The sequence below is a fragment of the Hyla sarda genome, chromosome 2 (genome assembly GCF_029499605.1).
Source record: "Hyla sarda isolate aHylSar1 chromosome 2, aHylSar1.hap1, whole genome shotgun sequence".
NCBI lineage: Eukaryota > Metazoa > Chordata > Amphibia > Anura > Hylidae > Hyla > Hyla sarda.
Genome location: NC_079190.1, coordinates 258,667,256 through 258,739,344, shown reverse-complemented (window position 1 = coordinate 258,739,344; position 72,089 = coordinate 258,667,256). Strand labels below are relative to the sequence as shown.

General features: G+C 41.6%; 1 protein-coding gene and 1 long non-coding RNA gene across 2 annotated transcripts in view; one reads left to right on the top strand and one right to left on the bottom strand.

Annotated features, from left to right (window-relative positions):
* MTFR1L (mitochondrial fission regulator 1 like) overlaps nucleotides 1-9,911 on the top strand; it is a 21,603-nt gene extending 11,692 nt beyond the window's left edge. The window contains exons 3-6 of the mRNA XM_056557029.1: nucleotides 5,141-5,247; nucleotides 6,113-6,321; nucleotides 9,392-9,692; nucleotides 9,791-9,911. Coding sequence (XP_056413004.1) covers nucleotides 5,141-5,247; nucleotides 6,113-6,321; nucleotides 9,392-9,692; nucleotides 9,791-9,902 — 729 coding nt within the window. The 3' untranslated portion in view covers nucleotides 9,903-9,911. The remainder of the gene's footprint in view (nucleotides 1-5,140; nucleotides 5,248-6,112; nucleotides 6,322-9,391; nucleotides 9,693-9,790) is intronic.
* Nucleotides 9,912-37,394: 27,483 nt separating this feature from the next.
* LOC130357843 (uncharacterized) lies at nucleotides 37,395-54,238 on the bottom strand. Its single transcript, XR_008889293.1, has 3 exons — nucleotides 54,094-54,238; nucleotides 42,312-42,393; nucleotides 37,395-38,106 (listed from the first exon to the last, which is right to left on the bottom strand). It is a non-coding gene; the product is annotated as an uncharacterized LOC130357843 (long non-coding RNA).
* Between the last annotated feature and the right edge of the window lie 17,851 nt (nucleotides 54,239-72,089).

Here is a 72,089-nt window from a genome sequence, read left to right as displayed (position 1 = left end):
GTGAAGGAGAAGATTCAAAATCTTCATTTTTTACACTCGCATGTTCTTGTAGACCCAGTTTTTGAATTTTTACAAGGGGTAAAAGGAAAAAAATCCTCTCAAAATTTGTAACCCAATTTCTCTCGAGTAAGAAAATACCTCATATGTGTATGTCAAGTGTTCGGCGGGTGCACTAGAGGGCTCAGAAGCGAAGAAGCAACAATGGGATTTAGGAGAGTGAGTTTTTCTGAAATGGTTTTTGGGGGTCATGTCCCATTTAGGAAGCCCCTATGGTGCCAGGACAGCAAACCCCCCCACATCGCACACTATTATGGAAACTACACCCCTCAAGGAACGTAACAAGGGGTACGGTGAGCCTTAACACCCCACAGGTGTTTGTCAACTTTTTGTTGAAGTTGGATGTGTAAATGAAGAAAACATTTTTCACTAAAATGCTGTTTTTCCCCCCAAATTTTACTTTTTTTTTTTTTTTACAAGGGGTAATAGGAGAAAATGCCCCCCAAAATTTGTAACCCCATATCTTCTGAGTATGGAAATACCCCATGTTTGGACATCAAGTGCACTGCGAGCGAACTACAATGCTCAGAAGAGAAGGAGCGCCATTGAGCTTTTAGAGAGATAATTTGTTTGGAATGGAAGTCGGGGGGCCATGTGCATTTACATACCTCCGGTGGTGCCAGCACAGTGGACCCCCCACATGTGACCCCATTTTGGAAAATACACCCCTCACGGAATGTAATTAGGGGTACAGTGAGCATTTACACCCTACTGGCGTTTGACAGATCTTTGGAACAGTAGGCTGTGCAAACAAAAAAATTTCATTTTTCATTTTCACTGACCACTGTTCCAAAAATCTGTCAGACACTTGTGGGGCATAAATGCTCACTGTACCCCTTATTACATTACGTGAGGGGTGTAGTTTCCAAAATGGGGTCACATGTGGATATTTTTTTTTTTGGCTTTATGTCAGAACCACTGTAAAATCAACCACCCCCTGTGCAAATCACCAATTTAGGCGTCAAATGTACATACTGCGCTCTCACTCCTGAGCCTTGTTGTGCGCCCGCAGAGCATTTTACACCCACATATGGGGTATCTCCATACTCAGGAGAAATTGCGTTACAAATTTTGGGGGTCTTTTTTTCCTTTTACCTCTTGTGAAAATAAAAAGTAAAGGGCAACACCAGCATGTTAGTGTAAACATTTATTTTTTATTTTTTTTACACTAACAGGCTGGTGTAGACCCCAACTTTTCCTTTTCATAAGGGGTAAAAGGAGAAAAAGGGCCCCCCCAAATTTGTAGTGCAATTTCTCTCGAGTACGGAAATACCCCATGTGTGGCCCTAAACTGTTTCCTTGAAATACGACAGGGCTCCGAAGTGAGAGAGCACCATACGCATTTGAGGACTAAATTAGGGATTGCATAGGGGTGGACATAGGGGTATTCTACGCCAGTGATTCCAAAACAGGGTGCCTCCAGCTGTTGCTAAACTCCCAGCATGCCTGTACAGTCAGTGGCTGTCCAGAAATGCTGGGAGTTGTTGTTTTGCAACAGCTGGAGGCTCCGTTTTGGAAACACTGCCGTACAATACGTTTTTAATTTTTATTGGGGGGAGGACAGTGTAAGGGGGGTGTATATGTAGTGTTTTACTCTTTATTAGGTGTTTAGTGTAGTGTTTTTAGGGTACATTCACACTGGCGGGTTACGGGGAGTTTCCCGCTAGGAATTTGCGCTGCGGCGAAAAATTTGCTGCAGCTCATACTTGAAGCAGGAAACTTACTGTAAACCCGCCCGTGTGAATGTACCCTGTACTTTCACATGGGGGGGGGGGGGGGGGCAAGCCTCCCGCTGTTTCAAAACTACAACTCCCAGCATGTACTGACAGACCGTGCATGCTGGGAGTTGTAGTTTTGAAACCAGTGTGCCTCCAGCTGTTGCAAAACTACAATTCCCAGCATGTACTGATCACAGAAGGGCATGCTGGGAGATGTAGTTATGCAACAGCTGGAGGTACGCAACTACAACTCCCAGCATGCCGAGACAGCTGTTTGCTGTGTGAGCATGCGGGAATTTGTAGTTTTGCAACATCTGGAGTGCTACAATTTAGAGACCACTGAACAGTGATCTCCAAACTGTGTGGGCATGCTAGGAGTTGTAGTTTTGCAAGATCTAGAGGGCAGTATAGAGATCACTGTGCAGTGGTCTCTAAACTGTAGACCTCCAGCTGTTGCAAAACTACAAATTCCAGCATGCCCACACAGCAAACAGCTGTCTGGGCATGCTGGGAGTTGTAGTTTTGCAACATCTGGAGGGCTACAGTCTAGAGACCACTATAGTGGTCTCAGACTGTAGCCCTCTAGATGTTGCTAGGCAACTCGCCGGCTTCCGTCGCATCCAGGGAGCCGTCTTCTTCTGCCGCACGCTGCCCGCAGATCTCCGTCGCCGGACGGGTAAGTGATCTTCGGCGCCGCTCCTCTTTGTTTTCCCCGTTCTGGCCCGCCTATTGTGGGTGGGCAGGACGGGGAAAACTAAAGTAACCCCGCCCCCGATCTGCTATTGGTGGTCACGTCTAGACCACCAATAGCAGGGATAGGAGGGGTGGCACCCGTGCCACCTCACTCCTATCGCTTTAGGGGGATCGTGGGTTTCTTAAACACCTGCTATCCCCCTTATATTCCGGGTCACCATAGACCCTGAATCTGGGCAAATCGCAAGTGTGAATTCACTTGCAATTTGCGCCGATCGCCAACATGGCGGGGTCTAATGACCCCCCTGGGCATTTGCACGGGGTGCCTGCTGATATCAGCAGTCACCCCGGTCCGTTCCCTCGCCCGCCGCTCGCCCGGCGGGGACCGAAATTCCCACGGGCGTATGGATACGCCCTTCATCCTTAAGTACCAGGACGCAAGGGCGTATGCATACGCCCTTCGTCCCCAACAGGTTAAAAGTACTTTAGAGCGCAGTACTAATGGATTTTACAATTATTAAAGGATTCACTAGGGACTTTTTTTACAAACTCCCAGAAAATCCTTAATATTTGATGTGCAGGATTTGAAGCTGCAGATTTCAATGTTAATGACTGTACACCGCTTCAAATCCTGTGTGAAATCTGTGCAGGATACTGTAAGTCTGCTTGTCTTAATTGATAGAAGTTGGAATGTTAAACAGCTATATATATAGCACACTTTTAATATATTGATATTTAAGCACAAATATGTGAAAACAGAGCTGAACAAAATGTTTAGAATACCAGAATGGTTCTCACCCTTGTCAGCACATAGGCCTTCACAATCATCTCATTGATTTGTTCTGCTGCCTAAAACCAAAATGTTAGTATTTTTATTAAAGAGTACCTGTCATGATAGTCCAGCGGCAGGAGATGTTTGAACTTCCCATGCAGTTTTGTAGCCCAAGATTTAGCTTGAGATTCTATTATAAGCGTCCCTAAGAATCTCAGGGCAAATTAATAAATAAAACAACCCTTAACGACCAAGGATGTATATTAACGTCCTTGGCCTGCTTCCGCAATATAACACGGGGTCACGCGGTGACCCTGTGTTATATTGCGATCGCGGTGCCGCGCGCTATTAACCCTTTAGACGCGGTGATCTCTGTACTGTCCCCTGATATATTTAAACACAGTTATTAGGTCTCCCCTAAGCCTTCTTTTTTTTTCTAAACTAAATAACCCTAATTCTGATAATCTTTCTGGGTACTGTAGTCCTCCCATTCCCCGTATTACAATAGTTGCCCGTCTTTGAACCCTCTCCAGCTCCACTATATCCTACTTGTACACTGGTGCCCAGTACTGTACACAGTATTCCATGTGTGGTCTGACTAGTGATTTGTACAGCGGTAGAATTATTTCCTTGTTGTGGGCATCTATGCCCCTATTGATGCACCCCATGATTTTATTTGCCTTGGCAGCAGCTGCCCTACACTGGTCACTACAGCTAAATTTACTGTTAACTAAGACTCCCAAGTCCTTTTCCACGTCAGTCGTCCCAAGTGTTCTCCCATTTAATACATAATCCCAGCACAGATATTTTCCTCCCCATGTGCATAACCTTACATTTATCAGTGTTGAACCTCATCTGCCACATCCCAGCCCAAACCTCCAACCTATCCAGATCCATTTGTAACAGTGCACTGTCCTCTATAGTGTTTACCGCTTTACAGAGTTTAGTATCATCTGCAAAGAATGCTACTTTACTATTCAACCCTTCTACAAGGTCATTAATACATATATTAAATAGGACAGGACCCAAGACTGACCCCTATGGTTCCACACTAGTAACAGTCACCCAATCAGAATAAGTACCATTAATAACCACCCTCTGTTTCCTATCACTTAGCCAGTTACTTACCCACTTCCACACATTCTCCCCCAGCCCAAGCATACTCCTTTTATGTACCAATCTTTTATGTGGCACCGTATCAAATGCTTTGGAAAAATCCAGATATACGACATCCAATGATTCACCCTGGTCCAGTCTGGAGCTCACCTCCTCATAAAAACCTGATCAGGTTAGTTTGACAGGACCGATTCCCCATAAAGCCATGCTGATATGGGGTGATACATTTATTTTTATCAAGATATTCCAAAATAGCATCTCTTAGAAAACCCTCAAACAATTTACATACAACAGAGGTTAAACTAACAGGCCTATAATTCCCTGGGTGACCTTTTGTCCCCTTTTTAAATATTGGCACCACATTTGCCATGCGCCAGTCCTGGGGAACAGTCCCTGTTACTATAGAGTCCCTGAATATTAAAAATAGGGGTCTGTCTATTACATTACATAATTCCTTTAGAACACGAGAGTGAATACCATCTGGACCTGGGGATTTGTCTATTTTGATTTTTTTTTTGTAGGCGGCACTGTACTTCTTCTTAGGTTAGACAGGTGACTTGTACTTGGGAGTTTATCTTATCTCCCTATAACCCTATCCACTGTCTTAAATTCTTTTGTCATATCCTATATAGATCTCTTGATCTTGTTAGTCTTGGGGCAAGTATCTGGCGATGAGATTGCCCAGGAATTTTAAAGATATGGTCCCACTGGACAATTATGACAGGTACTCTTTTTAAGGAAGCTTTATTACTTGTTGGTCATTTTAATGTTTTTCCCCATACAGGCTCTTCCTGGTTCTGATCTGTATTTTACAGACACACCAATGGTTCCTACTCTAGCTGACATTAAATGGATTGCCGCAGATGATGATGAAACATATGCAAGAGTTAGGTATTTATGAATTCTTTACATAGCAGTTTTATTCGGCATCATTATTTTTTCTTTTGAGGTTGTAAATAGGAAAAGATGGATTTCAATAGAAACAGTGTAATGTTTAGAGGGGTATTCCGGGAGAAGGAAAAGTAATACTTTTCCTTCTTCTGGCATTCTACTTGTGCCTCCCTCTCCCCTTAGAAGCATAATTTGCCACACGGGGGGGGGGGGGTGTTGGAAACCGCATCAAAATAAACGCAAATCCACATATGCAATTCTTAACGCCCACAAGATTGCTACAACATTGGTCACCGTATGGTGTCATTTGTTCCCCCCCCCCCCAAATGTGATAACAATTTGTTAAATGCCTCATCTCCTCAGCCCTATATATACCTCTACACTTCCACTGCGTTACATATGAAGAAATAATTCCCGTCAATGCTTTACTTCTCCCAAGCATATTTTATTCGCTTTGTATGTAGCCGTGCACACATTGCTAAACTAGACAACCGCTGGCCTATACATTGTTAATCTTTAGAAGGCTTTTTATACTTTGTACAAGCTTACAGATGCTTGCTGCAGTGCGGCCTTTGTAATGCATTCATTTCCTTACACTTTGCTAGCACTAATATTGCATTATGAGATGTCTACCTTGCTTTACATTTTCATCCTTCCATATTCTTTTTGTTTACCGCTGTATCTGTTGCTTACATTTAGGGCGAGGTTGCATTGTAATAAATTATGCATAATACAATAAGAAAGGAATGTCTCTCAATAATTGCAGTATATAGCTCTGGCAGGGAGTCAGCTTTAGCTGGTTTCTTAGATCGGTGGTATAGTTCAATTATACATCACACATTTTGTTTGTTCCTCTGTCTGTTAGGAGTGACACACGACCCCTGAAACATAAATGGAGGCCAAGTCCTCTTTTAGTAATGCAAAGAAATTCATCTGTCCCCAACCTGAAGATAAAAGAAGAAAAGATGTTTTGTTTAAAGAAGCCAGGCATGTCCTTAAACAGGTCCACAGACTTACAAGATGAACTAAGTCTCCTCAGAAGCCAGATTGCTAGAATAGTTTCTGCAGATGCAGGTACTCTACAGTATTTGATTTGAATTCATCATTTTAACATATCATGTTATGTTTCCTTCCTCAAGGCGGTTTTACAGGAATTTAACATTGACCTTCTATCCTCAGGATAGATATTTAATATCAGATTGGTGGGTCTGATGCCTGGTACCTCTTGCTGATCAGCTGATTGAAAGGGCTGCAGCACTCCTGCATGCGCTATGCATCACTTCAGTGGCACAACCCCATGTATTTGGTAGTGGCTGTACTTTGTATTGCTGGTAGTCAGACCCCCCACAATCTGATATTGATGGCCTATCCGAAGTCCCAAAGAAACCCTGTAATCCATAAGAACAATACCTCCTGTTGCTGAACAAACTTAAAATCAATATATTTTGCATTCAGCAGAAATCTTCTATATACTGGTTCAAGGATGTGCTGCCACAGGCCCGCTCAGCCAACTAGCAGCTGCAGCGGTGTCCTGTCATAGCCACTGATTGGCTAAGCTGGCCTATCACAAGCCCTTGGGTGCTACAATAGGGACCAGAGCTCCGTAATACCAACAGCAATGGAGTGAGGAACAGCATAAAAACAATTTATCCCCAATTTATAGGGGATAAGTGTCTGATCTCCTGCCGGGTCCTCGCTCCCCCCCCCCCCCACATGAAGCATTGTGTTGACCCCCGCATGAAAAGCTGGCTGACACGCCCCCTCCGTGCATCTCTATGGGAGAGCAGGAGATAGAGCATTTGTGTATATGCGGCTCTACCATAGAGATACATGGGGGGGGGGGAGCATGTTGACCACCGCTTTGTGCTGGCGTCCACTGTCTCCTTGCACGGAACGGATATTGCTCTGTGCACAAGGAGAGCAGGGTGTCAGGCAAGAGATCGCTGAGGGGATGGTCCCAGCAGCTGTCCCCCCTGTGACCAGACAGTTGTCTCCTATCCTTTGGATAGGGGATAGATTGTTTAGCACCACAGTACTCCTTTAAAGGAGATATCCGGTGGATTTTAAATTCATTGTGCCTGGGCTGCAAAAAAATAAAATAACAAACTGTTACTCACCTTCAAAAAATAGAGTGCACCTATAACCGAGTAATCTGTCTGACACTTATACTCAGTGTCTCAAAAATAAATGTAAATGTAAAAATTGAGAAACTTTTGTAAAAAGAATGGTACGGTGCTAGAGTTTAGACAGAATCACAGTCTCAATAAAACATATTATATTTATTACTCTGATACATATATGATACAATAAAATGCCATCAGATATGTCACAGGGCCCTTGGGACTTACTTTAGGCTAATAGCAGAATACAGTATCATAAAATCATATAAAACCACCTAAATCACTGATGCTTCTGCATTCGAAGTGCATTAGCCAATAGGACCTAATAGTCTCTGTATAGGCAATATGCTACTTGAAGTCCTTATGGTTTACCAGGCGTGTATGTATGTATATATTTTTTTTTTTTTATGAAAAGTCCAAATGACACCAGAAATTCAGAGATCAATAGAGATCTTATGCATTCTCCAATAAATAGTTCATATTGCACATGATCCTGTATGATAAATAGAAATGGTCACCTAGAAATGCATTGTATAATTGATAGTACGGTTATGTAGCAATTGTAACAATGAGAGTAAAGGTATCGGTAATTAGCTTCTCCGTACCCCGTGCTCCAATGCCTCTCCTCGCTTGCTTCCACCACCCTCTCCCTCTATGATTGACAGTCAGGGCTCCCAGAGTACGGACAGCGCACGCATGATAAGAAGGTGAAGCTGCAGCCAGTATTTCACTGCAATACAGATAAATGGTGTATACACAGGATTTAACCTGGCTGTAAATCATATGAGGAGAAGGCGGCCTGTACCCTGGGCATGCCAGCTTTACTCTTCAGAATGCATTTTAATTACAAGCATATTTACTCTTTGTTACAAGTGCTATATGCACCATGAAACCTTTCTCAAATCCACTCTTTATTCAACTTTAAGTCAACAAAATACTAGCATTATACTTTACCATGTCCTATATCATCATGTACTATAGCATCCTTCTATGTGGCCTCCATTTAATACTGTTATTAAACCTTTCCAGTTAATTCTCGACTCCACTGCCTGTTATATCTTCCTCTCCCTCACTTCCTTCACTACCACTCCTCTTTGCCAGTCCCTGTACTGACTACTTATTGTTCATCATATTAATATAACAATGCCATGCAAGACTTTGCCTGTTCCCTCCATACGTCTTTGCTTTTGATATGTGCACCTCCATACTCTGGATCTCACTTCCCCAAAATATCAGATTCTCATGTACTTTCAAAAGCAACATAAAGACCTCGCCCTTTTTAGAATAAAAGCTTACAAACTATTATAATCCTGCTGCCACTATGCTACCAAATTAGAGACTTCTACTCTCGCCTGCTTTCTCTTTTGCCTTCCTCTGTAGGTCTAAGGCTATTTTTAAATGGTGGTATATCCACATGGAAATTTCCATTTGGACATTCCACTGACAATGGAGCGCTGGCAGAACATGCTGGTGCTAGGACCATTTGGAAATGCGCCGTCTCATAGACTGCAGTCCATTTCCTTGCAGAATCCACAGAAAGAATAGACATTCTTACTGCAGACTCCAGAATGGGAATTTCCACGGCAGAAACATCTGGTGCAGCAGAATCCTGTTGAAATCAGTGGGGCCTGCTGCAGTGGAATGTCTGTGTGGAGTTCTTTTGCAGAATTCCGCTCAAAAATTCCTCCCTGTGAACATGGCCTAAGGATCCTTTTGGGCAGGGCTATGCAAGCACGGTGAACAGTGGGTGTTTGCTGTAAGGAACAGCTGAAATTTAAGGTATACATTTAATTTCAAAAAACATTTCACAGGTCACAGAGACATGTCAAAACTTTTCATCATTTGAGCTCTCTGTGCTGAGACTCCCACCAATCAGGAGACCTATTGGGCCTTGCCAAAGACATTATGCTGGCAGGAATATAATGCTTTGTTATAGATGTTTGAGTATCATTGTAATGCAGGCAAAACTGCTCCAATGTACAGTGTGAACTAACCTTTTTATTTATAACGTTTTTTTCGTGCAGCTTCTCCTGGTTCTACAGATTCTTTAACAGCAAATGTGGACACAAATGCCTCCTTCCCTGACTTTGCTCCTTCTTTCCAGTCAACGTCATTTGTAATCAGTGACATTACTGAAGAGGATGAGTTGGATGTGTCTGAATACTCCTCTGTTTCTTTAATGGAATCTTCCTTCAGCCACCAGAAACAACTAGAAGCCAGCATGTCTGATGATGAAGACTCACTCTGCCTTTCTAAGTCAAACAGTTTTGCAGATATGATGGGCATATTGAAGGATATCCACAAGATGAAAGTGAACAGAGATTGGTAATAAAGACTTCCAAATGCTTCTATTACCGCTCAGTATCTCTATAATAAGAGCATATCAGAGTTTCTTGTTAATTCGATCTGTTTTTCCTCTCTAGGTCCAATAGAAACCAGGGTTTACACAAAGAAGAGGATCCTATAAATCTTATTTCAGAGGTCCTGAGACAAAAGTTTGCACTAGGCGATCAAGATGATAAAAAGAACATTTAAGTCCATTAACTTATTTTCTTCATTTTTTTTCTGTAAAGGTCACTTATTTTGTTATACGAAAGGACATGAGCACTATCAGCACACTATTTTGAGGTTTTACTTAATCTACAACACCTAAAAGAAAAGAAAACTTTCCATTGAGTGTCTGTCAACTATCATTCTGCATGGTGCTAGAGTTTTATAGAAATGATCTAATAAGAAGTAAAGGACGGGTATGAAGTGAACTGCGGCATCAGTACAGCCTCACAACCAGTTTACTTGTGTTACTTACCACATCTCAATTTGTATGTTACATTGCATGTTACATAGAAGATAGCAATGTTTTATACCATCTAAAAACTGCCACTAGTCATTTTACTCCAGGTTTTGCCCCTGTGCTAGTCCACCACATAGATAAAGGGTTTGGTGCCTATGCCGATTTTTATTTACCGGTATATGCCAATGCTGCTTACAGATATAGTTATGATTCTACTGACTGCACAGAAGCAGTGTACCACCAGTTAAATTCACCTTAAAACACTGCAACTTAAAAAACAGCCACATGTCTATATGTTGTACATGTTCTGTTTTATTCTGTGGATCAATACAATTAAAATGATAACCATGTTACATGGGTACTGCTAAAAAAAAAAGGGCCCAAAATTGTCTTTTTTTGTTTTGTTTACGTGGCTGTATGAGGGCTTGTTTTTTGTGCCTTGATCTGTAATTTTTATCGCCACCACTCTTGCATGTATGTGACTTTTTGATCACTCTTTATTCCCCCCTTTTTTTTTTCTGGGATGGGACGTGACAAAAAATCAGCAATTTTGAACTATTTATTATTTTTTGACGTTTGTCTTTTATCATTTGGAATCATTAACATTATGTTTTAATAGTTTGGATATTTCCGGAAGAGGGTGATTTACTGTTTTGTTGTTGGAGGAGCTTATTCACATTTATTAACATTTTGTAGCAATATATTGATTGCTATTACTGTTCAGTGCTATGCATAGGCATAGCACTGATCAGTGATATCAGCAATCTACTTGTATAGTCTGCCCGAAGATCATCTCTAAAGCTCCAGCAGCCATCTTAACTCATCAGACCCCAGCAATAATGCTGTGGGTGGTCAGATGAGTCTCTTAAAGCCTCCATAATACTTCAGATCAGTATATATCTAGCCATCTGAAGGGTTACTGGCTGATGGCCGCCATTCGCAGCGGGTCCCTGGCTGCAAATATGAAGCAGCTTCTGCGCTCACTTCATAGTCCAAATGAGACTCAGGTCGTACAGGTATGTCCTGGTGTGTCTACTACTAGGCAGCCAGGGCCTACAGGTACATCCTGTGTCCTCTAGGAGTTAAAATGGCATGGTGCCAGGTGGCAACACCAATGCCCACGAGAGGAACGAAACAGCAGTCCAGCAGCACCACTACTGCAAGTATTGTGCTGTGAAGCAATAGATGAAGGTACAACATGTGGATGTACAGCCATGCGTTTTTTTTTTTTTTTTTTTGTGCCGTTGTTCTTTCCCTCTATACTTTTGTTACTACAGATCTGTTACTGCCTACATTGTATAGGCAATACAATTACAGGAGATGGCATTACAATACCTGGTCATAATAATGAGCTATGATTTTACATGGCTATAGTACTCAACCCAATAAGCTAAGATTAAACAGGTCACCACTTAAATGAAAGCTAGAGTACAAAGTCATTGGTTTGGTTACAGAGTGAGACCAATCCAAATAAACTCAAGACACCGGCTATATTATCCAAGCAAGAGACTGTTTGTTTTGTCGCTCCACTATGGTCATGAGTATTCTGACCAGAATCCCCCTTCTGTTAACTTGGTGAATCAATTTCCATTTTTGCTTATCTGCTTCGTAATGTTAAATAGCTTGCAACTCTTGTGAGGGAGGAGACTGTTACATGTTCCTATAAAACAGTGTCTAGAAACTGCTGTTTGTAACGGGAAAAGCTGCCAACTTGCTCAAGTTGTACATGCAGTGTTGATGTAGGTGTATGGTGTTACATTATTATAATTTTTTTAGACCACATTTATTATTTCCGTGAAGAACACTGTTTTTTTTCTTGTTTGTTTTTTAAATATATAACTAGAACTAGTCTAGATTAAATTGTCTTTTAAATCAAATACTGGTTTGGTTTGCTATAATTGGGGGGGGGGACCTACAGGCTCATACACATGGCTGATCAGTCTGCTCAACGGCTTCACAGGATCTGCTTCTAGAAGAGAATATATTAGTTCATGCAGCATTTGGTAGAACATTGCACAATTTGTTTGATCAGATTCTGTGCAAAAATAGTTGGTATAGTAGAGGCTCTGAGCAATGTTATTGAGACTACTTGCAAAATGGGGCTGTAATATGGCCTTGTATATGAATCCTCTTTTAAATTAATACAAAAAAAATGGCTTAAAGGGGTACTCCGGTGGAAAACATCATTATTATTATTAATAATAATAATAATAATAATAAAAATAAATTATATATAAAAATTATTATTTTTTTTTTTTTTTCAAATCAACTGGTGCCAGTAAGTTAATCAAATTTCTATTAAAAAAAATCTTACGCCTTTCAATGCTTCTCAGCTGCTGTATGCTCTATAGAAAGTTGTGAAGTTCTTTCCAGTCTGACCACAGTGCTCTCTGCTGACACCTCTGTCCATGTCAGGAACTGTCCAGAGCAGGATAGGTTTTCTATGGGGTTTTGCTCCTACTCTGGACAGTTCCTGTCATGGACAAAGATGTCAGCAGAGAGCACTGTGGTCAGACTGAAAAGAACTTCACAACTTCCTCTGGAGCATATAGCAGCTGATATGTACTGAAAGGATTAGGATATTTTAGAAGTAATTTACAAATCTGTTTAACTTTCTACCACCAGTTGATTTTAAAAAATATATATAAAATAGTTTTCCACCGGAGTACCCCTTTTAAGGTAATGGACAGGAAGGGGCGCTGCTCCTGGAAGAAAGCAACCACCTTTTTATATTCTGGTGTAATTATTTTGTGCCATACAGTAAAGGCTACATTTGGCATAATGCATATTGTATTGTTCATTTTAGTTTTTTTCTTCTTTTTTTTCCCACCAGTAAAGTTCTAATCACTTTAACATTTGATCAATGTTCATAATGAATCTGTATAACAGTTTTAATAATGTATTGTGATATGTAGAATTAACATGCAGAATACTGAGGTACACCATACCCAAGAGTTCGTGGGGGAGATTTATTGAAGCCTGTGCAGAGGAAAAGATGATCAGTTGCCCATTGTAACCAATCAGATTTTTTCTTTAATGTATAATAGGTTCCGTAAAAATAAAAGAAGCGATCTGATTGGTTGTTATGGGCAACTGGTTAACTTTCCTCTGCACAGGTTTGTTAATGCTTTATTTGCACCTCATACACCTCACATGAGTTGTTAAAGAAAAAAATCTAGTTTGAAATCCTAAAAAATATAGTCCTGTAATATTATTACTACAATAACATTGGGTATTCTTTAATACAAATGGTGGCACAGTTTAAAACTGTCCTTGTTTTCTATTTGGAAACATTTTTATTTTTTGACTTATCATTAATTACATGTGACTATATAAATCTGAGGGTTCACAGAAAATGTATTTTTATGGGGTTTCTGTTATTCATTGTGACATTACACAACATATGTCCCTAATGTCTTTTAAATCATGCAGTGCTGGAAATAGTCTGGAGTGTGAACAAATAAGCTGCCACGACCATCCAGCATGGCTTTTATGAAGGCTGTTTATTTGCTACAATTACAGAATTATGTACTGTACAGCATTAAAGTATACTTTGAAATAAACATTTAAAATCCAACATCTTGTGAGTGACTGACATAATTTGAGAGTATCTGGTAAAGTCATTTATCTGATTTGGACAACTTTTTTTTTTTCAGATTTCATTCCCCCAAAGCAACATTTATTGCTACATTTTACTATATACCGTATATACTCGAGTATAAGCCGAGTTTTTCAGCATGATTTTTTTGTGCTGAAAACGCCCCCTTCGGCTTATACTCAAGTGAACTCTCCGCCTGTCAATTCCTTCTCAGTGATCTTCAACCTGCGGACCTCCAGATGTTGCAAAACTACAACTCCCAGCATGCCCAGACAACCATCGGCTGTCCAGGCATGCTGGGAGTTGTAGTTTTGAAACATCTGGAGGTCCGCAGGTTAAAGACCACTGCAGCCTTTGTCATCATCCAGACCCCCCTTTAGTTTTCTACTCACCTCCCCTCGGTGGGAAGGAAGGGTGAGCTTGTCCGGGCCATCTATGCTGCAGGGACCGTCCGGTGGGGAGGGTTAGTCGTTACGGGCTGTCCACCTTCACCTGGAGGCCCTCTTCTCTGGGCCGGACTAGTGACGTTGCCTTGACGATGACGCACAGGGATGTCCGTGCGCTGCAGACGTCCGTGATGTCCCTGCGCATGAACGTCCTTGTGCGTCGGGGGTCTGGATGATGACAGGGGGATGATGATGTATTTCCCACCCTAGGCTTATAGTCGAGTCAATAACTTTTCCTGGGTTTTTGGGGTGAAATTAGGGGCCTTGGCTTATATTCGGGTTGGCTTATACTCGAGTATATACGGTAATTTATGTTTCTCTATCGGCTCCATTGGGGGACACAGACTATGGGTATATGCTGCTGTCTCTAGGAGGTTCGACACTATGGCAACAAGAAAAGTCGGCTCCTCCCAACAGGGTATACCCGCCCACAGGCACCTGAGGTAATCAGTTTTTGCTTAGTGTCTAAGGAGGTAGACATTGTCTGGAGCTCCCTCCAGACCAGGTCTCATATTTTTAATTTTCCTAGTTAGGGAATGTGTTTCCTAGTTAGGGAACTTAGCGTTCACTGTTTCCCCATTGCGAGAGGTGGCAGGCATCTTGGATGTACTGTTCTCCCCCCTCTCGCCAACGGTCAGCGTCTGGGGTTGTACCTCATGGATCCGGGTCCCCCATCTTTCCCTGCTTGTCTCGCTTTTCAAGCCCGGCATGCTGCAGGTGACAAAATGCTGACTGAAGACTTCATGACTGAAGACTTCCTTAGGTAAGTTCTTCTGACTGAAGGTGAGTATAATCCTCCTTTTCCTACAGGTATTTATACACAACACAACAAGTTGCATTCAGTTATAAAATATATATCTTTTATTACATGTCTTTTAAAAACTCAATAACATACAAAAAAGATGTAAAATCAGACTCTGTACAGAAAAGCCGATGCCATACCGCAAAAACGTTATTACCAACACAGTGTATATCAGCAAGGGGAGTATATCACAACAATGCATTAAAGAATTTGAAGTAACTGTGTGGCTAATAGAACGGAGGTAGTATACATAACTCACTATCTGAGGGCCACTGAACACAGGCCTACTAACTCCTATACACCACCCATATTGAATAATGCATTATCAAAAGTTAAAACTCACCCATGCTAACTGCAGTCTTACGCACCGGACCCCGAGCGCGCTTTCGCTTACTATCACTATGTCCATGTGCGCTTTATATACATGCAAGGGAGACTCGCATTTCCGGAACGCCATCTCTACTTCCGCTCTTTCTCTGCATATTCCGGCGCATGCGTGTTGATTTGCAGCTCCATTAATGCCGCCCACTAATCGCGTCACAGCAACGCCGTACATCCCTAATGTTGTTGTCATGTGGGATGCACGGCGCCGCATCTATTGACGCGGCAGTGTATCAGCGAGCCGCTAGTACAGCAGTCATGCGCACCGCAGAAAGAGGGGAATTAAAGGGAAACCCATCCTCAATAATACGCTATCTTTTTAAAAATTAAAGAAGTGATCTGACTGGTTGCTATGGGTAACTGCTCTTTCTCTATACAGGTTTTGATGATTTTACCCCACAGTTGCCCAGATTTATCAATCAGCCTGAAATACTAGATTTGCTTTGAAAAAAGTTTTAGACACACTGTAACAAAAAAATGCAACCACTAGAGGGCAGAATGATTTTTTTCTTTTATGAAACTTTCTAGTACTACTCCAGTTTGAACTGAATATGAGCAGAGTCAATATGATGGGTTTATTCATATTATAAACCATTAATTTGGGTAAGTTTTTAAGTGCAAAATATAATGTACCAGGGATTTTAAAATAGTTCTCATACATCTGTGTAAAGGAGTGCAGCCAGCAGGTGGCAGCATAAACTGTGTGATGCTGTCTTCTCCTTAACCCCTTAATGAAGCAGGGTATTTTCCGTTTTTGCATTTTCATTTTTTCCTCATCACCTTCTAAAAATCATAACTCTTTCAATTTTGCACCTAAAAATCCATATTTATGGCTTATTTTTTGCGCCACCAATTCTCCTTTCTGTGACATTAGTCATTTTACCCAAAAATACACGGCAAAACAGGAAAAAAATCATTGTGCGACAAAATTGAAGAAAAAAATGGGGGGGGGGGGGGCTTCTGTTTCTACATGTGCATTTTCCGGCAAAAATGACACCTTTATCTTTATCCTGTATGTCCATACGGTTAAAATGGTACCCTACTTATATAGGTTTGATTTTGTCATACTTCTGGAAAAAATCATAACTACATGCAGGAAAAGTATACGTTTTAAAATTTTTATTTTTCCGCATATGGGGATGTATGAGGGCTCATTTTTTGCGCCATAATCTGACATTTTTATCTGTATCCTTTTTGTTTTGATTGGACTTTTTGATCACTTTATTTATGGTTTGTAAAAATTGACCAAAAAGACGCTATTTTGGACTTTGGAATTTTTTTACGTGTACACCATAGACCGTGCGGTTTAATTAACGATATATTTTTATAGTTCAGACATTTACGCACACGGCCATACAACGTTTCTTTTTATTTACACTGTTTTTTTTATTGGGAAAAGGTGGGGGTGATTCTGACTTTTATTATGGAAGGGGTTAAATGATCTTTATTAACACTTGATTTTATTGCGGCGGTCCCGAACAGCTCCACTGAGTTAAGCGGCAAAGTTTACTTTCACTTTAGACGCGGCGATCAACTTTGATCGCCACCTCTGAATGGTTAATACCGGGCATCACCGCAATCGGTGATGTCCGGTATTAGCCGCGGGCCCCGGCCGTTGATGGCCGCCGGGACCGACGCGATATGACGCGGGGTCAGCGCGTGACCCCGCGATCTATCGCGGGAGCCCGCTCATGACGTATGCTTACGTCCTGTAGCGAGAAGGGGTTAAAGTGTACCTGTCATCAACAAAAACTTTTTATATAATGTAGAAAATACCATTTTATATATATATATATATATATATATATATATATATATATATATTTGTAATATACATTGGTTAAAAATTGTGTATATTTTGGGGTAAAAAAAATGGAGTCCTGCAGCTAATGTCTGTGTGTCACTATGAGGAGTCCAAAAACAGGAAGTGAGGGCAGGACAAGCAGGGATCTGTGCAGACTCCTGGCTTGTCAATCATCCTGATGTATGAGCCAGGAGCATGTTATAGAGCCTCAGTGCACACTGTCCTGCTTTTTCTTAGTGCACAGAGCCCTGCTTGTCTACCCTCACTTCCTGTAATTGGACTCCTCATAGAGACACACATGCAATAGCTGCAGGGACAAAAATATACACATTTTTTAACCAATGTATATTACAAATATACATAGAATGGTATTATCTATGTTATATAAAAAGTTTTTGTTGATGACAGGTACACTTTAAGAACAACCCGGGGAAAATGAAAGTTTTATATTAGGGAGGAGGACTGATTTGTACTACATATGAGGAGGTATAAGAGACACTGTGGGGGAGATTTATCAAAACCTGTCCAGAGGAAAAGTTGCCCAGTTGCCCATAGCAACCAATCAGCTCGCTTCTTTCATTTTTAACAAGGCCTCTGCAAAATGAAAGAAGCAATCGGATTGGTTGCTATGGGCAACTGGGCAACTTTTCCTCTGGACAGGTTTTGATAAATCTCCCCCTGTATGTTTTATTGTTCTGAAAATAATGAAGCAATTTTGCAAATAATCTTAATAACTTACCAAAAGCAAAATAAATATTGAACACTTTAGGCTTTCATCCCCTTAAGTGAATAACTCGGACTATATAACAGAGATAATTCCAAGACACTCAAAAAAATTAAGATAAAAAAACTTGCGTTACCTGTTATAACAATCTGGTTAGACATTTCCCTTCGAGGGTAGATTATTGGACAGAAAAGATGCATATCTTCATTCTTTCTCAGTTTAAAGAGGATGATTTATTTCAAGAATACCTTGCTACACTACTGGTGCATGAGACTAGTATCCCTAAGACTGGGTATAAGGTACAGGGCAAATATTTCTTAATATTTTTGTATCTATTAAAAGGGGTTATCCAGAGGGGGATGGTTTGTGAACTGAACATTCCTGTGGTGCTCCTGGAAGTCCCCAATGCGATCCTCATCCTTAGCTGTGTGGCAGTATGACATATTGGGCCCATGCACCAAGAAGACAACCTGGGCTCAAAATATCACTCTGTTGGTTAGCCAATCACTGGCTGTGCCAAGCGATTCAAAGTTGAACGCCGCATCTAAAGTGAAAGTGAAACCATGCCGGTTAACTCAGGGAGCTGTTGGGGATCGCTGCGGCGAAATCGCGGCATCCCGAACAGCTGTAAGACACGAGGAGGGTCTCCTACCTTGCCTCCTGGTGTCCGATCGCCGAATGAGTGCTCAGTGCCTGAGATCCAGGCATGAGCAGTCAAGCGGCAGAATCATTGATCACTGGTTTCCTATGAGAAACCATTGATCAATGTAAAAGATCAGTGTGTGCAGTGTTATAAGTTCCTATGGGAGCTATAACACTGCAAAAAAAAAAGTGAATAAAGATCATTTAACACCTCCCCTATTAAAAGTTTGAATCACCCCCTTTTCCCATAAAAAAAAAAAAGTGTTAATAAAAATAAACATATATTGCCGCGTGCGGAAATGTCCAAATTAAAAAAATATATCGTTAATTAAACCGCACGGTCAATGGCGTACGTGCAAAAAAATTCCAAAATAGCGTATTTTTGGTCACTTTTTATATCATGAAAAAAATGAATAAAAAATGATCAACAAGTCTGATCAATACAAAAAGGGTACCGCTAAAAACTTCAGATCACGGCGCAAAAATTAGCCCTCATACCGACCCATACACGCGGAAAAATCTAAAAGTTATAGGAGTCAGAAGATGACAATTTTAAACTTATAAATTTTCCTGCATGTAGTTATGATTTTTTTCAGAAGTATGACAAAATCCAACCTATATAAGTCGGGTATCATTTTAATCGTATGGACCTACAGAATAAAGATAAGGTGTCATTTTTACCGAAAATTTTACTGCATAGAAACGGAAGCCCCCAAAAGTTACAAAATGGCGTTTTTTTTTTAAATTTTGTCTCACAATTATTATTTTTTTTTTCCGTTTCGCCGTAGATTTTTGGGTAAAATGACTGTCATTACCAAGTAGAATTGGTGGCACAAAAAATAAGCCATCATATGGATTTTTAGGTGCAAAATTGAAAGGGTTATGATTTTTTAAAGGCAAGGAGGAAAAAACGAAAGTGCAAAAACGGAAAACCCCCTGGTCCTTAAGTGGTTTAGGACCAGAGCGTTTTTTGCACATCTGACTACTGTCACTTTAAGCATGAATAAGTCTGAGATGCTTTTTAATTTTTGTCGATACATCATTTCTTGGTGAAAAATTCCAAAATTTCGTGAAAAATTAGAAATGTTTTTATTTTTCTATCTTTGAAGCTCTCTGCTTGTAAGGAAAATAGACATACCGAATAAATTATATATTGATTCACATATACAATATGTCTACTTTGTTTGCATCATAAAGTTGACATGCTTTTACTTTTGGAAGACATCAGAGAGCTTCAAAGTTCAGAAGCAATTTTTTCAATAAAAAAAATAAAATAAAATTCTAAATTGGAATTTTTCAGGGACCAGTTCAGTTTTGAAGTGGATTTGAAGGGCTTTCTTATTAGAAATACCCCACAAATTAACCCATTATAAAAACTGCACCCCTCAAAGTATTCAAAATGACCTTCAGAAAGTGTGTTAACCCTTTTAGGTGTTTCACAGGAATAGCAGCAAAGTGAAAGAGAAAATTAAAAATCTTTTTACACTCGCATGTTCTTGTAGACCCAGTTTTTGAATTTTTACAAGGGGTAAAAGAAGAGAAATCCCCCCAAAATTTCTAACCCAATTTCTCTCGATTAAGGAAATACCTCATATGTGGATGTAAAGTGTTCCGCTGGCACAGTAGAGCACTCAGAAGGGAAGGAGCGACAATGGGATTTTGGAGAGTGAGTTTTTATGAAATGGTTTTTGGGGGGCATGTCAAATTTAGGAAGCCCCTATGGTGCCAGAACAGCAAAAAAAAAAAAAAAAGTGGCATACTATTTTGGAAACTATACCCCTCAATGTACGTAACAAGGGGTACAGTGAGCCTTAACACCCCACAGGTGTTTGACGAATTTTCGTTAAAGTCGGATGTGTAAATGGGAAAAAAAATTTTTTCACTAAAATGCTGTTTTTGTTCCCAAACCATTTACCATTTATACAAAAGCGAATAGGAGAAAATGCCCCACAAAATTTGGAAATACCCCATATGTGGATGTAAAGTGCTCTGCGAGCGAATTACAATGCTCAGAAGAGAAGGAGCGCCATTGGGCTTTTGGAGAGAGAATTTGTTTGGAATGGAGGTCGGGGGTCATGTGCGTTTACAAAGCCCTCATGCTACCAGAACAATGGACTCCCCCCCCCCCCCCCCCCCCCCCACATGTGACCCTATTTCGGAAACTATACCCCTCATGGAATGTAATAAGGGGTGCAGTGAGCATTTTCTCCCCACTGGCCTTTGACAGATCTTTGGAACAGTGGGCTGTGCAAATGAAGAAATTTTTTATTTTTTTTATTTTTTAGGACGACTGTTCAAAAAATCTGTCAGACACCTGTGGGTTGTAAATGTTCACTGTAAATGTCCCCTTATTAAATTCCTTGAGGGGTGTAGTTTCCAAAATGGGGGTCACATGTGGGGGGGCCCATTGTTCTGGCACCATGGGGGCTTTGTAAACACACATGGGGGGACATGTATCATTGCCTTTAGACTACTTTTCATGTCTACAAATTTTGCGCAATTGCGCTTATTTTTGCATTTGTGCTGTGTTTTTTTTGGTGGATGATTTTCTCAAGTTGTCACCAGTTTGGTGTACCATACACCAATTTATCCAGTGGACTGGTATGTATCATTTGCGCAAAAAAAATTTGGATATTTTTTTTGCGCAATTGGGCTTTTTTGCAAAAATCGACTAGAAATCTACAAGTGGTATCAAGGACACGTAGAAAGTGTCTGATGCCACACTGTTTTAAGCCAAGCAAGCATGGGTGTTGAAATTGTGGTTCCATTTCTTATCTAATTTTGCAAGTGTTTATAGAATATGTGATGTAATTGGCCAGTGCTTTCCGTTATTTTCGTTTTCAATAAAAAGCTTTTTTTTTTTTTCCTTAAAAAAAATACAAATATATTATAAATTAAATACATTGTCAGGTCACAATGTAGTTAGCATCCTTTTTTTTTTTTTTTACATTATCAACATGTAATTTAAGGATTTTGAATATTTTCTCCAAAAGACATAAAGATATGTGGGGGGGGGGGGGGGGGGGGTGGAGGCAAACCTCCAGCTGTTGCAAAACTACCACTACCAGTATGCCCTTTCTCTGTCCGTGCATGCTGGGGGTTGTAGTTATGCAACAGGCACACTGGTTGCAAAACACAGAGTTTGTTACTTAAATCGGTGTATCGCAACCAGGGTGCCTCCAGCTGTTGCAAAACTACAACTCCCAGAATGTATGGTCTATCAGTGCAATCTGGGAGTTGTAGTTAGCCACAGCTGGAGGAACACTGGTTGCGAAACACTGAGTTAGGTAACAAACTCTGTGTTTCGCAACCAGTGTGCCTTCAGCCGTTGCAAAAACTACAACTCTCAGCATGCAGTGACAACTGAAGGGCATGCTGGGACTTATAGTTATGCAACAGCTGGAGGCATACTACTAACACTCCTAGCATGTCCTTTTGCTGTCCGTGCATGCTGGGAGTTGTAGTTTGCAACAGCTGGAGGCACACTGGTTGGGAAACACTGAGTTGGGAAACAGACAATGTTTCCCAACCAGTGTGCCTCCAGTTGTTCCAAAACGACAACTCCCAGCATGCACAGACAGCCGAAGGACATGTTGGGAGTTGTAGTTATGCAACTACTGGAGGAGAACAGTTTGGAGACTACTGTGCAGTGGTGTCCAAACTGTAGCCCTCCAGATGTTGCAAAATTTCAAATCCAAGCATGCCCAGACTGTCCAAGCATGCTGGGAGTTGTAGTTCTGCAACATCTGAAGGGCCAGATGTTACAGAACTACAACTCCCAGGATGCCTGTGTCTCTGACAGCTCCGATCATCCCTATTTTCCGGGCTATCGGGTCACCAGAGACCCGATCAGCCCGGAACCCCCGCGAACCCCGCAAATCCTTGTCATTGATCAGTCACTTACTGACTGGCCAATGACAAAGATCAGCAGCAGGGGACCATTTTGATTGGTCCCCAGCTGCATAGTGTCCTCTGTCAGCTGTTCAGAACAGCTGCGATGATGTTTCTATCACCATGCCACCGGACATGGTGATAGAAAATGTATTGGACGTTTATGAACGTCCATTTTCCTTAGGTGACAGGAAAAATGGACGTTCATAAACGTCCATTTGCTGGAAGAGGTTAAAGAGTACCTGTTATCGAGCAATTTTTTCTAAACTAACTCAGAATATTAACAGCCCTCCTGCCCTTAAATTTTTCCAAGCTTTAAAAAGCTCTATATCATACCTTTCCACTTGCTCACATTGTGTGAGCTTCCAGCAGGAGAAAGTGGGTGTTCCCCAGAAGGTGCAACGTCACTGAGGCCTGCGTGAACTGTGCATTGTAGTGCACCCGCAGTGCACTTGATGTCCACACATGGGGTATTTCCGTACTCAGAAGAGGTGGGGTTGCAAATTTTGGGAGGCATTTTCTCCTATTAGCCCTTGTAAAAATGTAAAATTTGGGGAAATACCAGCATTTAAGTGAAAAAAATAAAAATTCATTTACACATCCAAAGTCGTCAAACACCTGTGGGGTGTTAAGGCTCACTGTAAAAATTGCTTCTAAACTTTGAAGCCCTCTGATGTCTTCCAAAAGTAAAAACATGTCAACTTTATGATGCCAACATAAAGTAGATATGTTGTATATGTGAATCAATATATAATTTATTTGGAATGTCTATTTTTCTTATATGGGGTATTTTCTTACTCAGGAGAAATTGCGTTACAAATTTTGGGAGTCTTTTTTTCCTTTTACCGCTTGTGAAAATAAAAAGTATGGGGCAACACCAGCATGTTATTGTAAAATCAGGCTGGTGTAGCCCCCAACTTTTCCTTTTCATAAGGTGTAAAAGGAAAAAAAGCCCCCCAAATTTGTAGTGCAATTTCTCCCGAGTATGGAAATACCCCATATGTGTCCCTAAACTCTTGCCTTGAAATATGACAGGGCTCCGAAGTGAGAGAGCGCCATGCGCATTTGAGGACTACATTAGGGATTGCATAGGGGTGGACATAGGGGTATTCTAAGCCAATGATTCCCAAACTGGGTGCCTCCAGCTGTTGCTAAACTCCCAGCATGCCTGGATAGTCAGTGGCTGTCCGGAAATGCTGGTAGTTGATTTTTTGCAACAGCTGGAAGCTCCGTTTTGGAAACACTGCCGTACAATACGTTTTTCATTTTTATTGGGGGGGGACAGTGTAATGGCGTGTATATTTAGTGTTGTACCCTTTATTATGTGTTAGTGTAGTGTTTTTAGGGTACATTCGCACTGGCGGGCGTTTACAGTGAGTTTTCCGCCAGGAGTTTGCACTGTGGCAAAAAATTTGCCGCAGCTCAAACTTCAAGCAGGAAGCTCACTGTAAACCCGCCAGTGTGAATGTACCCTGTACAGCTGTTTCAAAACTACAGCTCCCAGCATGTACTGACAGACCCTGCATACAGGGAGTTGTAGTTTTGCAACAGCTGGAGGCACACTGGTTGGAAAACCTTCAGTTAGTTTCTGTTACCTAACTTAGTATTTTCCAACCAGTGTGCCTCCAGCTGTTGCAAAACTACAACTCCCTGCATGTACTGATCGCCGAAGGGCATGCTGGGAGATATAGTGATGCAACAGCTGAAGGTACGCAACTACAACTCCCAGCATGCCGAGACAGCTGTTTGCTGTTTGGGCATGCTGGGATTTGCAGTTATGCAACATGTGGAGGGCTACAGTTTAGAGGCCATTAGAGACCACTGCACATCTGGCCCTCCAGATGTTGCAAAACTACAAATCCCAGCATGCCCAGACAGCAAACTGCTGTGTCTGATGACCCACCTGGGCATTTGCGCGGGGTGCCTGCTGATCGATGTCAGCAATCACCCCGGTACAGGTACGCCCTGGGTCCTTAACAGGTTAAGGGGTATTGTGGTATACACGAGTAACTCACTATACCCCTTGTTATGTTTCTTGAGGAATGTTGTTTCCCAAATAGTATGCCATGTGGGGCATTTTTTTCTGTTCTGGCACCATAGGGGCTTCCTAAATTTGTCATGCCCCCCAAAAACTATTTCAGCAAAATTTGCTTTCAAAAAGCCAAATGTGGCTCCTTCTCTCCTGAGCATTGTAGTGCACTTTACGTCCACACATGGGGTATTTCCATACTCAGAAAAAATGGGGTTAAACATTTTGGTGGACATTTTCTACTATTACCTCTTGTAAAAAATGGTAAATTTGGGGAAAAAACTGCATTTTAGTGAAAAAATTTATTTTCATTTACAAATCCGACTTTAACGAAAAGTCGTCAAACACCTGTGGAGTGTTAAGGCTCACTGAAACCCTTGTTACCTGCCATAAGGGGTGTAGTTTCCAACATAGTATGCCAAGTGGTTTTATGGCACTGTAGGGGCTTTCTAAATGCGATATGCCCCCCAAAAACCATTTCAGCAAAATTCACTCTCCAAAATCCCATTGTCGCTACTTCCCTTACGAGCCCTGTAGTACACCCACAGACCATTTTCCGTTCACATATGAGGTATTTCCTTACTCGAGAGAAATTGCGTTACAAATTTTGGGGGACTTTTTCTCCTTTTACCCCTTGTACAAATTCAACAACTGGGTCTACAAGAACATAGTGTAAAAAATGGAGATTTTGAATTTCCTCCTTCACTTTACTGCTATTCCTGTGAATCACCTAAAGCGTTAACAAACTTTCAGAATGTCATTTTGTATACTTTGAGGGGTGCAGTTTTTATAATGGGGTCATGTGGGCTTAAAGTGCTCTGTGGGCGCACAACATGGCTCAGAAGTGAGAGCGTACCATGTACATTTGAAGTTTAAATTGGTGATTTGCACAGGGGTGGCTGATTTTACAGCGGTTCTGACATAAACGCTAAATGAATACCCAGATGTGACCCCATTTTGGAAACTACACCCCTCACGGAATGTAACAAGGGGTATAGTGAGCCTTAACACCCCACAGGTGTTTGACAACTTTCCGTTAAAGTTGGATGTGAAAATGTGTTACCCTACATTTTTCATTTTCACAAGGGAGAATAGGACAAAAGACCCCCAAAATGTGTAGCCCCATTTCCTCTGAGTAAGAACATACCCCATATGTGGATGTAAAGTGCTCTGTGGGCGAACTACAATGCTCAGAAGAGAAGAAGCGCCATTGGGCATCTGGAGAGAATGTGTCCGAAATTGAAGGCCACGTGTGTTTACAAAGCCCTCCTAGTGCCAGAACAGTGGACCCCCCCCCACATGTGACCCCATTTTGGAAACTACACCCCTCATGTAATGTAATAAGGGGTACTGTGAGCATTTACACCCCACAGGTGTCTGACAGATTTTTGGAACAGTGGTCCGTGAAAATGAAAAATGTCAAACGCCAGTGGGGTGTAAATGTTCACTGCACCCCTTATTAAATTCTGTGAGGGGTGTAGTTTCCAAAATTGGGTCACATGTGGGGGGTCCACTGTTCTGGCACCACGGGGGGCTTTGTAAACGCACATGGCCTCCCACTTCTATTCCAACCAAATTCTCTCACCAAAAGCTCAATGGCGCTCCTTCTCTTTTGAGCATTGTAGTTCGCCCAGAGAGCACTTTACATCCACATATGGGGTATTTCCATACTCAGAAGAAATGGGGTTACAAATTTTGGGAGGCTTTTTCTCCAATTACCCCTCTTGAAAATGGGGTAAAACCAGCATTTTAGTGAAAAAAAATTTAATTTTCCATTTTCACGTCCAACTTTAGTGGAAATTTGTCAAGCACCTGTGTGGCTCACTGTACCCCTTGTTATGTTCCTTGAGGGGTGTAGTTTCCAAAATATTATGCCATGTGTTATTTTTTTTTTTTGCTGTTCTGGCACCATAGGGGCTTCCTAAATGCTGATCCAATGGAGGGAAGAGGGGAAGGGGGCTCCAGCTCCGCAATGTGGTAAGTAAAATTTAACCTTTAATAGTACATGGTTAAATAATATCCATGGTCCAAGTAAACAAAGAAAAAACATTTGCGGAGCTGAGCCCCCTTCCCCTCTTCCCTCCATTGGATCAGCTTGCTTCACTGAGGATATGGCTCAGCTTTCCTGCTCTCGTGCTCCCTGCAGATGCATCTCCTTGACCTAATGAATCACGGTGAGCTGGAGTCCTTTTTGTCTTCCTAAATGCGACATGCCCCCAAAAAAACATTTCAGCAAAATTTGCTTCCCAAAAGCCAAATGTGACTTCTTCTCTTCTGAGCATTGCAGTACGCCCATAGTGCATTGATGTCCACTCATGGGGGGACATGTATCATTATTTGTGTATGGTAGAAGCATTTTACCCCTTTTCCCGAATTCTAAATTATGTGCAGAAGCACTAAATTTATCAATCAAGTGCAATGAGCTTCATAAATTGCGGGTAAATATAGTAATCTCCTCAATCCACTCTTTGGAAAATAGAATCAATGATTTAGAACATCTTGCTACGTTAAGTCCAAGATGGCTTATATTTGCGCAAAAAAAACAGCTCTTGCGGCAAAATTTTTGGTGTAAAAAAAAAGTACGCAGTTAATAAATCCATGTGTACTATAGATGTCACTCCAAGGTACCCTGATTCAGCCACATCTGGAGGACATGCTCTACCAAAACGTGCGCAAAAAAATTGCGCAAAAAAAGGGCTTGCGCAAAATTTTGCGCAAAAAAATACACACAAGACAGGGGTAAAATCTTTGATACATGTCCCCCATGGGGTATTTCCATACTCAGAAGTGATGGGGTTACAAATTTTGGTGGGCATTTTTTCCTATAACCCCTTGTAAAAATGTAAAATTTGGGGGAAAACCAGCATTTTTGTGAAAAAAAAAATTCATTTATACATCCAACTTTAACGAAAAGTCATCAAACACCTGTGGGGTGTTAAGGCTCAGCGGACCCCTGTTTATGTTCCTTGAAACATGTAGTTTCCAAAATAGTACGCCATGTTGTTTTATTATTTTTTTTTTTTTGCGGTTCTGGCACCATAGGGGCTTCCTAAATGTGACATGCCCCCCAAAAAGCCATTTCAGAAAAACTCTTCAAAATCCCATTGTCACTCCTTCCCTTCTGAGGCCTCTAGTGCACTCACAGAGCACTTGACATCCACATATGAGGTATTTCCTTACTCGAGAGAAATTGGGTTACAAATTTTGGGGGGCTTTTTCTCCTTTTACCCCTTGTAAAATTTCAAAAACTGGGTCTACAAGAACATGCAAGTGTAAAAAATGAAGATTTTGAATTTTCTCCTTTACCTTGCTGCTATTCCTGTGAAACACCTAAAGGGTTAACACACTTACTGAATGTCATTTTGAATGCTTTGAGGGGTGCAGTTTTTATAATGAGGTCATTTATGGGGTATTTCTAATATGAAGACCCCTCAAATCCACTTCAAAACTGAACTGGTCCCTGAAAAATTCAGATTTTGAAAATGTTGTGAAAAATTGGGAAATGGCAAAGTAAAAACATGATAACTTTATGATGCAAACATAAAGTAGACATATTGTAATATCCATTTTCCTTACAAGCAGAGAGTTTCAAAGTTAGAAAAATGCGAAATTTTCATGAAACTTTGGGATTTTTCACCAAGAAAGTAATGACGAAAATTTTACCACTATGTTAAAGTAGAATATGTCATGAAAAAACAATCTCGGAATCAGAATAATCGGTAAAAGCATCCCAGAGTTATTAATGCATAAAGTGACAGTGGTCAGAATTGTAAAAAAAAGGGCTCAGTCCTTAAGATGAAAAAGGGCTCAGTCCTTAAGGGGTTAATGCTTAAAGTGACAGTGGTCAGATGTGCAAAAAATGCTCTGGTCCTTTAACCCCTTAAGGACCAAGCATTTTTCTGTTTTTACACTTTCGTTTTTTCCTCCTCACCTTTTAAAAATCATAACCCTTTCAATTTTGCACCTAAAAATCCATATGAGGGCTTATTTTTTGCGCCACCAATTCTACTTTGGAATGACATGAGTCATTTTACACAAACATTTATGGCGAAACGGAAAAAAAAATCATTGTGCGACAAAATTGAACAAAAAACACCATTTTGTAAATTTTGGGGGCTTCTGTTTCTAGGCAGTACATTTTTCAGTAAAAATTTCACTTTATCTTTATTCTGTAGGTCCATACGATTAAAATGATACCCTACTTATATAGGTTTGATTTTGTCGCACTTCTGGAAAAAATCATAACTACATGCAGGAAAATTTATACATTTAAAATTGTCCTTTTCTGACCCCTATAACTTTTTTATTTTTCCACGTACAGGGCGGTTTGAGGGCATTTTTTGCGCCGTGATCTGAAGTTTTAATCGGTACCATTTTTATTTTGATTGGACTTCTTGATCGCTTTTTATTCCTTTTTTTATGGTATGGAATTTTTTTGCGTGTACGCCATTGACCGTGCGGTTTAATTAATGATATATTTTTATAGTTCAGACATTTACGCACGCGACGATACTACATATGTTTATTTTTATTATGGTTACATATTTTTAATATGGAATTTGGGAAAAGGGGGGTGATTTAAACTTTTAATAAAGAAGGGGTTAATGTGTGTGTTTTTAAACTTTTTTTAAACTTTTTTTTTTTACACTTTTAGTCCCCTTAGGGGACTTTTAGGAGGAATCATTTGATTCCTCATACAGATGAATGGGATTGCATACAATCCCATTCATCTGTGTGCTCTGCGCTCGATTGATAAAGCCTGGTCCTGCCAGGCTTTATCATTCAGAGAGCCGGAGCCGACACAGGAGGAGAGGTAAGCCCTCAGGCTACCTCAACAGTGGATCGCTCCCCCGCGATCGCGCTGCGGGGGAGCGATCCACCCCACTGGACCACCAGGGACTGTATACAGGCACCTTTAGACGCCGCTGTCAACTTTGACAGCGGCGATCTAAAGGGTTAATAGCCGGCCGCGGCGATCGCCGCATGTCGGCTATTAACGCCTGCCCCCAGCTACAGGAATCAGCTGGGGGCTGGCCGGTATGACGCGGGCTCGAGTCAGGAGCCCGCGTCATACCCCGGTAACGGCCATTGAACGAGTATAGACGTCCATGGTCGTTATCGGGTTAAGGTGAAAATGGGCTTGGTCCTTAAGGGGTTAAAAGCCCAGAAAACCCCTATTAAGTTATGTTAAATGTTTTCTAATGGGACCTATGTGAGTGTTTTAATGTTCAACACCTGCTCAGGACATACTCAAGCTTACTGTTTTTCATGTAGTGCATTGAAGTGTTAACTATTGTATACAATATGTATTGTTAATCAAATAATGGAAACCAGGCATGTTAATCTGGGACAATGTTAAAGGAATTATTTTATCTGTGACATTACCTCCCACAATGCGTCTTTGCATTCTTAGTGTTTACTGGAGGCTCCTGGGCAATGTGAGGGCAATGACATCATTACACTGGAATGCATGTTTTATCCGGCTGTGTCTGGAGAAATTATTTTTCTTCTTGGGGGACTTTTCTTACTGAGGAAAGCTTTAAGGAATTTGTAGGGATGAATAAAAAGATAAGAGAATGCTTGTGACAGTATTTTCTAATCTGTCCATCAGGTTATATGTTAAGTTATCATTTTACATTCTGGTATGCATTAGTCAGTGCCTTGGTAATCAATAGGTCTTAACTGTCAAGTCTACTATTACTCCTTATCCTGCCCCCCAGTATTTTTTATGATTTTACCTTTTCCTCCATTTCTTTTTGAAAAAATAGTAAACCTAAGTTTGTCATATAACATAAAAAGGAAAAAGATGAATGTATGCTTTTCTGTGTCATCCTAATCATGAGCTCAGTTTCCTATTTAGTTTAGTGGTCCCTCAAGTTACAATATTAACAAGTTTTAGGATGACCATTGTAAATACTGTAACCTAAGACTGTAAGAGAACAATTACATCTGTCAGAATTACTGCAGCAAAATCATGCAGATCATGGTACAGATGTCCCTGCATATTTAACCCCTTAAGGACACACCCCATTTTGGCCTTAAGGATACAGACTATTTCATTGTTGCATTTTCATTTTTTCCTCCTCGTGTTCTAAGAGACATAACTTTTTTGTTTCCATTTACAGACCCATATGAGGGCTTGTTTTTTGTGTGACCAACTGTTTTTTGTAATGATACCTTTCACTTTACCATAGAATGTATGATGCAACCAACACAATATCTGTGTGGGGTGATTAAAAAGATAAACTTTTTTGTGCGATTGCATAGCGGGGTTCCGATAAGTCGACTGGAACCTCCGATTTCAGCATTGAGCACGGCATCTATAGAGTTAATGACGGAAATCAGCATGATTTCTGATGTCCGACATCACTGGCTGCTGATAGCAGGAGCGGAGCTCACCTGCTATGTAGCAAGCACAGTTCCTCAACCGCTACATAGCCACGCTGGAAATGTACGACGTTGTGCGCAAAGTTACTCACTGCAGCGCCGTACTTTTACGGTGCCTATCCTTAAGGGCATCTAATTAATCTGATCTAAAAAAAAATAAACAAACAAACACACAAAGTACACGCATTGTACCAACCCTCTGGTGATCCTATGACAGCTTTTTCCTGATTCCAAGCTGGTGTCTGTTCACCATCTTTCAGCAATATCACTTCAACTCATGGGACCATTGTCATTGTGTGTCATAGGACACATCATTGCTAGAGGCCTGAGCTAGTAAGCAGACACTGGCGGGTTATCAGAATACTGTCAACATAGAAGCACCAGTGGATAACAAAGGTGCAGCTGCAGACTTTGTTGCAGATCTGCAAGTAATTCACAGGAAAATGCACAACTAGAGGGTTTGTTTGCAGATTTCCAATACACAGGTCAATTTCTGTGCAAATTCTGCATAATGGATGAGCATCCAAGTTATTAACTCAAAATATGAAGAATAGATGCAGCACAAGTAGAGAGCACAATACAATGTATGTAGCACTGTATTCTACTGCAGAGAGTGCGTGCACTTCAGTAATTCAGTGCGCATTGATTGGCGCTACTTGTCTACAGGTAGATTAAAGTAAAGGGTAACTTCAAGTTTCATGCAAATAAATTTTAACATTTTTTTATGAAATGAAAACTATACAATTTCCTGATAAACTTTCTGTATCAGTTTCTAACATTTTTGAAGATTTCTGCTTGTAGGTATTGAATCAGAATCTTTAATGTTTACTCCAATGTTTAATTGTAGTTAACTTCAATGTTTAATAAAAATCTGACTTGGTCATGTCATTGACGCACATTGGTATGTGGTAGACTACATATACGGTATGCTCAATGCAACTGCAACTGGTGTGTCCATCACAAACCCCCCCCCCCCCCCCCCCAAAAGGATGCAGTAGTGATGGAAAAGAAATTATTTAACTAAATTAATATTTTTTATAATGAAATTTTAATTAATTTTTAAACAGGGATCAATTTATGTGGGTGGGCGGGACACTAAAAATGTAGCCGACAATAACAAAGATGTAGTGTGTGTGTTTTTCACTTTAAATTTTTTTTTTTTTTTAGGTAGTACTACTACTACTCCCAGCATGGAACACATTGTTCCATGATAGGAGTAGTAGTTCCTGTACTAATAGACAGATTACCCCGGGTGTCACTCTTGACACCCAATGCGATCATCCATAATATAGCAGAGATGCGGAGCGGCTCTATACAGTGCTCGCATCTCTGCTATATTCCAAGCCGGCCAGTGATGTTAATAGAAATTCACATCACTCATTCATATTTTCTGCCCAGAGTGGGGATTGGCCAGATAGTGGCAGCCAATCCCCGCTCTCAGCAGGAAATATGAATGAGTGAGTGCTGTGGTTTGTGGCTTTGGGGTCGAATTAGATTTGGCTCCAAAGGTTTAACAACTAGTTAAATATCTGCAAACCATTCATCTGAGGTCAAGATGGCTGCCACCGTGTGGTCTAGTGAATACAATATATATTCACAAAGACCAGGTACATTAGACACTTAAAGGGGTACTCCGGTGGAAAACTTTTTTTTTAAATCAACTGATGCCAGAAAGTCAGACAGAGGAAATTCTTTTCTTTTTGGAACACAGCTGTCTGCTGACATCACGAGCACAGTGCTCTCTGCTGACATCTCTGCTCATATTAAGAACTGTCCAGAGTAGGAGAAAATCCCCATAGCAAACATATGCTGCTCTGGACAGTTCCTAAAATGGACAGAGATGTCAGCAGAGAGCACTGTGCTCGTGATGTCAGCAGAAAGCATTGTGTTCCAAAAAGAAAAGAATTTCCTCTGTAGTATTCAGCAGCTAATAAGTACTGGAAGGATTAAGATTTTTTTAATAGAAGTAATTTACAAATCTAATAAAAACCTATAGGTTATGCCTCTAGGACCTCACCAATGGTGCATAATGGTGTGGACAAAGATAGATGTAACAGCGTTTATTCAAAAATTGCTTTTAATTAAGAGATAAAATGTAATATATATATAAATAAAATAGTAGCAAAATATCACATTACACTGGCATTAATCTAATGAAAATATATACACATTTCTACTGAGGAAGGGGTCGGAGGTCTTTGTTTCCCAGTACCCCGAAACGCGTTTAGAAATCTGGCACTATTCACACAGTTATCATCAGCGTCCATCTGCAAATACCTCGGCAACAGAGGAGTTAAACCTGTTCTACTCCTCCCTGCCTGGCTGTAACCTTACCATCCATTGCATCTCATAGCCTCATCTTCTGCCTCCACGTGGGACGCCAATCCCAGACCTTCCATTGCTCCCGGAATACCATCACCAGCAGACCCGTTGTCGCACCCGAGCCGACTGACACTCCTGCCGGAGTGCCAGACTAGTGCCGTCTGTGCTAAGCCGGTAAGCGAACGAGGTCCCGAGTGCTGCAACTGCCGCTTGCTCCCCTGCCATCGGAGCTCACGATACGCTACATCTATTTGCGCCCCCTTGCCAACGGGGCTGCTAAGGGAGATCTATCAATCTGTGCCCCCCTTCCACTCATTGGGGCACATGAGGAATATAAGGCTGCGACCCATCCACTACAACAGATCAAGCCAGAAGCAGTGGTGAGAGATACTCCGTATCATTCATTCATCAAATTTTTTAGTAATTTTAGTAATTTTTTCAATAACTTTGTTACAATATCCATACGTTTTTTACGGACTTATTTTTATATTGGTATTTTTATTTATTTTTTATCTGCAGATTCATGGACTTATTTAAATATTAATTCACACATTTTTTGATACCTCACTAGGGCCCAGTGAGATTTTCATTAGATTAATGCCAGTGTAATGTGATATTTTGCTACTATTTTATTAAATATATATATTACATTTTATATCTGAATTAAAAGCAATTTTTAAATGCTGTTACATCTATCTTTGTTCACACCATTATGCACCATTGGTGAGGTCCTAAAGGCATAAGCTATAGGTTTTTATTAATTTACATTATTGTTGCCGGTGGGGTCCGGCCTTAGCTTTAACTGCCTCGGTCCTTCTGTTGTGAGCTGCACCTTATTTTTTAGTTTTTAATTTACAAATCTGTTTAACTTTCTGGCACCAGTTGATTTAAAAACAAAAGTTATCCACCAGAGTACCCCTTTAACTAAGCACTATTACTGGAGACCAAATGCATTCATAAATACCCCACAGGTCAACCTATTTATTAGGAATTTTGGAGGCGTTTTATCCTAATATTCAATGCACAAATTAACACTACAAACCTAAATAATAAGCAATTAACTAAACATGTTTTAACTAGAGGAAAAGCTCGTTAAAAGATTTAAAACTGCAGTGTAAGTAAAACATGTTCAGCAATTATAGCAGAAACACTATCTGTTGGCTATTTGGGTGGATTTTCCTTTAACCCCTTAAGGACTCAGACCATTTATTTTTACGGTTTTGTTTTTTCCTCCTCTCCTTCAAAAATCATAACTCTTTTTTATATTTTCATCCACAGACTAGTATGTAGGCTTGTTTTTTGCATGACCAGTTGTCCGTTGTAATTCCATCACTCACTTTACCATAAAATGTATGGCGCAACCAAAAAAATACTATTTGTGTGGGGAAATGAAAAAGAAAACCGCAATTTAGCAAATTTTGGAAGGTTTCGTTTTCACGTCGTACAATTTACGGTAAAAATGACATGTGTTCTTTATTCTTTGGGTCAATACAATTAAAATGATACCCATGATTACATACTTTCTATTACTCTTGCGTTAAAAAAATAACGCAAACTTTTTAACCAAATAAGTTTGTTTAAAATCCCTCTATTTTGAAGACCTATAACTTAAAATTTTTTCTGTATAAGCATCGGTATGAGGGCTAATTTTTTTGTGCCATGATCTGTAATTTTATTTTTATACCATACTTGCATATATAAAACTTTTAATACATTTTTTATCAATTTTTTGGGAATAAAATGTAAAAAAAAAAAAAAAATTGGGACTTTTTTTTCTTTACGTTCATGCCGTTCACCGTACGGTATCATTAACATTCTATTTTAATAATTCCAATATTTACGCATACGGCGATATCAAATATGTTTATTAAATTTTTATATTTTTTTTACACTTTTTGGGGGTGAAATGGGGAAAATGGGACAATGTAAATTTTTATTAGGGGAGGGGATTTTACTTTTTTTTTTTTTTTTTGAAAACTTTTTTTTACTTTTTATTTTTACATTTTAATAGTCCCCATAGGGGATTATTTATAGCAATCATTCGATTGCTAATACTGTTCAGTGCAATGCATAGGGCATAGCACTGATCAGTGTTATCAGTCATCTTCTGCTATGGTCTGCTCGATCTCAGACCATAGCAGAAGACCCGTGGAAGGCAGCGAAGGCAGGTGAGGGGACCTCCGTCTGCCGTTCTGGATGATCGAATCTCCACGGCAGCGATGCGGGCGTAATTAATAGGATGTAAATGTACGTCCTGGTATGTTAAAGGGGTATTCCAGGCCAAAACTTTTTTTTATATATCAACTGGCTCCAGAAAGTTAAACAGATTTGTAAATTACTTCTATTAAAAAATCTTAATCCTTCCAATAGTTATTAGCTTCTGAAGTTGAGTTGTTGTTTTCTGTCTAACTGCTCTCTGATGACTCACGTCCCTGGAGCTGTGCAATTCCTATGGGGATATTCTCCCATCATGCACAGCTCCCGGGACGTGACATCATCATTGAGCAGTTAGACAGAAAACTTCAGAAGCTAATAACTATTGGAAGGATTAAGATTTTTTAATAGAAGTAATTTACAAATCTGTTTAACTTTCCGGAGCGAATTGATATATATAAAAAAGGGTTTTGCCTGGAATACCCCTTTAACCCCTTAAGGACTCAGCAAATTTAATTTTTACGTTTTCATTTTTTCCTCCTCGCCTTCTAAAAATCATAACTCTTTTATATTTTCATCCACAGACTAGTATGAGGGCTTGTTTTTTGCGCGACCAGTTGTCCTTTGTAATGACATAACTCATTATATCATAAAATGTATGTCGCAACCAAAAAACACTTTTTGTGGGGAAATTAAAACGAAAAACGCAATTTTGCTAATTTTGGAAGGTTTCGTTTTCACGCCGTACAATTTATGGTAAAAATGACGTGTGTTCTTTATTCTGAGGGTCAATACGATTAAAATGATACCCATTATTACATACTTTTCTATTATTGTTGCGCTTAAAAAAAATCACAAACTTTTTAACCAAATTAGTACGTTTATAATCCCTTTATTTTGATGACCTCTAACTTTTTAATTTTTCCGTATAAGCGGTATAAGCGGCGGTATGGGGGCTCATTTTTTGTGCCATGATCTGTACTTTTTTTTGATACCACATTTGCATATAAAAAACTTTTAATAAATTTGTAATAATTTTTTTTTAAATAAAATGTATTAAAAAAGTAGGAATTTTGGACTTTTTTTTTTTTCGTTCACCGTACGGGATCATTAACATTTTATTTTAATAGTTCGGACATTTACGCACACGGCGATACCAAATATGTCTATAAAAAATTTTTTAACGCTTTTTGGGGGTAAAATAGGAAAAAACGGACGTTTTACTTTTTTATTGGGGGAGGGGATTTTTCACTTTTTTTTTTACTTTTAAATTTTTTTACATTTTTTTTTACACTTGAATAGTCCCCATAGGCGACTATTCATAGCAATACCATGATTGCTAATACTGATCTGTTCTATGTATAGGACATAGAACAGATCAGTGTTATCGGTCATCTTCTGCTCTGGTCTGCTCGATCACAGACCAGAGCAGGAGACGCCGGGAGCCGCACGGAGGAAGGAGAGGGGACCTCCGTGCGGCGTTATGAATGATCGGTTCCCCGCAGCAGCGCTGCGGGCGATCCGATCATTCATTCAAATAGCGCACTGCCGCAGATGCCGGGATCTGTATTGATCCCGGCACCTGAGGGGTTAATGGCGGACGCCCGCTAGATCGTGGGCGTCGGCCATTGGCGGCGGGTCCCTGGCTGCGATCAGCAGCCGGGATCAGCCGTGCATGACATGGGCATCGCTCCGATGCCCGCGGTTATGCACAGGACGTAAATGTACGTCCTGGTGCGTTAAGTACCACCGCACCAGGACGTACATTTACGTCCTGCGTCCTTAAGGGGTTAAGTACCACTGCACCAGGACGTACATTTACATCCTGCGTCATTAAGGGGTTAAAGGTCCAACTATCATAAATGAAACACACAAAAGAATATAGCTGAAAAATACTTAGCTTTGGGGGAACCTTTATGGCAAATATGAGAAACATAGACAGGCTTGGAGAAGTAGATGCAGTCCTTTGTCTCAGGATCAAGCCCAAACAGGAAGTTGAAAGGGAGCTGGTGTGGTTGTTGTCCAGCGGAAGAAAGAAAACCTCATCCTCCTTGCAATGCCTTTTATTATGTTTTCTCCGCACCTTTTCCAACCCACCTGTGGGCTGGCAATGTTACAAAAAACCACCTATAGGTCCCTGTGAACATGCCTAAGAGACCCTTCCAGGTAAGAGACTCCATCTTGCCTTTGTCTAAACTAACTCAATGTGGCTTTCTGGTATAGGATCACAAAATAGACTGCCATAACATTCCACAAATACCACAAAACCACACTAAAGTTGCTTGCTGGATCGTACTCCACTAAGTTCAGTATTCATAAGTCTATTAAATATATAACAGGTAGCCCTAGATTCTTGCTGTCAGCTTAAATAGATCATGGTTTATGTTGTTTACTATGTAGCTGTATCACTTCTTAGCCACAGACTCTACTGTTGGCAGTAAAGGGATAGTCTAGGGCTTAGGCGGTTGTTGGAGCTACTGTCCTCATTTGTAGCTTCTCTTGAGACAGTTTATTTAAAGCGTCCGTTGTGGTATCCAAATGTGTTGGAGGGTATCCTTTGGTTCTGAGTTCTCCTGTCTCATGATGTCATCAAACCCAGTCTTGACGACTTGAAGCTTGTCATCTTCCAACCATGGGATGCTGAGGAATGGGTAGCCTTCTTCACTCCTTTAGAAGCATTTGTCATCTGGTCATCTCTTTGTGGTGAGCTTGGATTGTTATGGATGATTGGAGGTGCATGAGTTGAGCGGGGTTACACTGCCACTAATCTGCCAAATGGAAAATAAACAGGTTTAGAGTCACTTTCCAACAATACAATTTTAGTATTTCCAGGCCCAGCAAAGATTCTCTCTCTCCCTTCTGCCTGTGCTGATCAGTGGACCTTGGTAAAAACCCACACACTAGACACAGTTGAACTCCACTCTGCATATCCATACTCACTTTCCCAGCATTATTCCAACCATTGCTAACTAATATTTGAGTGAGTATGAGTGTTACCTCAGTCCCTCTAGGCATATTGCCTTCTAATGGAAGGACTAGCTTTCGCTAAACCTCCCCCACCTCTTGAAAAATCAAAGTGGTTAGTTAGTTTATTACTAATTTGTTTTCCCCACTAATTTGGGGAGGCTCCTGTAAATGTCAACCTAAACTAAAAAAAAGTATTGTCATTTGTACATGTAAGCCTTTGGTATGGCCCTAGTGGCCAGAAAAGAAAGTTTAGCTGCACACAGTCCGTATGTTATGTGCTTCCATTTTTCTTGAAAGACAAAACAAGTGAAACATTATTTACATGCAAAAGGAAGGTGGCAATTTTTTACTCTTTGTTGATCTCCCTTCCCCCCTTTGCTAACCTTGCAGATACCTAAGTATCTACCTTTACTAGAATAGCTTGGGTGACTTTTGCCTGACCAACAGGGGGCATGGGAGTCTCCACCTGTATATATAGTTTCTGTATGAGTATTGCTGCCTGTGCACATAACTCCTTCAGGTTACCTTGAACCTAGTGGAGAAACAAGGCTCTCGTGATGTTGTCTTTCATGGGAATAGACAAGTGAGGTTTATTCGGGAAGCTGAGAGGTTTCTTTGGAAAACATTGCTTGGAGGAAGAATGTATATTTCCTTTCCCAGTCCGGCTGGATTTACCTGGCTTCCTCTGCTTCATGTTTCCAGTAGATTAGCAACTTGTGGAGATATGGCCACTATGACCACATCTATTACATTTAGCTGAACAGTATTTACTTTGAGTTTTGTTACCATGTGTTTTACAGTATCTAGCTATATGGCCCTAAACACCACATGAAAAACAAGTCTTTACCATTTTAGCAGTATATGTAATCTAGGTCTCATCCCTCATAGATGATCTATAACGTTTCACTGCTGAAGACACACTTCCAACAACTCCTAATCTGCTCCAATTCGCTTTGTACTTTCCATTGTTGCTATTCGATTTCTGTCCCATACACAATTCAAAACCAGCACTGGAAACTTCTACAATCTCACTCTCTGTCGCCCCCCTCTTTTGCACTTGATGAAACACAGATTGTGGAATGTGGCTGTGAATTATGGGAAGAGGCCAGCCCAGATACCACTTTGGGAACTCGCTTTTCATACCAGTCTCTAATTGTGACCTAGTAGCAATCTCATTCCTCAACTCCTGGATCTCAGCATAAGACTTAGCCAATTTATCAGTATCTATACATTGGTTTTCCCATTCCAGTAAGTCTGATTCCAGCATGCGTATCTGCCTATCTCTATCAAGGATACTTTGTGCTTTTGTCCGCAACTCTTTCTCAAGTGCCTCGTTTCTCTGCACCTCACATTTTAGGGCATGTAAAAGAATCCAACCAACTTCAGCTGCAGCTCGGCTCTCATCTTTGGGATAAACCCCTAAATCCAACTTTAATGCCGTACCTCCAATTTCTTGCCCCACCTCTGGGTACACGGGTATGCTAAAACCTATTATCTCATCCGCTGTGGCGCCCCAAATTTGGGCCTTCTATCCTCCATCAATAGTGTTGCTCGCGAATATTCGCAATTCACATTTTATTTGCGAATATCACATATTCGTGAATATAGCACCATATATTAGAAATTACGAATATTAACTTTTTTTTTCACAGTACACATCACAGTGATCATCCCTCTCTGCTTCCAGCTTGTGTGGTCTAAAGAAGGCTCTAATACTTCTGTGTGAGACCGCCGGGCGAATATTCGCAAATATTGATCCCTCCCTTCTGCTGCTTCTATCAAGTTACACTGGTATACTTGCTATAAAGTTAATACATTTTCACACATGCAAATTTTCGCATATGCAAATTTTCGCATATGCGGGAAAAAAACGTGAATATTACGAATATGCAAATTTAGCGACTATGTGACAAATATTCGTCCATATATTCACGAAATATCGCAAATTCGAATATGGCCTATGCCCCTCAATACTATCCATCAATGCACTCAACTCCTTCCTAAGGAAACTCATTCTGATCAACAGAATTTCAAGTACAGTATCAGATGGCAGAACAATCAAACAGGTTACACTGGGGTATCTCGTACAAACACTTGTGTGTATGCCTTTTCACACTAGAGACAAAGAAACAAAAATACAAGCGCTCCAATGGGTAATACCGCACAAGTGAGAACAGGAAGCAATGGCTCAATATGTGCTAACCTCAGTGGTTGTGCATTAACAGGCACAACACTTAGCAGAGCATGTAGAGATCCAGGGGATGTGGCTGCAGCGATCCTTCCCACGCCAGGCACGGCGTGAAGCAAGAGGACGAAGAGAGGAACACACAGAGGTAAGTAACACACAGAGGTAAGGTCCCAGTTTTTAATTGACTCCATATTATTCATTTTACAAAACAATGTTTTTACTTTTGGTCAATCTATTTACCGTCAGTGGCGGGGCTGTGCGATGGGGACTCGTTTTGCCCCTAGTTATGCAAATTTGTATATGGGGCACTTCGAGTCCCTCTTTATCGCGCAGTCCCGTTGGTATGACACACATATAATGTTTTATTGTCGTTTTATAGATGACCTTTTTATTTTATGGCGAGGTGCGGAGGCACAAGCACTTGATTTTGTTGAGCACCTTAACAATAATGATTGGGGTCTGGTTTTTACTCCAAATTTTTCTATTGAAAAAATATTTTTTTTGGACCTAGAAATTTTTAAAGATGCTCTTAATAATAATCAAATGAAAACGCACTTTAAAAAGGTAGATGTAAACAGTCTCCTTCATTATTCTAGTTGCCATTACCCTAAATGGGTTAACAACATCCCTTTCGGCCAGTATCAAAGGGTCAGGAAAAATTGTAGCCAGGAACAGGATTTTAAATTGCAAGCGAAGATTTTGCGTGAACGTTTTACTGAAAAGGGCTACCCAAAAAGGGTGCTAGTGAGTGCTTTTAAAAGGGCTACTAATTTAACGCAGAGCACTTTAATTAACAACAAGCAACAATCTATAGAAGCAGTAAAGCTAGGGACAGTAAGTGAGAAAAAAGGAGAGAAACAGATTATTATAGATAAAAAAGGAGGTAATAAACGGAAATTTAATTTTATTACCAATTTTAATTCATGCACAGGAAAAATTCGTAATGTTTTAACTAAACACTGGCCCATTCTTTTAATGGATCCTGTGCTGAAAGATTTTTTACCTAAAAATCCCATTTTGACCTTCCGGCGAGCGAGATCCTTACGGAATCACCTCGCTCCCAGTAGGATAAAATCCTTATATCAATTAAGTAGAGATAAAAAACTACGACAAAAAAATGGTTCCCTACAAGGAAACAAGGATAGAAAAATAGGGATCTTTTGGTGTCAAAAATCCAGATGTCTTTGTTGTAATATGATACCTGTGGAAGGGATAACTAGTTTCTCCTCAAAATCCACTGGGGAAAACTTTCTTTTGAAACAGCATAATACTTGCGCCTCTATGTACGTGATCTATTTAATTACCTGTCACTGCGGAGTACAGTATGTAGGACGGACAGTACAGACACTTCGTGCCCGTTTAAATAAACATCGTTATAATATTACCTCTAAATTTATGTTGCACAGTATCTCAAGACATGTCACTTTGTGTCATGAAGGCGATTACAAAAACATGACGGTTTGTATAATGGAGGCTATCCCAGAAAATCATTGTAATCGCTTCCAAGCACTTATAAATAGGGGTCCTACTGGATTTTTAAGTTGAATTGTTTACACCCGGAGGGTCTTAATTAAACAATAGAAAGGACTAAGGTCTGATCTGTCTAATATGGATGTTTTACACTTTTTAATGTATGTCACTATATGTTATATGTTTCTTGTATTCTGCACTGGTTCCACAGGGATGTAATTTCCGGTTGATTGGCGTCCCTGTGGAAACCTTTATATCGTGCCACTCTTTGTATTGTATTCATGCCTGATGAAAGGATCAACCCGATCCAGAAACGCGCTGTGTGATTAAAATTATTTGTTACCGTACCTTGACTCCATGGTCATCTTCTCTGGCAGCGCGACTACGACCTTCCTTACCTCTGTGTGTTCCTCTCTTTGTCCTTTTCACACTAGAGAACATAGTGGAGAGTTATGTCACACACAACTAAGGTACAATCACAATCCTGATATATGCTTTACAATCTGTGTCTAATAACTATCATGTATGCAATACAACCAACCATTGCCTAGAAAAGCAATGCTATTGATTACCAGTGACAATCACTAATGCAATACAAGTTATCCTTAAACAAGGAACACAAAAGCAACAGTCTTATATCCTGTATGAACAGTATAGTGCTACTAGTGATAATCTTTGACACACCCAGAAATATGTTGTGCTACTATAGGACCCTGAATTTGTTTTATGTTCCCTCTTATCACACCTTACCTTTTCAAAGATATGTATTATTAATTGGCCAAAATCCAAAATTAATTGGCCAAAATCCAACATATAAATCACCGTTTTAGTTAATAAGCCCCTTGAAAACTACCAACTTAATGATCAGAAAAATATTCCTTGATTTAAAAGTTATTATAAATTAATTATAATTGTTAGGAAAATGTGTTAATTTGGTCAATTGGCTATTAATATTCATAACGCCTGCAAAATCTCATCCTCGTCACCATTTGTTGTGGTTTGTGACTTTGGGGTAGAATTAGATATGGCTCCAAAGGTTATACAACCAGTTAAATATCTGCAGACCATGAGAGTTGCCGACAAAAACACAGAGTATCTTTGATAGAGATGGGCAGATACGCATGCATGGTCTGCAGATATTTAACTGGTTGTATAACCTTTGGAACCAAATCTAATTGTACCCCAAATCCACGACAGTGAGTGGCCGGCCGGAGTACATAGCAGAGATGCGCGTGCAGGAGAAAGCGGCTCCGCATCTCTGGGATGAAGGATGATCGCAGCAGGTGTCAGGAGTGACACCCGCTGTGATCTTTCCTTAATTGCAGGTACTACTACTCCCAACATGGAGCAGAGTGTGCTCCATGTTGGGAGCAGTAGTACCTGCAGTTAAGGACAGATCACAGCGGATGTCACTCCTGACACCCGTTGTGATCCTCCTGTATAATGTACAGATGCGGGCGGCCAGCCGCTCTTCTATGATCCTTTGCACTGACGTATATCTACAACTATTCATATTTCCCACAGAGAGTTGTGATTGGCGGGAACCATCTGGCCAATCACAGCTCTCTGCGGGAAATATGAATAGGTGTATATATACGGCAGTGCAGGGGACCATAGAAGAGCAGCCAGTTGCATCAATACATTATACAGGAGGATCGCAACGGGTGTTAGAATCTGTCAGTTAGTACAGGTACTACTACTCCCATCATGGAACAGTGTGTTTCATGCTGGGAGTAGTAGTACAACCTAAAAAAAAAAAAAAGTGAAAAACACACACACATTTTTATTATTGTCTACATTTTTAGTGCCCTGCCCGTCCAAATAAATTGATCCCTGTTTAACAATTAATAAAAAATGTGGTCATAAAAAAGAAAAATTTTGTTAAATACAATTTTCCATCACTGCTGTATCTTTTTTTAATATTTTTAAATGGTACCCTACTAAATTTTACTAAAAAAGAAAGGTATCTCCATCTTCAAAAAAGAATAAAAACCGCCTGCAAAAACGCCAAAGTTAAAAACCACATGTCATTTTTCTTGGCTTTTTTTACTCCCATAGACTTCTATGGGAGTAAAAACGCCACAATTTCAGGGAAAAAACGCCATAGGCCAACATGCTGCGACTTTGCAAAACCGCCAAGGAGCTAAAAAAGTTTAAAAAAAACGCCAAACTGAAAAACACAAGGTGGAAATTTTTTTTTAGTGATTTCTCATTGATTTACAGCTAACATCTGGCTGCAGCGGTTTTTGTATGAAAAAACGCCATGGGGCCGTTTTGGCATTTTTTGGGAGGGAAAAACGTACACACAAAAAAACAAGAGAAAACGTAGCCTTAAGGAAATCCACCCTATATTGCGTTTTTAGTGTGTTGTGCCAGGCAGATGCACAACCACATTCTTTGGGTGATCTCTACCACTGTTTTCTCATCTTTGGAGGATACCAATTTTTCACAGGGGAGCGTTCTTACAATTGGTTAAGAATTGAAACAAGGACAGGATAAAATAATTTTCCTACCATCACTGTTTATTATCTGCAGATTAGAGTCCATATGCAATCTGCAGTTTGCAATATTCATAAACTGATACTTCCCCTATCCATTTGCTGCTGACAACTTTCTGACTATACTGTGAATTGCCAGAAAGCTGTAAAACAGTAGCACGTGTACAGGGGGAGTTGCAGCTCAGACTACGGAGGGCAGGTGCACTATATAGTCCACAGCTAAAACTACTGGAAAATTAGACAAAAAAGCAATTGCCTGTATATAGGTCTCTGTTACTGCTTTATGCTGCCAAGATAAGGAAGGATAAACCTGGTGAAAGCCTCCTTTCTAAACTCCGTTTGGTGACTACTGTATGTTGACACATTCTTTTGAAAAGGTGGAGCACAACAATTGCTCAGCCTTGTAAAGTCTAATAAAGTAATCCTACAGACCAATTTTCAGTTTGGAATTATGGGGAAAACATGCATGACGTTAGACATTTTATGAGGTGATAACTGACAGAAAGCAAAAGAACTATAAGTCATAAATACTGACAGGTAAAAAAAAACAATTTTACTTGGTACTTTCCAGAATCTTATTTTAGTAACACTTTTCCCACTTAAAGCAAATAGGAACTTGATTTAACACATTCCCAGTGCTCGGTTTCTATTAGAAATGTAGAAATCATGTCACCATTTATGATATGTAAAAGTCCCAAAAGCCTGAATGTGCCCTAATAAGACCAATGTTTATATTTCTGAGCAGCTGACTACAGGCAGGATGGACACTTCAAGTCCTGTTATGTCAAAGCCTGTTTTTAATTAAAACTGCACACACACAGTATCTCACATAAGTAGGTATACCCCTCACATGTTTGTAAACATTTTATTCTATATTTTCATGTGAAAACACTGAAGAAATTAAAGTCTGCTACAATTAAAAGTAGTAAGTATACAACCTGCATAACAGCATTTAAACGGGTATTCCATGAGTTTTTTTCTTATTTGACTATGCTACAGGGGCTGTAAAGTTAGTGTAGTTCATAATATAGTGTCTGTACCTGTGTGTGACGGTTTTCTCACTTCTGTGATTTTCACCCCACTATTTATTTTTACCAGCATACAAAATGACTGTTGTCTCGGATTTTTCCCAGCTTGCAATGCGGCCAAGACCTTACTCACTAGTCAGCTGATGACAGGGAGCCTGTCTGCTTCAATGGGTGGAGAGATCAATCTGCAGCTAATGCAACAGCTGTAGGCACCCTGATTGAAAATCACAGGTCTTTTGTTTCAAAGGGTGGGGTGGCTGATGTGTGGGAGGGAGGAAATGTCCAAATTGGACCCAATTAGCCATTTTTCCTCCCTTGTGTCATGTGACTTGCTAGTCTAACAAGGTATCAGGTGTGAATGGGGAGCAGGTGTCTTAAATAGGGTGTTATCACTCTCCCCCTCTCTAATACCATCCACTGGTAGATCAACATTGCACTGCAAAGAACTCTGAGGATCTGAAAAAAATAATTGTTCACAATAAAGATGGCCTAGACTAAAAGAAGATTGGCAAGGCCCTGAAACTGAGCTACAGCAAAGTAGACAAGTCCATATAGCGTTTTTTACAGAACACGTTCCACTCAGAACAGGCCTTGTCATGGTTGACCAAAGAAATACATGTGCTCATCATATCCAAAGGTTTGAGTGCTGTCAGCTACAGAGGTTCAAGGGATGGGGGGGGGGGGGGGGGTCAGCCTGTAAGTGCTCAGATCATTTGCCACACACCCCATTAAATTGGTCTGCGTGGCTGTTGTGTCAGAAGGAACAATGTCCTGTGGTCCAATGATCAATATTTTCTTTGGTTCAGATGGTTTCAAGCGTGTGTGGCAGCAACAAGATGAGGAATACAAAGACAAGTGTGTCATGTTTACAGTCAAGCATGCTGGTGGGAGGGTCATGGTCTGGGGATGCATGAGTGCTGCTGGCACTGGGAAGATACAGTTCATTGAGGGAACCATGAATGCCAACATGTACTGTGACATACTGAAGGAGAGGGAGTGTGAGGTCTCTAACATCCACCAGCTCTGGGATGTTGTCATGAAGGAGTAGAAGAGTACTCTAGTGGCAAACTGTAAAGGTCTGGTGAACTCCATTCCCAAAAGAATTAATGCATTGCTGGAAAATAATGGTGGCCAAACCAAATATAAACACTTTGGCCCCAATTTGGACATTTTCACTTGTACATTTTGACATGTACTATCTTTTGTTGTCAAGGTTTAGACGTTAATGGCTGTGTGTTGTTATTTTAAGGGGACAGCAACATTAAACACTGTTATACAGGTTGTAGACTCACTTCTTACCATTGTAGCAGAGTGTCATTTCTTTAGTGTCTTCACATGAAAATATATAATAAAATATTTTATAATTTAAGGGGTACTGTATGCTTAAGACCAAAGAAAATACAGTAAAACCTGAGAAGAACACCAACAATTGCACTGAAAAGTGGTCTTCATAAAGAATATGGCAGTGTGCATAATATATGGAGGACTGAAAATATGTCAGAAAAAAATCTGGGCACAATTTGGGGGGCATTTACTAATCTTTTACTATGTAGTCTGGTTTTTACCCTGTTTTTTTCTACATTAATAAATTTGGCACACATAGGCAAAAGTGGGAAATTTACTTCATGTAGTAGAAAAAATAGTCTGTTCCTTTTTCCAGCTGTCTGAATAGGTTTGGCTGCTGGTTTCCTTCTGGATCTTTTGTTTTTGAGTTTTTTTTTAGCTTTTTCACCACATCTAAATAATTCAATAACTACAGTGGTCCCTCAAGTTACAATGGTTTTCCTGGAACCAATTAATATTGTAAGTTGAAATCATTGTATGTTGAGACCATAACTCTATGGAAACGTGGTAATTGGTTCTAAAGGCACCAAAATGTCATCCAAAATAGGAAAAAGTGACAAAGAAAAATAAGTAGATAACTAATATAGATAAAGCAAATCCCTACATATAAAAGTAATAAAGATCTGCTGGGAGCTGTAAATCACTGTCTATGTCAGTGTTTCCCAAGCAGGGAGCCTCCAGCTGTTGCAAAACTATAACTCCCAGCATGCCTGGACAGCCAAAGGCTGTCCGGGCATGCTGGGAGTTGTAGTTTTGCAAAAGATGGGGCCACCCTGCTTGGGAAACACTGTCTATGTAGAGGACAGGAGCTTCTTCAGGGGTCCTGTACAGTACAGGCAATGTCCCAAACAAGTAATGGAGTCGCCCTCACCTGGTGTCCAAAAGAGCAGCTAACCCTGATACAGGTAAAGTGTACAGAACATGTAATACCAGACACCAGTCAGTGCATACACTTCAGTAATACAGGGGTTTTACCAGTGAATGCCCATTTTGATTGGTTGGTTCTTCCAGCCATTGACACGTTTTACAGATCTGGACTGTCTGTAGCATTGTATGTTGAGTCTGGTTTCAACTTACGATGGTCCAGAAAAGACCATTGTATGTTGAAACTATTGTATGTTGAGGCCATTGTAAGTTGAGGGATCACTGTAAATTGTAGTTATGGCTCAGAAGTGGTAAACGGCGTTTAGTGTGTGTGTGTGTGTGTTTATTACATTTTTTTAACACCGTTTTTTTCTCCCTAAATGTACTTACACTTTTTTTTTTTTTTGGTTACTTCTTCTACAGATCTGTGTATCCTGTGGACTCCTTCGGATTCGGTGGACTACTTCGATGACCAGCGTTTTTCTTTGCTTGATGTTAATAAAATGGTTAACGAGGGCTTTGGTTGAGAATAAAAATAGGGGGACCCTATGCGTTTTTTAAATATATTTAATTATTTATTTAAAAAAAAAAAAAAACGGGTCCCCCCTATTTTCATTCTCAGCCAAATACCAACCAAACAGTAACAGCCTGACGTTCCCAGGGTGGGCGAGGACCATTGTTACTGGCCCTCCCCAGCCTAAATAACGCCAGCCTGTTACCGCTTAGGCCCAGGAGCGCCATTTTTGACGCTCCAGGCCTGTTGGTACCGGCTCTTCCCGGCACCCCTGTGGCGTTGGGTACCGGGGTAATAATAGGGGGTTAGCGCTAGCTGTTTTTGTGGCTAGCGCTAAGCCCAGGTTAGTAATGGACTCTGTCTATAAGACAGCTTCCACTACTAAGCCTGTCTAGTAAAGTAAGAAAAAAACACAACAGGTTTTAAAAAATTTTTATTACAAAAAACACTCCCCCACAAGCCCTCGTTAACCATTTTATTAAAATCAAACAAAGAAAAACGCTGGTCATCGAAGTAGTCCACCGAATCCGAAGGAGTCCACAGGATACACGGATCTGAAATGAGAAGAAAACAAAAAAAATGGGTTAGTACATTTATTATCACCTGCTCACACATCTCCCGCCCCGCACGACTACAACTGCCAGCATGCCCTTACAGTAAGGACATGCTGGGAGTTGTAGTTGTGTGGTGCAGGAGATGTGTGGGCAAGTGACAAGCTTGTCCCCTGCCCCCAGCTGCAGGACTACAACTCCCAGCATGTCCTTACAGTAAGGTGGGGCGGAGGCCGGGCACAGTGTTTCCCAACCTGGGACTTGTAGTTTTGCAACATCTGGAGGCACCCTGGTTGGGAAACACTGTTTTAGGCCAGTGTTTCCCAACCAGGGTGCCTCCAGATGTTGCAAAACTACAAGCCCCAGCATGCCTGGACAGTCAAAGGCTGTCTAGGCATGCTGGGAGTTGTAGTTTTGCAACATCTGGAGGCCACCTGGCTGGGAAACACTGGCCTAAAACAGTGTTTCCCAACCAGGGTGCCTGCAGATGTTGCAAAACTACAAGCCCCAGCATGCCTGGACAGTCAAAGGCTGTCCAGGCATGCTGGGAGTTGTAGTCTTGCAACATCTGGAGGCACCCTGGTTGGGAAACACTGTTTTAGGCCAGTGTTTCCCAACTGTTTTAGGCCAGTGTTTCCCAACCAGGGTGCCTCCAGCTGTTGCTAAACTACAACTCCCAGCATGCCCGGACAGCCAAAGGCTGTCCAGGCATGCTGGGAGTTGTAGTCTTGCAACAACTGGAGGCACCCTGGTTGGGAAGCCTGCGCAACTTACCGGCTTCCGTAGGATCCAGCGCTGCACGACACTGCCGCGCGACGATCTTCGACAGCGATCGTCGCTGGAGCCTCGGAAGGGTAAGTGAACTTCTTCGCCGGTCCCCTTCAGCTGTTTAGTTTTGCAACAGCTGGAGGACTACAGTTTACAGACCACAAACCAGTGGTCTGCAAACTGTGGCCCTCCAGCTGTTGCAAAACTACAACTCCCAGCATGCCTGGACAGCCAATGGCTGTCCAGGCATGCTGGGAGCTGTAGTCTTGCAACATTTGGAGGCACCCTGGTTGGGAAGCTTGCGCAACTTACCGGCTTCCGTAGGATCCAGCGCTGCACGACACTGTCGCGCAACAGTGCCGCGCGACGATCTCCGTCAGCGATCGTCGCTGGAGCCTCGGAAGGGTAAGTGAACTTCTTCACCGGTCCCCTTCAGCTGTTTAGTTTTGCAACAGCTGGAGGACTACAAATTACAGACCACACACCGGTGGTCTGCAAACTGTGGCCCTCCAGCTGTTGCAAAACTACAACACCCAGCATGCCCTGACAGCCAAAGCCTATGGCTCTCAGGGCAGGAGCCCGGGCTGACATTACAGTGCAGCCGCCCGGGCTCCTCATACGGTCTCCCCGCTACCCCCCTTGTCTCCCGCCCGGGCTCCTCATACGGCCTCCCCGCTACCCCCCCCCCCCCCCCCCCGCCCGCGCCGCTCAGCTCCCGCTGCTACAAGACTACAACTCCCAGCGTGTCCTCACTGTAAGGCCATGCTGGGACTTGTAGTCTTGCAACAGCAGACAGATGGGAGTTGTGTGGCGCTGGCAGGTGAGAGGGGGGGGGATGTAAATCACTGTAGTGTCCCGGTAGCGCAGTGAGGGTAGTGGGGAGAAAGTATGTCGGAGCCCGGGCGGCAGGAGCTTTTCCTGCTCCATGTTGGAGCTGGAGTAAATTTAGTCAATTTTTATGGCCGTTGCGACAGTTTATTGCCCAACTGCGACTGTCTCAGTTAATAAATTCCTGACCACTGCAAGTCAAAACTGAAAACTTGCGTAAATTAAGCGGGAATTTTTTTTTTACTTTCTAGCTCTTGCTAGGGAAAGTCGCACAATTTATAGGGTAGGCGCAATTGCGACAATTTTGCGCCAAAAATAGTCAGAAAAAAATGACTAAACCCCTTAGTAAATGCCCCCCAATAAGCGGGTGGTCCTCCCAAAGAGGTGATCTTTTGTAGAGATTCCACTGTATATGCGAAATGTACTTTTACACTCCCATTAAAGAGATTTTACTATAAGCAACATTTGTCACATATCATGTGGATAGCTGATGAGGTTCCTGTATGAATGCTGTGGTGTTAGAGTATGCACATTGCCTCTTTATTTAAAGGGGTACTCCTGCACTAAGACATCTTATCCCCTATCCAAAGGATAGGGGGATAAGATGTCTGGCCGCTGGGGACCCCTGCAATCCCTCATACAGCACGCCCTATCATTAGCTTCATCAGCTGCATTCGGGGGGCAGGGCTGTGATGTCACGATACTCCAGCCCCGTGATCGTGAGTCATCAGACATGGAGCGATCTTCACTCCATGAAGCTAATGAAAGGAGGTGCTGCATGAGAGATTGCGGGGGTCCCCAGTGGTGGGACTCCTGCGATCAGACATTTTATCCCCTATCCTTTGGATAGGGGATAAGATATCTTAGGGCCAGAGTACCCCTTTAAAGCCTATGGAGCAGACAAAGAAAGCTGAGTGCTGTACAGGGCTATCTCTGTTAGTCCCATAGAATTTAAAAGAATTAGCAGCCATTCATACAGGGGGCCATTCTTGTGATTGTGGGGGGTCCCAGTGGTGTAATACTGTGTAAAATCATGATAGCTCCATGCATTTGTGTTCCATTCTGAAAAATCCAGTCTTGAGCAAACTTATGACAAGCTACAAGTGGAACTTCTTAGCATAAACACACAACTCTGTCATTGGCAATGCTAGGGAGGTGTGGTGGGATGTAGACTGCACCAGGTCACACCTTCAAGTGGAATAATCATCCCACAGTGGTGTCACCCCAGTTACATCTGGGCGCAGATGTTTTACAGTGAATGGCAGCCACTACGAGTACTTGGTCATGCCATACAGCCTGTGTAATGCTCCCGCAGTGTTTCAAGGGTTTGTGAACAAAATCTTCTGAGATTTGTTGTTTAACTGCATAGTGGTGTATCTGGACGACCGGGAGTAAGTGTGCCTCTTCTTACAGCGAGTGAGGGAAAATGGACTGTATGTTAAGCTGGAAAAATGTGTCTTTGAAAACGCCATCTTGCCCTTCATGGGATACATTATTTCCTGCACTGGTCTGAAAATGGACCCTGACAAGGTATCTGCCATCCTGAACTGGCCTCATTCACAGGGCCTCTATGCCATTCAAAGGTTCCTGGGGTTTACCAACTTCAAATACAATTTATCCCAAACTTCTCATCCCTCATTGCCCCCATTTCTGCACTGATGAAGAAAAGGGTGCATGCGAAAGGACCCCTGATGTGAAAGTCTGCTTTCCTGCAACTGAAAGATTGCTTTGCTGCACCTCCAGTCCTCTATTACCCAGACACATTTAGGCAGTTTTTTCTCGAATTTGATGCTTCTTTTGTTGGAGCAGGTGCTGTCTTGTTGCAGAACTCCAAAGAGAAGGCACCCTGGTTGGGAAACACTGGTATAGATATACACATGCACTTTACATATAGTCATCCACAGTAGTAACACACACAGGCACAGTACATATACATATACATATGTACACACACATATATATATATATATATCCACACACACATGCTTATACACATTATATATATATATGCAGGGACACCTACTGTAGTCAGGCCCCATGTTGTACAGCCTCTGCGGTCTCCTTTCCTCACAGCTCTCTCCTCACCCCTCCCCCTCCTCCTGCTCAGACGGCTGAAGGCTGAGAGAAGAGTCTGGGCTGAGGGAAGATACCAAGTGCAGCGGGGGTGGGGGGAGCGTGATTGTGGTGTGGTGAGAAGAACTCCAAAGCTGCAAATTAGTTTATTAAAAAAAAAATGTCAGACATTCGGGGGCCCTCTTGTTTGACTGGGGCCTGGAGCACAAACTCCAAGAGCAGGATTGTTAATCGCTACAGGACGGGCAAGCACTGGCTGTGCTTGGGGGCCCCCAGCCAGCCAATTGCTTGGTTTGCCTGTCCTGTAGTGACGGACCTGAGTGCATGGCTAGAGAGGGTGCCACTCCCCTAAATTGCACAGAAGTAGTTTTTTTTTTTTTTTGCGCCTTTTGATTTACACATTTCTGCTGATTTTGAGTTGTAATCCACTGAATTTGGCAATAAACATGATATGGACGGATTTTATGAACTGCGCCTTTTTATGAAAAGGCAAAAAAAAAAAAAAAAAAGGAGCAAAGCCCCTGAAAAGTCTCTTCCAGCCCAGACTTAACTTAGCTTTTTGGTGTATGTGAAGAGTGAAATTTCAGAAAATGTGACCTGCACAAAATTGATCAAGTGCTCTGCAACCATTTAATAAATGTGGTGCACCTACACATTATCAGCACACAAAAAAAAGTTGTAGAAAAATGCTTCACTTACACCTACAATGATAAATGCCCCCCCCCCCCAGTATATGTATACAGGGTATGAAGGGATTATTTAGCCCTTGTATTGTGCCGTTAATACGTTTTATGCAGATATACACTGTTTTATATAGAAATGGGGCAGGGCTGACAAGTTTTCAAGCAACTTTTAGGGAGAGAATACTGATGAGGGCCAGGCTTGAGTTTTACAAACAGCTTTATAGCGACTTTGTCCTCAATATATTTACAGTATATATATTATGGGGTGGGAGTCAGGACATGCCTTGGGGCTCGTGCAGAGACCTGTAAGGTAGCTGTGGTGGCATTTAAATCCACATTCTTTAAGATCTTGAGCATGTTGCATAGTATACTAGGGAAGTCGTGTAAACCTTCAATGCTGCTGCAAACGTCTTGCAAAGCATGGTAGAGGAAACATCATGTTTTGGGGCTGCTTTGCTGCCCTAGGACCTCAACATCATGAATGTAAAGGTATAACAAAACATTTTATAGGAAAATGTAAGGGCAACATAATTTTCGATTATTTAAAATAATGCATATTAACTAAAGTGGAGGGGCAACTCCATATTGCCTACTGAGAAAGGGTGTGTTGTTTTTTATTTTTGAACCACTCAAACTATTATTTATACATAATAATAATAATAAAAAGGTCTGCAGAAAACCCTTTCAGGGTAGGGTCACAAGTGCTAAATTTTGCTGCATATTTGCTGCTGCGTATTTTCCTACCCAATGAATCAATGGGTAGCAAAATCAGCTGCAGAAAATACAGCACGTGGGACCCTTACCTCAGGGTTTATTCACAAATACAGTATCCTGCTCATATTTGATGCACAGATTTTACGCTGAAAATTTCTGTGTAAACTAAATGATGTCAAATATGCACAGGATACTGTAAGTGTATCATTTGATCTCGTAGATTTTGCTCCCCAAAAATGCAAACAGTCACATTGTAAATATATACCTTTGTCAACCAAAAAGATCTCACAAGTTGGTGTCATAGTGCAAGCAAATAATAAGGGATGCTTTACATCTCCACCCTTGACTTTCCTGTAAAGAATGGTAAATAAGATGACCTTTTAGGAACAAGAAGCTTTGACTAAAATACGTTGCAAATGGCTACAGCTGTGTCTTCTACATTTACACAGCAACTGAACTTGAAATAAATATTATAATGGAAAACATCACATTGTAGCATCAGTTATACATCTGCAAACAGAAAATGACGAAAAGATCATCTGTAGACATAATCACTAAACAATAACCGTTCTTACTTTAGGAACTGTTTGTTTTCCTCTATGGTCATTAGGCATACCAAGCCACAGCCTCGAGATTGCAATGACCTAGCAATTTCTACCAGACTTCCTGTTAAATGTAGACCAAGCACGGAGGCACACAATAGGTATTTATGCATTCCACAAACAACTAAGATCACAGTGCGTCTTGCTAGTTAGGCACATGATTCCTAAAAAAAATTCCTAAAACAGCTTCCAATTCTATTTGGCACTGTGATGAAGGGTACTGTATTATGTACAATAAGTATTTTTTATTTCTTGAGGCTTTTTAATATGATTGTTACACAAATGTATGCTAGCATCCATATTATGATTGCAAGACTCAGTTTTTAAATATCACACGGCTCTATGGCAATATTAGGCTCTGTTCACATCATACCCCTTAAAACATAACTTTTAATGAATAATATAAAAATATAATATGAAAAAAATGAGGCTGCAAAAAGTAGTCTGTGTGTGCCTACTAAATACTAAAGTATATGTATATTATATAATGTCCTAAACATCCATAAATATAAGAAGAAAAGATATGACAATATATTGGATATCAGCTATATACATATACACAAATGAGCAGTGGTTGCAGCACTGGGATGTACCTGCAGTGGTTGCAGCAGGTACATCCCATAGCCGAGGTGTACATAGATGCCGCGCGTCCCTAAAAATGGGCACACAGTAGGTTATATTTATACTCCTAGTGATAGGCAAGGGGAGGTCCCTATAGAAAAATACAATAGTACGCACCTGTCAAAGATACTGCTATGATATTGTATCGGCGGCATTACAGTGTCCACGAGGAGACGCCAGATACATGGCCCCGGTATCACCTATTGGAAGTGACATCCGCGCTCCACTACTATTCCGTCTGGAGTGCAAACAATCCTCCCCCGGAAGTGACACCTGCCCAATGGACATACTATTCCTGTAATATTTCATTATCTTTATATGCATATACAATATGTTGCTCATCGAGGTAATACTTTTGTGGATCCTTTTTGACATATGCGTTCCACGCTGTGTACGCGTGGAACGCAGACGTCATTTACGGGGGGCATCGAGCTTATAAACTCTTGCGCTCCACGTTGAGCATTGTTGGAACGCAGGTGTCACTTCCGGGGGAGGATTGTTTGCGCTCCAGATGGAATAGTAGTGGAGCGCGGACGTCACTTCTGATAGGTGATACCGGGGCCGTGTATCTGGCTTCTCCTCGTGGACACTGTAATGGCGCCGATACAATATCATACCAGTATCTTTGACAGGTGGGTACTATTGTATTTTTCTATAGGGACCTACCCTTGCCTATCACTAGGAGTATAAATATAACCTACTGTGCGCCCATTTTTAGGGACACACGGCATCTATGTTCACCTTGGATATGGGATGTACCTGCTGCAACCATATAGTATCTGTCTCCCAGCATAGCCTTTTTGTCTTTATCTATGACTCCCTCCTGAGGAACCCCAAGTTTATCATAAATGGGGAAAATACATTGAGGAAGCTTAATGTTTTTACCTTTCTTTATTATTTATAATTTTGAGGACATTGTTTGCATTGTTGTATCTTTTTGTAGTCTGTAAGTGGTGATGCATCATGCTTAGGGCATCAATATGTGGTTGGATAGGGATTTCTAGGGACCTATAGTGGCCAGTCGACGTTTGAAGTGGGGGCTTATCCTCCACTGTTAGGTAGGGTAAGTGCAGTGGTTATATATAGGGACAGACTATAATTGTGACCTTATATGCATTGTCTTTTCATCAGAACTGTGATACTTCTGCCCCAGATTGTTTCATTTCTGTGCTGCACCAGCCCTGCTAAAACTGTAAGTTACCATCTATATTATGTATGTTATATCAATCCTATATAATAATTAATACATATATCTTTACCTCAGTCCATCATTATATGTGTATTCTACTCCAATATATGTTTATATTCTGACCACTGCTCATTTGTGTATATGTATATAGCTGATATCCAATATATTGTCATATCTCTTCTTCTTATATTTATGGATGTCTAGGACATTATATAATATACATATACTTTATTATTTAGTAGGCACACCACACAGACTACTTTTTGCAGCCTAATTTTTTGACACATTGTTTTTTTGTCATATTATATTTTTATATTATTAAATAAAAGTTATGTTTTAAGGGGTATTGTGCGTTTGACAATAGTAACACTATTAGTTCTGTATCCTCAATTGTTTACCATTTTTGAGTAAATATCTGTTCACATCACTCTAATTTTATACATATATATATTCATTTAAACAGTCTAGATAGATAAAAGGTAATGTAATTAAAGAAAATAAAAATAAAATCTCCAAAGATAAGCCATTTAATTCTGTGTGAAATTAAGTGGGGGGAATATATCTACAAACAGCTTATAGCTGGCGAAGATTTCAAAGTGCGGCACATGGGAAGCCACTGATCCTTCCAGATTTATTAAGCGCCTCTTAATAAATCTAAAGAATTTCACACCAGCAGATTTTTACTGAAATGCTGGTCCTGGTAAATTCCACCTCAAGTGTCTATAATGCCTGGTGTTGCTGCCTTTGGCAGGAACAACTTCTATCCTTTTATGTAGTTGACTGCCAGTGTGGTATTAACTGTGAGATTTTTTTTCTTTTTTGCACACACAGTCCTTTTTAAATTTCTTACAGTATATTCATGGCATTAAGATCTGGGCTTTGACTACTATATGCAAGAACCTTTGATTTAGTCTAATCATTTAAAAAAAAATTCCACTACCATGCTCTAAGATTATATGTAGCATGAAAATGGCCAGCTCTTACACACTTACATGTGTGGCCAGCCCTGAGCAAGGGCCCAATATGATCCAAGCACAAGAAAACAGTTGACCAGCGAATTCGGTTGCTGTAGAACTTCTTCTTTATTTACAAAATGTGTACAGATCTATACGAACGGACAGAGTAATGGATTGATGTGTTTTGGTAAAACAAGCCTTATTCATAAACCATCTCTAAAGTTAGTATCAGGTTCTTTTGTGGTAATGCTGTCTTTGACCTTGTGAGCAACTCATTTTTCTGTAAAGTACCTAATCTCAAGAAGTAGATTGTAATGGGATAGGAGAGATCAGCAGCCTAAACCAAATGATAAAAAAGGTGAATTTAGGATTATCTCAGACTACTTGTAGACACTGTAGCTAAGCCGCAGTCACAGATCACAGCCCTGCCCTAATGGAGCTGAGCTAAAATGCAGGTAATACTCGAAAAATTTGAATCGCTACCCCCGACACGGCTCGACCACACAGGTAGCTGGGCAGGCGAGGTACCGAAGGTAGAGGCAGTAGCGTAGTCGAACTTAGCAGAAGGTCAAGGCAGGCGGCAAAGGTGCATAGTCAAATAACGTAGCGGGAAGGTCTGGATACACGGGTAAGGCAAAAAGGCAGTAGGGAATGCTTAATCTCAGGCTAGGGGCACTGAAGATCCGGCACGGAAGAGGGGGAGGTGCAGGAACTTATAGACTGGTGACAGGTGTAGGACATAATTATGGGTGCACTGGCCCTTTCAATTTTAGAGCTCCAGTGCGCGTGCGCCCTAGGGAACGGGGACATGCACACCGGAGCTGAGACACAGTGGAGGCAGCAGAGGAGCGTGGTAAGTGACAGGCTGGGATTCAAATGCGGGCGCGTCCCTTGATGCGAATCCCAGTCCCGCCGACAGCCGGGGAGAGAGGGACAATGTGCTCGCAGATCGTGGTTGTGGCCGGAGCGTGAAGTGTAACATTCATTAGCAATCACAATAATGGGAAAGACTGCTGACCTGACAGTTGTGCAGAAAACCATCATTGACACCCTCCATAAGAAGGGAAAGCCTCAAAAGGTAATTGCAAACAAAGTAGGATGTTTCCAAAGTGCTGTAACAAACCACATTAATAGAAAGTTATGTGGAAGGGAAAAGTGTGGAAGAAAAAGGTGCACAAGCAGCAGGGATGACTGCAGCCTGGAGAGGATTGTCAGGAAAAGGCCATTCAAAAGTGTTGGGGACTTTCACAAGGAGTGGACCGAGGCTGAAGTCAGTGAATCAAGAGCCACCACATACAGATAGATTCTGGACATGGGCTTCAAATGTCATATTCGTCTTGTCAAGCCGCTCCTGAACAACAAACAACATTAGAAGCTTCTTACCTGGGATGAAGTAAAACAGAACTTGTCTATTGTTCAGTGGTCAAAAGTCCTCTTTTCTGATAAGAGCAAGTTTTGCATCTCATTTGGAAACCAAGAACCCAGATGGAGAAAGAATGGAGAGGCACACACAGCAAGATGCTTGAAGTCCAGTGTGAAGTTTCCATAGTCTGTGTTGATTTGGGGAGCCATGGCATCTGCTGGTGTTGGTCCACTGTGCTTCATTAAGCATTTCATGCTTCCTTCCGAAGACGAGTTTTATGGGGATGCTGACTTCATTTTCCAGAAGGACTTGGCACTTGCCCACACTGTCAAAGCACCAAAACCTGGTTCAATGGCCATGGGATTACTGTGCTTGATTGGTCAGCAAACTCGCCTGACCTGACCTAGAGAATCTATGGGGCATTGCTCAGAGCAAAATGAGAGACATGAGACCAAACAATGCAGACGAGCTAAAATCCCCTATTAAAGGGGTACTCCTGTGGAATTTTTTTTTTTTAAATCAACTGGTGCCAGAAAGTTAAACAGATTTGTAAATTACTTCTATTAAAAAATCTTAATCCTTCCAATACATTTTATGGGCTGTATACTACAAAGGAAATGCTTTTCAGAGGGTAGAAAGGAGACTAGGGACTAGGGCAAGTTGTATTCCAGTGGACTAAGGGACCAAGCAACCCCTTCATAGAGAATTGTATATGACAAATACAACCAACTTCTAAATTAGACCTGTTTACAGCCTTTTTTTTAAATGACAGCCTTAACCTCTTCAGGACGCCGGGTGTATGCATACGCCCTGCATCCCGAGTCCTTAAGGACGTGGGGCGTATGCATACGCCTGTGGGAATTCCGATCCCCACCGCTAGCCGGTTGGGGACCAGACCGGGATGCCTGCTGAAATCATTCAGCAGGCATCCCAGCACATCGCCCAGGGGGGTCCTGAGACCCCCTCATGTCGGTGATCGCAGAAAATCGCATGTCAATTCAGACATGCGATTTTCTGCTATTCCGGGCTGATCGGGTCTCTGGTGACCCGATCACCCGGAAAATAGGGATGATCGGAGCTGTCAGTGACAGCCCCGATCATTCTGAGGGCTAGGAGCGAGGTCGCAGTGCTGCAATCTCCTCCTATCCCCTGCCATTGGTCAGAACTGATTCTGACCAATGGCAGCGCAGGACAGTGGGTCGTGGGGAACGTGGGGAGAAGATGCGTAGGGACCCCAAACGTCGCTGGAGACAGGGACAGGTAGGGAAACGACGGTGGGGGGGGGGGGGGGGAATGAAAGTGAAAGTAAAGTGATCTTTACTGTGGCAACCACTAGGAAGGCCAAACTGCAACTCCCAGCATGCTGGGAGTTGTAGTTTTGCAACATCTGGAGGGTCACAGTTTGGAGACCGGGCTGATCGGTGATGCCCAAACGGTAGCCCTCCAGATGTTGCCAAACTACAACTCTCAGCATGCCTCGACTGCCCAGGCATGCTGGGAGTTGTAGTTTTGTAACATCTGTCCCTTCAGATTTTGCAATTTTCATGAAATTTTTGAAAATTGCTGCTCTACTTTGAAGCCCTCTAATTTTTCAAAAAGCAAAAATATGAGGCCAACATAAAGTGAACATATTGTATTTGTGAATAAAAATAAAATGTATTGGGAATATCCATTTTCCTTACAAGTAGAGAGCTTCAAAGTTAGAAAAATGCAAAATTTTCATGAAATTTGGGGATTTTTCACTAAAAAAGGATGCAAGTAACGCCGAAAATTTACCACCAAAATAAAGTAGAATATGTCACGAAAAAACATTTTCAGAATCAGAATATTCGGTAAAAGCATTTTCTAGTTATTAATTCGTAAAGCGACGGTGGTCAGAATTGCAAAAAAGGGCTCAGTCCTTAAGGTGAAAAAGGGCTGCGTCCTTAACCCTTTAAGGACCAGGGGTTTTTCCGTTTTGCACTTTCTTTTTTTCCTCCTTACCTTGAAAAAATCATAACCCATTCAATTTTGCACCTAAAAATCCATATGATGGCTTATTTTTTGCGCCACCAATTCTACTTTGTAATGACATCAGTCATTTTACCCAAAAATCTACGGCGAAACGGAAAAAAAGTCATTGTGAGACAAAATTGAAAAAAAAAACGCCATTTTGTAACTTTTGGGGGCTTCTGTTTCTACGCAGTTTTTAAATTACACATTCTCTTTATTCTGTAGGTCCATACGATTAAAATGATACCCTACTTATATAGGTTTGATTTTGTCGGACTTCTGGAAAAAATTATAACTAGATGCAGGAAAATTTATACGTTTAAATTGTCATCTTCTGACCCCTACAACTTTTTTATTTTACCGCATATGGGTCGCTATGAGGGCTAATTTTTTGCGCCGTGATCTGAAGTTTTTAGCGGTACCCTTTTTGTATTGATCAGGCTTGTTGATCACTTTTTATTCATTTTTTCATGATATAAAAAGTGACCAAAAATACACTATTTTGGATTTTGGAATTTTTTTGCGCATACGCCATTGACCGTGCGGTTTAATTAACGATATATTTTTATAATTCGGACATTTCCGCACGCGGCGATACCACATATGTTTATTTTTATTTACACTGGGTTTTTTTTCAAATGGGAAAAAGGGGGTGATTCAAACTTTTAATAGGGGGAGGGGTTAAATGATCTTTATTCACTTTTTTTTTTTTGCAGTGTTATAGCTCCCATAGGGACCTATAACACTGCACACACTGATCTTTTACATTGATCCAATACTGATGTCAATCACCATTACAAAGGATTGTGGGTAACACGTGACCCAAGGACCTCCTAAGGTCCTCCAAAATACCATAGAGGATATTAACATGTTCACATGACCGAAGGTCCTGCGACGCTAAACAAGGTAAGTACCCTAGATATACATAATTATTAAATATATACATATATTAACATTAGACAATTAGACTGAAGAAGAGGCGACTAGGGGCTGCCCCACCTGAGGGACCCTACCTGAACGTAGTTACTCTGACTTTGGGGACCTCTACACTAGGTACGGTATGTAATACGGTAACGGGATACCACATTATACTTTTCAAAGGTACGATATTGTTCTTGTTTTCTTTGATTGCATGTAATATTCTGATTTTCTGAGATTGTGGAGTTGGGGTTTTCATAAGCTGTAATCACAATTTTGACAAATCACGGCTTGAACTTTCTTGCTTTGCATGTAAACAGTCTCTCCCATATATTAGTTTCACCTTTTAATTTGCATTACTGAAATAAATGAACTTTTGCAAGATATTCTAATTTTTCAAGTATCACCTGTAAGCCATGCTGCAAACACTGATGAAGATACAGTGGTACTTCACAATTTTCCATATTTTTTCCTAATTTGGCCTATAGCCACATCAAATTTTCACACGAAAGTCCTAAAAGTGGAGAAAGAGAACCAAATAAAACAAATGAGTCAAACATATTAGACAAATGTATGCAAACTTTGTGTATGCAAACTAGTGTAGAAATAACTTCATATGAACATTTTTAGTAATTGTTGATTAGTTTTGCACTTCAGCTTGGAGGAATTTTAGCCCATTCCTCTGCACAAAGCAACTTCAACTTTGTTATATTGGTGGGTTTGCTCCTATGAACAGTAGAAATGTGCTTAGTTCTCCAAGATGTGTGGCCCAACCTCCCTGCTGAGTTTCTTCATAAACTGTATGCAAGTGAACCTAGACGAACTGGTGCTGTTTTGAAGGTAAAGGGTGGTCACATCAAATATTGATTTGATTTAGATTTCTCTTCTTTTCGTTCACTTTACATTAATTGATAAATAAACTATTGACACTTCTATTTTTAAAAGCATTCTTACTTTGCAGCATTTTTTCCACACCTGCATAAAATATTTGTGGTTGATATAATGGTATGACAAGAATTATGGAATAGAATACAGTACTTTTACACCTATTGTGTAGGAATAAAAGTATTTATTTCAACTTAACAGAAATGTACTAATCCCAACTCCTAATAAAAGTATTAGGTATAAATATTATATAATGAATCTAGTAATGAATAGTGTTGCATATTTACTTTTATGGGGAGAGTTTAGAAATTTTAACCCCTTAAAAGGGCACTGTCATCAAAACTTATTTTTGCTATTGCACTCCTTATGGTAAATATAAAATCTTTCTAATTTACTTTGTTTAACCTGTTAACGACCATGGACATGTATACTCGTCCAATGGCCGTTAACGGGGTATGACGCGGGCTCCCGACTCGAGCCTGCGTCATACCGGCTGGCCCCCAGCTGATTCCTGTAGCTGGGGGCTGCGTTAATAGCCGACATGCAGCGATCGCTGCGGCCGGTGATTGAAGCTCTCTGCTTGTAAGGAAAACAGACATTCCAAATAAATGATATATTGATTCACAAATACAATATGTCTACTTTATGTTTGCATCATAAAGTTGACATGTTTTTTCTTTTGGAAGACACCAGAGGGCTTCAAAGTTCAGCAGCAATTTTTCACAAAATTTTCAAAATCAGAATTTTTAAGGGACCAGTTCAGTTTTGAAGTGGATTTGAAGGGCCTTCATATTAGAAATAGCCCATAAATGACCCCATTATAAAAACTGCACCCCTAAAAGTATTCAAAATGACTTTTAACCCTTTAGGTGTTTCACAGGAATAGCAGCAAAGTAAAGGAGAAAATTCAAAAGCTTCATTTTTTACACTTGCATGTTTTTGTAGACCCAGTTTTTGAATTCTTACAAGAGGTAATAGGAGAAAAAGCCCCCCATAATTTGTAACCCAATTTTCTCCCGAGTAAGGAAATACTTCATATGTGTATGTAAAGTGTTCGGTGGGCGCAGTAGAGGGCACAGAAGGGAAGGAGCGACAGTCGGATTTTGGAGAGTGAATTTTTCTGAAATGGTTTTTGGGGGGCATGTCACATTTAGAAAGCCCCTATGGTGCCAGAACAGCAAAAGAAAAAAAACCACATGGCATACTATTTTGGAAACTACACCCCTCAAGGCACGTAACAAGAGGTCCAGTGAGCCTTAACACCCCACAGGTGTTTGACGACTTCGTTAAAATCGGATGTGTAAATGAAAAAAATATTTTTTTCACTAAAGTGCAGTTTTTTCCCCCAAATTTACAATTTTTACAAAGGGTAATGGGAGAAAATGCCCCCCAAATTTTGTAGTGCAATTTCTCCCGAGTACAGAAATACCCCATATGTGGCCCTAAACTGTTGCCCTGAAATATGACAGGGCTCTGAAGTCAGAGAGCGCCATGCGCATTTGAGGCCTGAATAAGGAATTTGCAATAGGGGCGGACCCGGTTACCTACATTAAAACCCTACAGCAGTGATCCCCAAACAGGGTGCCTCCAGCTGTTGCAAGACTCCCAGCCTGCCAGGACAGTCTATAGCTGTCCGGAAATACTGGGAGTTGTGGTTTGCAACAGCTGGAGGTTCTGTTTAGGAAACACTGCCGTATGAGACGTTTTTCATTTTTATTGGGGGGGGGGGGGAGATGTGTAAGGGGGTGTAGTGTTTTACTTTTTATTATTTGTTAGTGTAGTGTAGTGTTTTTAGGGTACATTCACACAGGCGGGGGTTCACAGTAAGTTTTCCGCTGGGAGTTTGAGCTGCGGCGGAAAATTTGCCGCAGCTCAAACTTGTAGAAGGACACCCACTGTAAACTCCCGCCCGTGTGAATGTACCCTGTACATTCACATGCGGGGGGGGGGAGGGGGGGCAACCCAAACCTTCAGCTGTGGCAAAATGACAGCTCCCAGAATGCACTGACGTACATGCTGGGAGTTGTAGTTTTACAACAGCTGTAGGCACACTGGTGGGGAAAACAGACTCTAGCTCAGTGATTCCAACCAATGTGCCTCCAGCTGTTGCAAAACTACACCTCCCAGCATGTACGGTCTGTCAGTGCATTCTGGTAATTGTAGTTTTGCAACAGCTGGAGGCACATGGGTTGGAAACACTGAGTTAGGAAACAGACTCTAGCTCACTGTTTCCCAACCAGTGTGCATACAGCTGTTGCAAAACTACAATTCCCAGTATGGCCAGACAGTCAGGGATGCTGGGCGTGTAGTTCTGCAATATCTGGCCCTTCATATGTTGCAGAACTACAACTCCCAGCGTGCCTGGACAGTCTGGGCATGCTTGGAGTTGTAGTTCTGCAACAACTGGGGAAGAACAGTTTGGAGACTGCTAAGTAGTGGTCTCCAAACTGTGGCCCTCCAGATGTTGCAAAACTACAACTCCAAGCATGCCCAGACTGTCCAGGCATGCTGGGAGATGTAAATCTGCAACATATGAAGGGCCAGATATTGCAGAACTACACGCCCAGCATCCCTGACGGTCTGGCCATGCTTGGAGTTGTAGTTTTGCAACATCTGGAGGGCTACAGTTTGGAGACCACCTTATAGTGGTCTCCAAACTGTGCCACTTCAGATGTTGCAAAACTACAACTCCCAGCATGCCCAGACAGTCAGTGCATGCTGAAAGTTGTAGTTTTGCAACATCTGGAGGACCACAGTTTAGAGAACACTATACAGTGGTCTCCAAACTGTGCCACTTCAGATGTTGCAAAACTACAACTCCCAGCATGCCCAGACAGTCAGTGCATGCTGAAAGTTGTAGTTTTGCAACATCTGGAGGACCACAGTTTAGAGAACACTATACAGTGGTCTCCAAACTGTGACCCTCCAGATGTTGCAAAACTACAACTCCCAGCATGCCCAGGCAGCCTTTGGCTGTGTGGGCATGCTGGGAGTTGTAGTTTTGCAGCTTTTAGAAGGCCACAGAGAAGATCACTTGCCGCGATCTTCTCTGCAGCCTTCTGCACACCGCACTTTCCGGCCGCTCCAAATACCGTTGATGCCGCCGCCGCCACTGCCGCTGGTCCAGGATGCCTCCACCAGTCCGGGTAAGCCGGACCATGCTCCCCCCTCGCCGCCCATATTCCCCCCGCTCTGCACCGACTTCCCATCGGTTAGCAGAGCGGGGGAAATGAACTCTAACCCCCCCGCCCCCCTCCTGCCATTGGTGGTCAACCTGATCGACCAATAGCAGGGGATAGGAGGGTCGGAGCTGTCTCTCACAGCTCCGATCATGCTTATTTTCCAGGAGATCGGGTCACCAGTGACCTGATTAGCCCGGATCGCGGGCAAATCGCTTGACCAACGATTTGCCGCGATCGCTGACATGGGGGGGGTCTCAGGACCACCCTAGGCATTGCCACGGGATGCCTGCTGATAGATATCAGCAGTCATCCCGATCCGATCACCGCCCGGCGAGCGGCGGTGATCGGAAATGTGGAGGGCGTATGGATATGCCCTCCGTCCTTAAGCGACGAGTTAAAAAAGCTGCCACTAGGTGTCTACCTACTTGTCCAGGTTACATTTTCCCCTATCTCTTGAACTGACTTTAGACTCCTGTTGGCCTGGCAGAAGTCCAAAATCAGGAAAAGCAGTCTGGAGTGCTGAGGGAGAGGGGGGGGGGGGGGTTCAGCCTTAGCCAGTCATGGCTTATCTCACACACTGAATTGCTCTTGGCTGTGTGTAGCAGAGTGAGGAAGGAAGTTCTACCCTGTATGGCTTCAGATGATGTTACATCTGCTGGGGAACGCCCCTTCCCAGTCTGTGAATCTGACTGAAACTGAGCAGAAAATACAGAGGAATATTAAGGTAGAAAAATAAAAAAATAAAGCAGGGGGTGGTTTATAATGATGGGGGGCACTGAACAGGGAGGATTATAAAATTTAACAAGATCATGACAAATACTCTTTAAAGAGGTACTCCGGTGGAAAAATTTTTTTTTTAAATCAACTAGGGCCAAAAACTCAGGCCAGAAACAAAGGAAGTTCTTTCTTTTTATCTGATCACAGTTCTCTCTGCTGACACCTCTGTGCATGCCAGGAACTGTCCAGAGCAGGATAGGTTTACTATGGACAGTTGCTGACATGCAGAAGTATAGGAGAAAAAAACTGCAGTGGCGCTCCCAAGGAAGTAACCCAAGTCGTGGGTATTGATGCAAAATAATTTATTCTTACAGCATAAGAAATCAAAGAAAATAATAAATAAATATAAAGCAAGACGCGTTTCGGGAGTCACAGCTCCCTTTTTCAATTGCAGGTGGTTGCTGTATGGCAAGGTAACAGGTATATGTGTTTAAATACATGACAAAATGGTGCCAAAACCAGGTGAGCTGGTGACGTTATGTGGGGTGGATGCCGGGGCTAGGTAAGGGCAGGGCGTAAAAGACCTAAATAATAAAACATATTCAAAGACAGGCATGAAAACCACATAAAACATGTAAAAATGTATATGTATAGTCTTTTACAGGAGTATTTGGATGTTCAAACTGAACCGCGAGAAATGTCCGTGGTGGCGGCCAATCAGGAAGCTGCTGGCGTCCGTAGGACCAATCAGGAGGCAGTAGGGGGAGGCTGTCATCACTGTGCAGAGTTGCCGCTGTAGGGAATGAATGGAGACGAGCCTCGTGAAGCTGATTGGCCGCTTGCTGCGAGAGGTAAAGAGGTGGCCAATCAGGAGCGAGCTGTACTAGGCTGTGTACAGTTACGATGTCATAGGGGAACATATGGGGATATAGTCCAAAGATGGGCGGGATGCTGATTGGCTGTCCGAGATCTTAGATGAGCCAATCAGAGGGGGGACGTATAAGTCCGGGTTGCAAGTCTTTGTCGCTGGTGCTGGTAGAATAAAGTAAAAAAATGTCAGCCAATCGCTGTTGGACCGGTCCGGGTGGCGGCCAATCAGAATGAAGACATGTATATCCTCTACGGGAGATTACTAGGGGCATCGGCGGCAAATATATTTTGAATAATCCGACCAATAGCTGCTGGGCAGGTCCCGGTGGTGACCATTCATGAAGAGGGATGAGTTGTAGTGCTGTCAGGATGCCAGAGTCAGACTTTATCATCATCCGGGCGGGCTGTCATCTAATCTGGAGGTCATCGAAGTCTGGAGCACACTCGGAATTTGTCATGGAGGAGCTGGAAACCTGTAAGGGAGTAAAGAGGTAGAAGGGGAGGGGAGAGACAGGAGGTATTGGCGGCGGCTTGCTGTCAGCTTGTCCCACAGTGAGGAAGCATCTGGTGTGGCTGTCATCGAAGTCCGGAACACACTAGGAACTTGTCATGGGGGAGCTGTAAACCTATAAGGGAGTAAAGAGGTAGAAGGGGAGAGGAGAGACCGGTGGTTTTGGCGGCGGCTTGCTGTCAGCTTGTCCCGCAGTAGGAGGCATCTGGTGTGGCTGTCATGATGTCATCGGGACCTTATGCTGCCAGGACAGTCAGGCAGTTAGCTGGGTTACAGTTAGAAAGAGGGGTAGGGGAAAAAGTGTCAGGGAGGCTAGTCCTGAACTGGCACACCCCAACAAGTTTGCCCGCTTGGCAGATGAGGGGGATGCCATTACAGAGCTAGCAGAACTGCAGCAGGATACCGCCCCTGACCACCAGGGGGGTGTCTGCTCCAGTAAGGAGGGAGGGAGGAGTACAGGGCAGGCCAGACAGGTACTAGTGGTGGGGGACTCAATTATTAGGGGGACAGACAGGGCAATCTGTCACAAAGACCGGGATCGCCGAACAGTGTGTTGTCTGCCTGGCGCACGAGTTCGGCACATCGCGGATCGGGTTGACAGGTTGCTGGGCGGGGCTGGAGAGGACCCAGCAGTCATGGTACATATTGGCACCAATGACAAAGTAAGAGGTAGGTGGAGTGTCCTTAAAAATGATTTCAGGGACTTAGGCCGCAAGCTTAAGGCAAGGACCTCCAAGGTAGTATTTTCTGAAATACTACCAGTACCACGAGCCACACCAGAGAGGCAGCGGGAGATCAGGGAGGTAAACAAGTGGCTCAGAAGCTGGTGTAGGAAGGAAGGGTTTGGGTTCATGGAGAACTGGGGTGACTTCGCTGTCGGTTACCGGCTCTACCGTAGGGACGGGCTGCACCTCAATGGGGAGGGTGCAGCTTTGCTTGGGGAGAAGATGGCTAGAAGGGTGGAGGAGTGTTTAAACTAGGGACTTGGGGGGAGGGAACCTACAGCAAAGAGGGGGAAGATAGTGTAGATAGAGAGGTGGGAATTATAAATGTACCTGGGGGTGGAGCGGAGGGAGGGGTTAGAATAGTTAATAGGAATAGGCTTCATAGGAAAATAAAACTTACACCCTTGAATCCCATTAACCCCAATAACATAAAGGATGGAAATGTAAAGTGTATGTTCACAAATGCCAGAAGCCTAGCAAATAAAATGGGGGAGCTTGAGGCCTTGATACTGGAGGAACATATTGATATAGTTGGGGTCACTGAGACGTGGCTGGACTCCTCGCATGACTGGGCTGTCAATCTGCAGGGGTTTACATTGTTTCGCAAGGATAGAATGAACAGAAAAGGTGGTGGAGTCTGTCTGTATGTAAGAAGTGGTATGAAAGTCAGTGTGAACGATGCCATAGTGTGTGATGATTTTGAGGAGGTGGAATCACTGTGGGTAGAATTACAAAAGGAGGGAAATACTGAAAAAATAATATTTGGGGTAATCTACAGACCCCCTAATATCACTGAAGAGATAGAAGTTCGGCTTCATAAACAAATAGAGAGGGCCGCCCGAGCAGGTACAGTGGTAATAATGGGAGATTTTAACTATCCAGATATAGATTGGGGTCCGGGGTTGGCTAAAACTACAAAGGGGCGACAATTCCTAAATTTATTGCAGGATAATTTTATGGGCCAGTTTGTGGAGGACCCAACAAGAAGTGATGCCTTGTTGGATCTGATCATTTCCAACAACGCAGAGCTGGTTGGTAATGTAACTGTGCGGGAAAACCTTGGTAATAGCGACCACAATATAGTTACTTTTGACTTAAAATGTAGAAAACAAAGACAGACGGGGAAGGCAAAAACATATAACTTTAAAAAGGCAAATTTCCCTGGGCTGAGGGCTGCATTACAGGACATAGACTGGGGGGAGGTGTTCTCAACTACTGATACAGAAGGTAAATGGGACATCTTTAAATCAACTCTAAATAACTATACATCTAAATATATACCAAAGGGGAACAAATATAAACGATTAAAACTAAATCCTACATGGCTGACACATGATGTTAAAAGAGCAATAAACAACAAAAAAATAGCCTTCAAAAAATACAAATCTGATGGGTCAGCTATAACATTTAAACAGTACAAGGAGCTTAATAAAATCTGTAAAAATGTAAAAAAAACAGCAAAAATTCTAAATGAGAGACAGGTGGCCAAAGAAAGCAAAACGAATCCTAAATATTTATTTAGATATATAAAGGCAAAAAAACCAAGGACAGAGCATGTAGGACCCCTTAATAATGATAATGGGGAGGTTGTCACAGGCGATCAAGAGAAGGCGGAGCTACTGAATGGGTTCTTTAGTTCTGTATATACTATGGAAGAAGGAGCTGACGTTGGCCAGGTCAGTGCTGGTAACACATCATGTAATGTACTGAACTGGCTTAATGTAGAGATGGTACAAGGTAAGTTAAGTGATATAAATGTAAGCAAATCCCCAGGGCCGGATGGACTACACCCAAGAGTTCTTAGAGAGGTAAGTTCAGTAATATCTGTACCCTTGTTCATGATATTTAGAGATTCTCTGGTGTCTGGTATTGTGCCAAGGGACTGGCGCAAGGCGAATGTAGTGCCAATCTTCAAAAAGGGCTCTAGGTCTTCCCCAGGAAACTATAGACCGGTAAGTTTAACGTGCATTGTGGGTAAATTGTTTGAAGGACTTATAAGGGATTACATACAGGAATACATAGGGGATAATTGTATTATAAGTGATAGCCAGCATGGGTTTACTAAGGATAGAAGTTGTCAAACCAATCTAATTTGCTTTTATGAAGAGGTGAGTAGAAGCCTTGCTAAAGCGTTTGATACTGTCCCTCACAGACGTCTGACAGGTAAGTTAAGGTCTTTGGGTTTGGAAATTTTAGTTTGTAACTGGATTGAACACTGGCTCATGGATCGTACCCAGAGAGTGGTGGTCAATGATTCGTACTCTGATTGGTCCCCGGTTATTAGTGGTGTACCCCAAGGTTCAGTACTGGGCCCGCTGTTGTTTAATTTATTTATCAATGATATAGAGGATGGTATTAACAGCTCTGTTTCTATCTTTGCAGATGACACCAAGCTTTGTAGCACGGTACAGTCTATAGAGGATGTGCATAAGTTACAACATGACTTGGATATACTAAGTGTCTGGGCATCCACTTGGCAAATGAGGTTCAATGTGGATAAATGTAAAGTTATGCATCTGGGTACTAATAACCTGCATGCATCGTATGTCTTAGGGGGGATTAAACTGTCAGAGTCACTGGTAGAGAAGGATCTGGGTGTACTTGTAGATCACAGACTACAGAATAGCATGCAATGTCAGGCTGCTGCTTCCAAAGCCGGCAGGATATTGTCATGTATCAAAAGAGGCATGGACTCAAGGGACAGGGACATAATACTCCCCCTTTATAAAGCATTGGTATGGCCTCACCTGGAATATGCTGTTCAGTTTTGGGCACCTGTCCATAAAAGGGACACTGCGGAGTTGGAAAGGGTGCAGAGACGCGCGACTAAACTAATATGGGGCATGGAACATCTTAGTTATGAGGAGAGATTAAAGGAGTTACAATTGTTTAGTCTTGAGAAGAGACGTTTAAGGGGGGATATGATAAACGTATATAAGTATATTAATGGCCCATACAAAAAATATGGAGAAAAACTGTTCCAGGTTAAACCCCCCCAAAGGACGAGGGGGCACTCCCTCCGTCTGGAGAAGAAAAAGTTTAGTCTCAAAGGGCAACACGCCTTCTTTACCATGAGGACTGTGAATTTATGGAACGGTCTACCTCAGGAACTGGTCACAGCAGGAAAAATTAACAGCTTTAAAACAGGATTAGATAAATTCATGGAACAAAATAACATTAATGCTTATGAAGAAATATAAAATCCCATCCCTTCCCCAATATCACGCCACACCCCTACCCCTTAATTCCCTGGTTGAACTTGATGGACATATGTCTTTTTTCGACCGTACTAACTATGTAACTATGTAACTAACTATTAGTGGGTGGACTGGGGGTATGTATTACGTGACATTTTCGATGTATTCATTCAGACCAGAGGGTGTCAAAGTTTTGAGGGTGAAGATCCAGAAGTTTTCATGTTTCCTCAGTACTGCGAAGTGGTGGGCGGTGTCGGCAGAGATGTGTTCATTGGGTGTGATGGTGTGACACCTGAAGTCGCTGCTGTGCTTTTCCACTGCATGCCTGGAGACACTATGGAGTTGGTACCCCTTGGTGACATTGGTTCTGTGCTTGTTGATGCGCTGATTCAGTGGTTGGATGGTACGTCCGAAGTACTGGAGACCACAGGGACACTCAAGGAGGTAGATCACGTAGGAGGTACTGCAGTTGATGAAACTCTTGATGGGGTAAGTGATGTTGGTGATCTTGCAGGTGAACTTGGTGCATTTGT